A 69,772-nucleotide genomic window follows, 5' to 3' on the forward strand; every position below is an offset into this window, starting at 1 on the left:
GGAACAAATAAAACAAGAACATTTCAGAAAAGAGCAACTCACACCATAGCCTTTGCAGATAGCCAAGATTTGCTCAGAGACATCCAACTCTGAGTGCTGCCTGTTTCTATTGATTCATTTCCTTCCTTCCTTCCTTCCTTCCTTCCTTCCTTCCTTCCTTCCTTCCCTTCCCTTCCTATGAAAAGTAGGGTAAGAATCCCAACACAAGAAGGCCTTTGGGGAACATAGCACATTATCTGCTGAGCCATGCCCTTCTGTCTCCAGACTCTGAGCAACTGGATAACCTGCAATGGGGAAACAGAAGTTAACTCTCTCTGTCCACCATTGCTAAAGATGATAATTAAAAATATTTTTACAAATATATTAAAAGCAAGAGGAAGGCCAAGGCAGCTAATGACAGGAGAAGAGGTAAATGCCTTAAGTTGTGCCAGGAGAGGTTCTAGTTGCATTTTAGAAGGCGTTTCTTCCCACAGTGATGCAGTGGCACAGGCTGATCAGGGACTGCTGGGGTCAGCATCCCCAGAGGTGTTCAAGAACCTTTTCCCCTTAAGCATCTTTTGTGAAGAGCAGAGGTCCACCTTCTGGGAACAGAATTACCAGACAGCACACCAGATGTCTAAGCAAAGCACTCACCTTCTGGTAAACCAGCACATGCTGGATTCTTAGGCCCCTTATTCTGTTTACTTTTGCTGCTGTTTCCAAGCTCTGTTGTGTCTGCAAGTACTACTTGTGTACTGAAACCACGCTTAGTATTCACATACATTTAAAATGGAGGAACGGGAAGATGAAGAGCAGAAGGACAGAAGAAAATGGTTGATTTTCTGCTCTCCTTTGTGACTGCACAGAATTTGAAGTAAGGGAGTCAGTCAGACACCCATGGTTTTCATTTGATTTGCATCCTTTGGTAGATATAAATGTAATCAATGGTATGGTAGTGTAGTTGTTACTTTCTATGCTGTGTATCTGCTCATTGTTTTGCAGCAGTGTTCTGTTCACATAAAACACAAGTTTTAAGTCAAATAGAACACTGGTATGGTTCTCTGGAAAAAATACCTGCTTAATAATTTCTTCATCTGCAACTCCATCAACCCCCCCGTGTGTTTGTGACATTATACGTTGGTCTCCAAGAGTTGCTTTCTAAATATGTTAAGAAGACCAAAGACAAAGACAAAATGAGTGCTGGATATGTTTTCAAATATTTGTAAGTATGTGGTTGATAATCTCAGCGTTTGCACTGACTACAAACCAAACAATGGAATTTAGGCCCTTTTGTAGCTGTCCTTTTCTGAAAATTCTCGCTTCCTAATCGAATATGTTTGCATTCCATACTCTAAACAGGCAAGCCCTACACTTCTGAGGTTTGGGGGGTTGTAATTCTGATGTTTACCTTGCCCACTTCCATGAGAATCTTGAGTTCCATAGTCCTCTAAATCCTGCCAACCGGTTTGTCTCCAGCCTTCACCAGTTCTTCCCTGTGTCTGAGCAGCCGGTCTAAAAGAGCATCTCCCTGTGTTGGTTCATTAACAGCCTCCATCCAAAAATTGCCTTCGATCCCACTGAAGAAGCCTCTTGCCATTGTTATGCACACAGCCTATTGCCCTCTCAGTAAATAGGGAACTGGTCAATATACCAATACCTGGACCTGTGACAGTAAGGATCTTCCAAGTACCTAAAGAAAACATCATCCATCTCTTCTTTTTTATCAGGCAACCTGTAACAGACACCTTTCACAACATCATCTGTGTGTTTATGGGCACTGCTGCGCCCGCTTCATTGCCAAGGCAGCAGTGGCCTGCATAAGACATCAAATAGCCATCAGATGAGGCTATAAAAAAAGACCTGAGCAGCAGCCCCCAACTGTGATCGATATTCTTGAATTGTGGTGAAGTTAGATACAAAAGAAGATCTTTCCAAAGGAAAAGCAAATGCTCATTTGATACCATGCTCTATCAGCATTTCCTGGGATTTAAGCCTTTAAGCCAACTTCTGCAGGATGTTTAGAAAGTCCTCATGAACACATAAGTGCAATTTGAGGCTTTGCGTGCTTTTTTCTATGTTAACATTCTGATGTTAACTTTTAAGTCCCCTCTGCTATTGCAGTTTTATATTTACTTGACACCCTGTTTTTATACACAGCATTTGTGCACCCATGAAGTTTTGCTTGCTAACACATAAAGAAGTACTGTTTGCAGTTTCTAGAATTTTATTTTAAACAGCCCCAAGGATTTTCTCAACCTACAGCATTACTGAAGCCTTGCCAAGAGCAGACCCAGATCTATGACCATGTGTTTTTCCCCTGTACCTGGAGACACCCAAGGTCAGGCTGGACGGAGCTCTGAGCACCTGGTGGAGCTGTAGGTGTCCCTGTTAATTGCAGGGGAGGTGGACCAGATGGCCTTCAATGGTTCCTTCTAACCCAGGTGATTCTATGATTCCAGAGCTTATATGAGATCCAGAGGCACTACACTACCTCACCAGGATAGTTAGAAGAGGAGCAGCTGGGATGAGAGGTGGTGATTCCCCATCTTTCCGGTCACTCTGTACTGCATAAACTCCAGATAAAACACACCCTTAAGACCATCAGGAGGGCACTGATATAATCCAGCTTTTGTTGTACCTCTCATGGAGCAGGGCAACACTGACCCAGACTGCTAGCAGGGCTGCCAGCCCCAGTCTAGTCATCCCTGAGTAGCATTGCCTTCCTGACTCTGTCTAATTAAGTTCCTGAATTATTTGTTAATACTTCACTAGTGCAAGGACCCTTGCTCCAGCTTTTATTTCCCCTCTGTTGATGATCTCATTACTGTGATCAGTTTAAGAAGTCTGGCTCAAAGAATTTGCAGAGTTTCTCCAGAGCTCCTGTTTGAAGTTGCTTTTGCTGCATGACTTCTTCGTACTCTTGGCCATTTTGAAATTGAGACCATGCTTACAAACTCGTTAATACTTTATCCTCAGAACCAAATGGCAGGCGTGCTCTCTACAGTCAGCCTTTCTAGAGTGTCCCAATGGCTCATCGCTTCTGCCTGCTGGCCAGGCACATCTGTCTCTGTGCATCAGGCGATCAGTTGTGTGGTGGTGGGTCGCTAACACAGGAAAGGACCAACTCAAACAACACCTTGAAGTTCAGTCTTCCTGAAGATTCCAGTCAGCAGACATGGCTTCCAGCTGTACATTTCTGAGTTACTGGTTCTCCTGGCAGCTCTGCGATAGATGGAAGAGGCAGGAAGCTTTGGAACAGCCCTGTGTGAAGGCACCGAGGGACTGCGGATCTATTCCCACTCAACCTTCCCTTCTGTTGAGACTCACTGAGCTCAGCCATGTCAGTACCAGCTTAGGGGATGGTGACTGCTGTTCTCTCAGAAGCATCGCATGGCAGGAACAAAAGAGTCCTGGAATGGGTGGATGGTGAGTAGAGCTCGAAGAGCTGAAGCCCTTTCTCCCAGAATACTTTCCCTTTTACCGGTTTCACAATCCACGCTTGGTGATATTTTCCTCTCTTGCAGAACGTTTTTCCACGAAGCCAGTCAGGATTGTTGAGTCCCAAGCCTTGCTTGAATTGCTGGAAGAGCCTTTGCACAGTAAGGCAACTGCATTCCAGCTTCCTGGCAGGGCAAGGCCCAGGGAAGAAGGAATGCTCTGTGATCTGCAGTATATGCTGGGCAATCCTGATCTATCTTTCTGTAGAACTCACGTGAGCTTTAGTTTAATAGACCGTGGTAAGAAAAGAGTTAAAACACACAGTTTGTGTCTTTAGAGCTTTGTGGTGAAATGCTGCAAGAGCAGAATGACCCAGCTGCATTTGTTTTATTTTCTTGTCACCAGAGAAACAAGAAGGAAAAACTTGCAGTGGAGTTTCCATGAAATTAAGAGAAAAAAAAAAAAAACCAAAAAAAACCCCACATAGTTTATAGAGGAAAACTCATTCCCCTCCCCAGCTTTTTACCAGTGATGGTTCAAAAACTGTACGTTTTTGAACTTAGTCACATCCCGTCCCACCCGAGGTCCTCCATGTACAGACCCAAGAGATCTCAGTTTCCTTTTTCTGATGATGAACTTCTATCTAAACATTTGCTTTTTTTCACTTCTGGATCCTGGAGGCACTGCCTCTCTGTGAAATGACTGCTCTGACTAAGGTTACAAATAAAATATAGACTTTCTCTGTTAGATTCAGCTGACCGTATGAATAATATTCCCCCAAGGCCCAGTCATTATATTGAGCCATAAATCTACTGGGGGACACTGTTTTGCGGTGAGTAATAGGCATAAATAGAAAGGAAAGGAATTAATTAGAGCCTTTTCCTGGGAAAAGAGGGGGATGAAGGGCTCCGATAGGAAAAAAAAAAAAAAGCTTTTTTCTGTGGATGTGGGGTACAGCAGGGTGGGCTGTGGGCTGGCAGCGGGCTGGGCCTGGTCTGAATGACTTCCCTTTGGAGCCTGGTGGGCTGGCAAGGACTCATTGGGGCTCAGCAATGAGCTGATTGATTTGAAATGCTAATCTTGTCTTTAATCCCAGCTTCATTTCTCTGCAACCACACTGTTCTGCTGCCTTCGGGTCTTAAATGAATGCTTCCAGTATCAATACTTCTACAGAGCTGAGTACTTGGGGCAGACCAGTAAAAAGGAATTAGAAAGCAAATATGCAAAAAGCCTTGAAGAGGTTTTTTTTTGTTTGTTTGTTTGTTTTTTAACTGACTTTAGGGACCTCTGGGTCAGGTCCTAAGAGAAAATGTGGCCTTCAAGGTTGCAACTTGTAATTGAAGATACTCACCAAAAGAAAGGATTAAGTTTAGATTCTTGAAAAGCTCTAATCCTAACAATCACCCAGAGAACTGAACGGGGCTGCCCTTGTTTGGGATGCTTCAGCAGCTGTGCGGTGCTGCAGCAGTTGGGTATGAGCCCAGCGTGATGCTGAAGGCAGGTCAGAGGTACCTCCTGAGAGAGGCACAGCCACCGAAAACCCTCCCCTCGAGTCCCTCCCTACCTGTACAGTCAGCTTCTACTTTTTGTCCTAAAGAGGTTACAGGAAAACATAGCTCTTCCAGAAACAGAGGAGCTTCTGCATACAGGCAGCAAGAAGGCCAAGAAGTGTTGGGAAGAGGAGCTGGTTGATGTCACATCAGTCAGGGGAACTCAGCTGGAACCAGATGGGAATAAATGAACTTAGCCTCGAAGACTGCGCATCTCTGGAAAACACACAAAGTCCTGGAGCTTGGGTTTCCACCAAGACCTTAATCATGACCTGACTGCCAGGCCAAAGCTGCTGCAGGAACAGCTACTAATGAAGATATTTTGCAGCTAATTTGCGCCTTGCTAACACAGTATGTCAGGACATGTGCCTCCAACCAAAGCACAGGGAGTCTGGAGAAGCCGCCCAGCAGCTGCTCCATGGCTGCAGACATTCCACCTCTTGAAGGCTGCTGTTCTCCATGTACTTGATGTGAGTCCAGGGAGCCCTCAGAGCTCCTGGCTTCCAGGCCCAGCCCCTCAGGTCACGTACAGCAGAGCAGGGTGCACCCATCCCACAGTTCCCCTGTGGCAGTACCTGAAACCAGCTCAAGAAATCAGGGCTGCAAGTTAAAAGATTTATGCCAGGGATGAGATGTATCCTTTTACCTGTTTAACTGTCTGCGTCCTTCATGGAAGCATTAATTTGAATCTGACTTTCAACATCAAACAATGTAATTTTGATCACATGCTAGCAATAAACACTACCTTTTGTTTAAACTACTTCTCCTCAAGGCTGCCAATGGAACTCAGATGCTAAGCTTCAGTCCAAATAGGCTTGAGATTTTCCAGCCTTAGTGTATGATAAACAAAATTAGCACCAGAGAGGTGGAAGCGCAGGCTTGCACTCCCTTACAGATCTTTCCTCTCCCTTCTGCCCCTCATCCATCCAGACTCTGACAGCCTCCACCTACAAAGAGAAAACTGAGAGGACATTAATGAACAAGTAATCATTCATCATTTGTTTCTTTAAAACTAATCTTCCTGGACCCAGAAACCAGCCTTTCACTTTTCACAAAGTTTTCCTTTGCATTGTTCTAGCAGTCCAGAAATGAAGATCCCGAGTGCCTTGGTTATACAGAAGTAGATCTAATTTAGCTGCATTATCACAGTGTAAATAATCTGTGCTTAACATTTGGACTGTCTGTGAGATCAAGCAAATGTAAGCATCCTTCCATGCAGCCTGCTCATATCTGCACATCTCCCTGCCTCGTGAATCAAAGCCCTCTCTGCTTACCATGTCTCTAAGTAAAACTAAAAGGCACCTCTGTGATCAAGATAAAGCTCATCCACATGTACAGAGGCACGAGGACAGAACAGAGAGAAAGGATGAAGGGTAGATAGGGACTAGAAATGGGAAATGGGAAAGAAAGGATTTGTGGAACTCACAGGAAACCCTGTGGGGAAATCAGCCTCCCACATTCCTTCTGGAGAATCCAGATAATTGGAGGCTGTGAGAGTGCTTTACAGAAAACCCCAGACCAGAGATGATTAAGTTCTCCAGGCCTCTCATCAACCACACATGGATCCCATCAAGAGGTGGCTGCTTTGGCTGGCAGAGAACAGAAGTCTCCCTGGGGGAGGACTGGGGCCTGCCAGTGTCTGGCAGCAGGAGACAGCAGGGAGCAGTTGGTTTTGGCAAAGCCTCTGCCATGTTTCTTATCTACCAACAAATGTCAAGCTTGTCTCTGGTCTAGGGTTTCGCTGTCTCACCCTACGAGCTGCTGGCCCCGCAACAAGGAGCCCCTGTGGGCACTCCTGTTAACAGCTCACTCTTCCTGAGGCTGTTTATTGGTCTCTCCAGCTCTCCAGCCTGCTGCAGCTCCTGCACTGGTGCAGGATTCACCACAAGTCTGCCCAATCACCTTCCCATCCTGGGAGAATGCCTCCCCAGCTCTGTGCATCTCATGCTCTTATCCCTGGCCAAGTGAAGAGAGATGAGCTCCTGAGAATGGGGTAATGCACACAGCCTTGCCTTCCTGCGCATGGGGGTGAAGAATGCTACATCCTGACACAATGATTTTAAATGGCTCCCATCTTCTTCTCTTCAAGCGTGGCCAGAAAGCCAAGAGCTACAGACAGAAGTTCATCAGTGGGTCCAGACAATAGTAACATGTTTGTTCTTCCCACAGAGGTGCTGATCACAACCAGGGCTCTTCTGGTTATTGGAATTAAATGCTCTGATTGTAGACGAATCCACTCTGGCATAGATCAGGCTATTTGGCTGGAAAATCAATGCTCTGTTTTCAAAAGGTTTCTCCAGAAATCACATTTTTGTACAGAATGCCTAGAACTGAGCCAAACATTTGGTAGGAAACATTCCAGACATGGAGGGGTTATCCATGATCTGCTGAAGAGCAGGAAGAGGCAGTTGCCAGCCCGATGCTCCAGTCCCTGCACCTTTCTTGCCTCCACATCTAGCCACAGCTGGCAGCTCAGCCCAGGTTTCAATTAGGTACAGTCTTCATTTCTGAAAGTACCACGGAGCTGGAGCACAGGATTTTCAGTGCCTCTCTGGAGTCTGGCATTAAGTGGGAATCCATGATTTTTCCAAATCAGTTCTCTGGGTGAGGAAAAGATGGCAGGTTTCTTTTTTGCTAGTTGTTCTTAGCCCTCTGTCACGTGAGCAGGGGACAGAGCAGGAATTGGGGAATTGGCAAACAAGACAAGGTGTGGGAGGACATGGGGGTGCTGCATGATTGCTTCTTCCCCAAGGCCCCAGACCCAGCCAGAGCAACACACTGGCAGCAGGCATATCCTGTCTTCAGCTCACATCATGAGTCCATTTTATCTGCCCTAAAGCTCTTCCTAAGCCAGGAATGCTATTTCCACATGCATTGTAAAGCTGCACATGGAGGGAACCTGGGTCCCACATGCTGTGTCCCTCTGTAAACAGATCCTGTTGTCCCAGAGGCCAGCAGGGAGCATTCAGGCCTTTCTCCTGTTCCCTTCTTGGCTGCTGTTGCACACAAGCCCCAAGGGTCACCAGCACTGCTGAAAGACTGGGCATGGCCATGGTGGGTGGCTGGAGGGGACCAGTAGGTCAAATGGCTGCCGCCGTCTCCTTCAGCAGTGTCTCTGAACTCCAGGCAAGGAAAACACTTACCAAATGACATCTGTGCTCCCATCACTAGACAGCACAGCACCTGCTTCTGGCAAGAATGATCCCTACTCAGTCCTTGAGCATCCTGGGTGGTGTGCTCCCATAAGAGATATCTTACACACATGGAGTGAATAGGCAGAACTGGTTTCTTCTGATGTAAATCTTATGGCCTTCCCCTTTGGAGGCTTTCCATCTGCGTGGTGATTGGAGGCAAAAGGAAATAAGAATCCCAGCCATAAATGGAAACATTTGCAAGGAAGATCAACTGCCAAGTTAGTTACTGCAGTATGACTAAACAGCAAAATCAGCACAAGGTACTGTACTGCCTGTAAGCTGCTCTTTCATATAGACAAAAACCAACAGAATCGCAGCAGCATGGTTGAGTCTACCACCTCTGCTCAAGCAGAGTCACAGAGGGTAGGTTGTCCAGCTGAGTTCTGAACATCTCCACGTACAGATACCACACAATCACTCTGCCAGTGTTTGATCATCCTCAGAGTAAAAAGGGCAATTTCTTGCATTCAGGTAAAATTTCATGTGTTTCAATCTGTGCTCATTGCCTTTTGTCCTTTCACTGGGCACTGATTCGTTCCCTCTCATCAGGTACTTGTACACATGGATGGGACTCCTCTGAGCCTTCCCTTCTCCAGGCAGAACAGTCGCAGCTCTCTCAGACTGTTCTTATAGGAGAGGTGCTCCTGTTCCTTTGTTGTTCTGAAGTAATACATCTATTTTCACTAATGCAACACATAACCATCACTACTCAAAGAGCAATAAGGAAAATGTATTTGTGGGTCAACTGTACAGCAAACATGTGCTACTAATTAGGTCCTCAAAATCAATTGAGTGTAAATAACTGGTGCACGCAGCCTTGATTCAACTATTTGAGCTCATGGAAGATCTGTTCAGAGAAATACATGGTAACACTTCAGCAAGCTGGATGGCATCTGCTTATGATCATAAGTAGCTTCTGAAACAGCCACTTTTTGTGGAGCTGTGGTCTGTATGGGCCAGTTTGTCACTCTGAAAAATCTGAAAATGTACCATTTGATTTTACTCCAGACATGTTTATTCCTTGTCCCTGTTGTGGAAAGGTCCAAATACATGAGTGCAGATGAAGATTACTTCACTGTGGATAGTTCAATATAAAGGGAAATAAATACCCTGCAAATTGACTTATGAAGGCATGCTTTCATTGACAATGAAGGCATCCAACCTGGCAGTGATGCACAGCATTCAGGCAGTATAGGTGACCAGCAGAGTGTTCCCTTGCTGCTGTACAGTAAAAAAAAAGAACATGCTAGTAAGCCAGAAGTGTTCCTGAACAGTAGCTTGACTTTGTTGCACACCAGTGCTTTGAATTTGAAACACTCTCAATGTTTTCCCTTGAGTCTCTTGCACATGGGGAGCAAGGGAGGAAGGTTTGGTTCCTTCTTCTCTTACCATCCTGAGCCACGGTCTTCGGAAAACTTCCCTTTGCCTTGCCACTCCTCACCAGCAAAATAGCTCCCATAATAATTTTATATCTCTTTTCTTTACCTGAGAGATGTAACAGGCAACAAATACTATGCAGACATCTTTGTTAACTGTGCTGCTGTAATATCACCTGACATTACCTGGAGAACAGACACAAGATGATCAGAAACTGATTGGATTTCAAAAGTGTTTGAATTATGCAGTGCCTCATTTCTGGCTTTACTAAGCAAGCCAAGTTTGGCTGCATTATAGCTTCTGATGCTTGATTGTCTTCTCCTGTGAATCCCCTTCCTTACACCAAAAAGGATATGGAAAAGTTGGTAAGTCAGCACAATCTGTGCCCTCACTGCTTGAGTGGTGCCAGCCAAAAGGAGGACACCAGAGCACCTGGGCAGCAGCCCATCGCCAGCGGAGTGACACAGCTTGAGAGAAGTGGCGATGCCAACACTGACTCACTGCTCCCTTGTGCAGCATTTACCAGCAGGATACGTTTTTGGCAATGTCTTGCTACATGCAAGGATGAGAAGTAATGGCCTTAAGTTGCACCAGGTGCTCTCAGTTTCTATATTAGGAATAATTTTGTCTCAGAAAGAGGAGTGATGCTGTGGCACAAGCTGCCCAGGAGGGTGGGGGAGTCATTATCCCTGGGTGTGCTCAAGAAGCATGGAGATGTGGCATTTGAGGGATGTGGTCAGTGGGCATGGTGGGGTGGGTTGGTGGTTGGACTTGGTGATCTGAGAAATCTTTTCCACCTTAATGATTCTCTGATTTGATGATTCATGAGCCAGACCCGGCAGATGCGAAATGTTTTGGGAACCTGAATTGTCAGGAAATCCCAAATCCCTCCGTGACAGTGCAGAGAGGGGCGGCTCAATGTGAATTGGACAGCATCAAGTTCCCTGAATGCCTGAAAATGAGCTGGCCAGACCACGGGCTTGCATAGCAAAGGGGACAGCGTGGGTTGGATCGTGAGACATGGACTGAAACTGGAAACCGCAGGGACTCTCCATGGGCTAACACAGCTCTCACAAGCTCACTGTGTCTTCCAAGCAGTGCTCCCATTGCTGCACGCAGCTCTGTACTGCAGGTAGCCGTGGGAAGGGACTTGTGAGGCCCATGGGTGCTGCACAGAAAAGCTGTGTGAGCCCTTCCTGCTCTCACGTTGCTTTGTGTGGTGGCTTCTGCCCGTGAGGCCAAGGCCAGTGAAACCAGCACCAGCACAAGCCAGCCCAGTGCTGTTAATTCTCAGCCGAATGGCTCAAGGGAGAAGCTAGTCATTTTGTTGTGAAATCATATTCAGTGTTCTTGGGCTGTGTAGCACTGACAGGGCAGAGGGAAGGAGGTGCATGTAGGCCACGTGCTGCACGTTGAGCACAGAGCGTTTGGCGAAGCACACAGGCTCTGCAGTGTGATGCTGTCAGCAGGACCTGGGGACGACGCTGGGCTGCCCTACCAGGCTGTGCTGGGTCTCAGTGCAGTGATCCACCACATGCTCTCATTTCACTGCGCCAGACCCCTTCTGACACACTTTTCAAAGGAGCAGCATAGAGCCAGATGGGAGGCAGCCAGGGCTGCGCCTGGGTGAGTATGTGCCCAGAAAAGCTGCAGCCTGATGCTGTTGGCCTCATCTGTATCCAGGCCTGCGTGCCCCAGAGAATCAGCAGAGCAACATGCTGCTGTTACAAGCTGCCTTTGAAAAATCTCAAGTGCTTCAGATCCCATGGAAAATATCACGTGCAATAGTTTTAAGCTCTCACACATGTTGAACGAGGCATAATTTTATGTGCAGGGATAATTTTATCACCAGAGATACTATCACAAACCCCAAATCCTCAGAAACACTCTGGGCTTAATCTCCTATTTATGCAGAAATATGTGTGACGCAGAGGCAGCAGTTAGTGTTTGGAGGCTGCTGAGGGCTTGGATTCTTTAGAGAAAGAGAGGGATTTGTGGGGATTTCAGAAGCTATAGACAAGCACTTTGAGTTAATATCCGTGTTTATGAAGATGTGAACTGCTGACTAGAACTGAGCCAGGAGACAAACAGCAGCCAGGACCTAACAGAGATGCTGTTTCTTCAGGCTTTTGGAGCAGTAAGGAGCTGTGTTCTAGGTGCTCACATGGCATGCTTATTATTACACCCTTTGCTTTCTCCTAAGCCATGAAAAATGCCAGTTGGATGGTACTGGATCTGACTGTTGTAGTAGAAGTAAAGGGAGACAAGAGAAAACCTTAGGAGCAAACTTTGGGTCTGTTACAACAGCTCTGTGCTGTGCAGAAGGCCCTCCTTGCAGAAATGGGGCGCTCCATACCCACCCTGTCTTCAATCTGCCCATCTGTTGTCCCAGTGCTGGGGCAGCACAGGCAAAGGGTGATGAAGGCTCCTCTCTTTCCTTCAACATCTGTTGCAAGCTGGATCTTGAAATTGCTGGCTGACCTCCGCACACAGTGCAGAACAGAGCATCTGAGGTCTGATTTAAGAGAGGTTTGGTTCGGTTTGGCTGCAACAGATGTGTATGTGCCATCACAGAAAACCCTTTCTGGTTTACATCAGCACCTGGGGTTTGAGGTCCCAGTAGGATTTAACCCCCCAGCCATATCATAGGCAAAGATTTTTTTTCTGGAAAGCTGAAAAAACACCAAAGAGACATTACCCACATGTATAGGGCAGGAGGAATTAACAAGAGTGACAGCTTCCAGCAACTGTCAACCTAGCAAACAACAGGTAACAACCTCAGGCAAAGGAAGAACAGTGGCAGCAGCAGGGATGACCCTGAGATCACCCCAAGCAGGGCGCACATCTGTGTCACTGCACATCTGTGTGATGCAGGCGCATTCCTGTGCACACAACTGTGTGGTCTGGCAGAACATCCTTCCTCTTCAGCTCAGTTCTGTGGAAAGACACTATTTATTTGCTCTTGTCAAGGACCTGCTGGCCTTATCCCCTGTGAGTGGGAACTCTCCTTGTATTCTCCAGGATGCCAGCTCAATTTTCAACTTTCAGCATAGAAAATGGTTTGATGCTGGCTATCAAAAACTTGCTATTGATGATGGATAACTGAGCACAGTTTACTGATCCACGTGTAAACTAGGAACTGCCTCCTATGGCTTGTTTGGGCCAGTTAATTATCTCAAAGCTGGCTGTATAAAGACATCTTGTGCTTCAGTCCCACACTAGTCTCTAAGACAACGATGCAAAACAAATGTCTGAAGGTTCTCATCTTTCCTTGCCAGAAGTCTAGTTTGGGTGACTGAGTCACTGCAGAGGGGGTTGGAAAGGCTTTGTCCTTCCCCTGTCCACAAGGCTGTGGATGCAGCCAGGATGTGATGGAACTGACTGACAAGCAACCCTGGGCTCATTTTTTTTTTGTAATAGATGTGACAGAAATAAGTAATAGAATCATAGAATCCTAGAGTGGTTAGAGTTGGTAGGGACATCTAGTTCAACTCCCCTGCAATGAACAGGGAACAGTGCACATCTAGATCAGGTTGCCCAGAGCTTGGTCCAGCCTGGCTTTGAAAGTCTCCAGGGATGGGGCATTCACCACATCTCTGGGCAACCCATGCCAGTGCCTCACCACTCGCACGTAAAAGACTTTTTCCTAAATCTGCCCTCTTTAAGCTGCACCCCACAGCGTGGTGTCATCAACAAAGTTGCTGAGGGTGCACTCAGCCCCACTGTCAATGTCACTGATGAATAAAGAGCATCGGTTACAGCACTGATCCTGAGGGACACCACTCACCACTAATCTCCCAACAGACACTGAGCCATTGACCACCACTCTCTGGGTACAAGCATGCAACCAGTTCCTCACCCATCAAACACTCCAGATGTCAGATCCACCTCTTTCCAATTTGGAGAGAAGGATGTTGTGAGGTTCTGCCATATTACCTCTCTGTCTGCCCTGTGCTATTGCACAGCTTCCAGAGGTATCTGCTCCTTGTTCTTTCCCAGCACAGAGGCGAGACTGGCATGTAGTTAACCCATGGGCTGACCACAGAAGAGAATTTGGCCATGCAGACTCTCGACAACACATGGAAACAGCCCCGGCAGCAAAGAGGAAGGAAATCCTACCACCATCAGTCTCCTTACCAGCTACATAACTAGCTGTTATTTGGCCATTCAACTGAAAATTATCAAGTTTTTAGACAAACCCATAAGCCCATGTCTCTACTATGACTGCTACAATGGATGCTCTGTGTGGTCAAGTCGTACAATGGTGTAGGAAAAATGGTCCTAGAAATTTCGCATTTTTCCCTTCTAGAAAACTTCCTTTGGTTCCTTGCAGATATTGGGAGGTTTCTTCATTGTGTGCATCTGGTGTGTTTGGAAAGATGAGGGACCTTCGTTTTCTGCTCATTATAATAGTCAGTTCAAATTGTCATCACCACCTGCACCACTTCATCTTATACTAGTTAAAGTCTGTGTTGTTCACACTCTTGGAGAAGGAAAGGACTTGATGTAAAATCTTTGATTTTGATTTTTTTGGGACAGCTTCATTGCGTAGGACTAATTCAGGACTGTGACTCTTCGTGCCAGCCCAAGACAAAAAATATATGTCAATATGTTGGAATTTCCTGCGGGTTGAAAACTTTGTTTCTTTTCTCTCTCATCTCTTCCTGGCCTCACCTCACCAACCTGAACATCACAGCATCCCAGCAACGGAACAGACAGAAAACATGTTTGGCTGAGCAGGAAGAAGTCTCTAAGGCTGGTGTCTGGCATAAGGAGACACCTTCATGTGAGTGCCTGCGTCATGTTCCAGAGGATGGAGAAGCTTGCAGGAGTCATGGTTTCAGGTGAATTCCAGAGTAGAGTATGCTGATTTGACCCAGAAGTCCTGCTCTATCAGAGAGAGGGGCCATAAAATGGTAAAGCAGTTAGATGACTGCACAGGACTTCTGCTGTATCAAAAAAAGAGACTCAGCTGCATTTCAGTTTTGATGCTAATCCAAAGGAGTGTCCAAAGCAGGTTTCTTGGCTCCAGTACATGGTTGGAGGGCAGAACAGTCTGTGCCTGTATTACAGATGAAGAACTGTAAAATGAAGAACTCCTCTACCCTAAATATGCAGTAACTCATCTTACTTCAAGAAATAGTTTGTCTTCCAAGACTTCTGGACTCACTCAGGAAAAGTGCTGTAACGAAAAATTGTCTTTGTCCAGAAAAGAACAAAAAATCTCTCCAGATGCATAACAGGGGTAGAATGTGTCTGCATTGCCTCCAGCTTCTGCTATTTCCTTCTTTTTCCCTTTTAATACACTACTATCAAGAAGAGATTCCCCAGCTGTGTTTTGCATTTGATTCAATGGCTTGCGTGTTAAACTCCAACATTTCCAGAGGGATGAAGGACAAAGACGAACAGTGTTTCCTGTGATGGATGGGATGAGGAGCAATGCTCTGCTGAGATGGTAGGCCAGCAGACATTTCATGTGGATGAGTTGAGCCCTGTATTTCAGCCTCCACTGAAAAGACCGTGTAGTGATCTCGGTGTGCTTTACAGAAGGTTTGAAGGCTCTTAGGTCTCCAGGAGTGTCTCTCAGCAGCTCCCATGTGAGGGGCAGACTGGCTGGCTGCCCCTTGACCTGAAGGTCAACGTGCACAGACCTCCCCTGTGAGCACTTCTCTAGTTTCCATATGGTCCTGGCTGTCCCTGCAGTGAGGATGCGCCTCTGGTTGGCTGTGTTATGCTCCATTTCCAGGGGCTGGACTGACTTGGAGTCAAAATGTAAAGAACTTGTCCCTGTGACACCTCAGGTTCGTGGCATCTCTTAGCAGAACCGAGGACCTCCATAGAATCGTGGAATCATAGAATATCAGAATGGCTTGGATTGGAAGGAATCTTAAAGACCACCCATTTCCAATGCCCTACTGTGGGCTGGTTTCCCCCTGCCAGATCAGGGTTAGCATTTAGATGAAGGTGTGCAGTTGCACACCAAATTGCAAGCAAGAACAGCTGTCACTAGGCAGACTGAAAAGCCTACTTACAGAGGCTCAAGTTTCTCCAGAATAGTTTTGATTGTGTTAATGACTCCTTTTGCCAGCCTTCAGCTTGTGAACCGATTTTCCTCACACCCAAAGAGTCACATGGGTTAGGAAGTGTTTAAATGAAGAGGAAAGACAATGAAATAGAAAATGAACAGCAACAATTACTCTCTTTGGAGGTATATCAACAGCCCTTGGAGTCTGCCCTTAGCTTCTTGGAGAGGCAACTGCTGAGCCACTTGGCTGCAGCTTCCCTTTTTCCACGTGCCTTCCAGAGTTTTTCATTGCCTCAGGTCCCAAGAGATTTGCCCCCTGACTCCTGGGAGGGATGCAGGAATTAGGCAGCGTATTCCTTCTGCAAGAAAGTAGGGAAAGCAGACAGTGTGGACTCAGCTCTCTTGGCAGACATTGAGGTCATATTTTGAGAGGAAACACCGTGGCAGAGCATGCTACCGTGTAAGACACTATGAAGAGTGTGTCCAAAAACGTACTGTTTGTCTAATTAATGCCTTTCAGCCTAACCAGAACGCAGACCAGCAACTAATTCCATCCAGTTACAGATACTTAGAATTCAGATGACTTAGTTTTTGATGGCAATAAGTAAAACTGTGATATGCACATCTCTCAGAGCTGTACCATGAGCTGTGCCTGGATCCTATGCATTGTTATGGGGAGCCACCAGCTTCTGATGTCCTTTACCTGAAGATCTGCAGTGTTGACAGAGTGTGAATGGTGGGGTTATACTCCTGCACAGTCTTGAGTTTACTCAGAAATTCTTTTGTGTGTAACCCCATATTTCATAATGGGTTACAGTCTTTCCACTGCTATTTGCCCACAAGCTTAAAAGGCAGAGAACCATGCAAAACAAAGTAAAACTTAAGCTAAAACACATTTAGGAATAATATAGTTAAAACAAACCCCAAACCACAGGATAAGAAAAAGGCATTTGAGCATTCACTTATTTTGCTAGAGGCCAGCTCCTCTGCTCCCTACACACTTCACAGGCACAGGAAAAATTAATATTGAATATGCTATTCAAAATTATCCTAGACCAAATATTTATTGTGATACAGCTTGATGTCTTGCACCAACGTCATCAACAGCAATTTGTCTGAGCTTCAGGGTTTGAAGCTGTGGGACGAGTTACCCTGACAGGCCTGTGAAATGATAGCAAACCACCAACAGCAAGGAAAGAGCTGAGCCCAGGTAGAAGAAGGATCTTTCATAAGCGCTGTCAGCAACAGCAGTATAGCTCTTGTGCAGATAGTTGCACAGACTTCAAGTCCTCTTTGTAAAGCAAGAGGGTCCTTTAGTCATTACCAGAAGTAACACATTTCCAACCTCTGCCTGCTTACTCCTTCCTCTAATCATGGCTTGGGCTCTGATCCCACCAAGTCTCCATCCCTCCTCTGTTCTCTCACCTCACTTCGTAGCCCCAGCACCCCAGCACTGGTGCCCCCTCCACAGGGGCTCCATGTCAGTCAAGGTTTCCTATGGACCAGGAAACTGTTGGTGGTACATCACCACCATGGTCCTGTGGTCACCAGCATTCCTGTGCCATCCAGGACAGTGCCTGGAGCTGCCCCGGTCTGTTGTGCTGCTGTTATTTTTGTTTGTTGCTTGTAGGGTTTGTATCAGGAATCCCAACAGACTGATAAAGCAGCCTCAGTGATGTCTCCTCAAGACATCATCATCCTGTGAAGGGCTGTGAATAAGCATTGTCTCAAATGAGAAGAGTTTACTCAGAGGAAAACACAGAAATATGGCCCAAATTCTGTCATAGTTACATAAATCCCTTGCTGAACATCTGGAGAACATCAAAGTTTAACAGAGCAGCCCTGCAGGCAGAGGCATTTTTGACCTTCCCTGTAATGGAAGCATAAAAATTGAGACTGAAAGAATGGGAGTAAATAGAAACAGAAATGGAAGACAAAATGGGTCTAGCACACAGGGGCCAACTTAGACTCAAATGCTTGACAAGGATTCCTGCAATCCCATCTGGACAGCACACAAGCTTGGGGAGAGACAAGGCAATGCACATCAACGCTGTGTGTTGGTACTGCTGGGAAGTTGCTGCTGGTCCCTGCTTTCTGGGAAAGTCATCCCATTCCATCCAGTCCTTTTTAAAATGGTGCTGCTTCTGGGCAAATGGCAGCTTACAGAGAACGTTCAATTTTTTCCCATGGGAAAGTTGACAAATGCTTCAAAACTGAGGCTTGGAAATGGAAACTGCCAATGTTTGCTGGTTTGGGATGTTCATCTGCTTTAAATAAAAGGGGAGAAGCCAGGGCATGGTTGAGGAGGGAAAAAAAGCTCATGGAGGCAGGAAAAATCCCTCCTGCCACCCTTTGTTTTTCAGCTGAAAGCAATCAAATTGTTGTCAACCAGCCCAAGGAAAGAGTGCGTTCCTCCCATGTTTTCCTAGGTGTCTTTTGCATTCCTGTCTTTCAGATGTTCCAAGGGGCAGAGGGGGCACAAAGTCTCCCTTATACCCCCTGTCCCCTTCCCCATAGTCTCCCTTATCCCCCCTGTCCCATTCCCCATTGTCTGCAGCCTGCTGGGTGGCTGGAGGCAGGGGGCATGTGGTTTCCATCAGTGCAGGGAGGGAGCCCGGGGGGGGGTAAGATCTTTTCCAGCTTCCAGCTCCACTCCTGCTTCTTGTCGCCCAGCAGGAATAGTAGAACTGGCTCCTGCCCGCCCCTCTGCCCTGCCCACCCCACCATGGCAAGCTCAGTGCTGGTGGCGGTTGGGTAACCCTGTAGTTTCTGCCCTGCTCCCCTCCTTCACCAATGAATCATGCAGGTCCTTAAGAAATTCTTCTTGGCTGCAACAATAGTGGCCTTTATTAGGCACAGACTAATAAAGGCATGAAGGTTTTTTCCTAGGGTTCTGTGGAGAGGACAGAAGGACATCTTTTAGAAGTGCCCCTGGAAGGAGGATGCCATGCAACATTAAACCACTTCTGGAGCCTCTTCAGAGGTGCTCCTCAGTTTCCAGCTGTGAGTGAGGTGTCCCCAGCACTGCCAACCTGCTCTCTCAACTCAGCTGAGATGCTTGGCCAAAAGAGAGCACAGCTACAAGGAGAACATGAGATGAGGGAAGGAGCAGGGAGGTGCTTCTCCTTCACAGAAACACGGTAGATGTTACAGATGGGGAACAGTGCCTGGGGATTGACTGATGTTGGATGCATGCAAAGTGAAATGCCACAGCAAGCCCACAGGATATGCAGCCATCCCCAAAGACAGGCATCTTGTAGAGCTGCCTTGATCTATAACATAAATGCCTAGGGAGCAGTCTGCCTGGTAACGTTGTCTGCGTTTTCTGCTACCTCCACCACAAGCTCTGCCACTAGAACAGAGACCCCATCTGCCCAGGAAGTGACACATTGAGGACAGACACTGGACAGAAGGAGAAAGCAAACATGACTCACTTCTTCACCTGATGTTCTCCATCTCTCTGCACCAGTGAGGGCTGGTCTTCTGGAAACAACAGCACCTAGCTATGCTGTGAGACAGTGGAAAATATTGCAAGCAGAAGCTTGGTTGTACCAATTTAAAACACACTCATTCATACATTCAAATAATCCCTGGATTTCTCAAATCCCTAGCATTCAGCAATAGCCATATATATGAAGTAAATGCAGGACATCTCTCTTGCTTTGCACTGTGTAGTTTGATGTGAGAAGTCCTGTCAAAGTCCTCCCAAGATCCTACTATTCCACGTTTCACTTCTCAGCCACACGAGAGACAAGCTTCCGCCGAGGTTGTGGAAAACAATTTATTTGACGAATTTCTGAAGTGGACAACTTTTAGTAAAATACAGGCATAAAATAAAAGCAACTTCTGGATACAAAATAGTTTGGGATGACGGTGATACTTGGAAATCACGGTTGCTTTCTCAGAAGCGCATGAATTCATAGCGAGAGCACCAATGGAAGCGCTGAACAAAACCTCACCCAGCCAAACCACATCTTCAGTGTGGTCCTGGAAACAAATGTGTAAACACCAAGGGCCCACATAACCCACATAGTGATAGCACCTTTGATATCTGCAGGGTGTGATTCAAAGTCCCTGGCAGATAATGGCAGCCTTTGTCTCGATGTGGCTGGGCTGTGGAATAGGCCCTAATTCAATATATAGTAGAGTTTGTAGGCCTAGGTGTCTAATAGTCTGATAGAAACAATACTCCCAGAGAGCTCACTGGGAAACAGCTTGACCCTTTAAAAAAAAAAAAAAGACGACAAAAAACCTCTAACTGGGCTCAGAGAGATTTTCCAGCATGGCATTTGGACCATAAGGCAAGTCATCAGGTTACTTATGAGGTTCCTGGTTTCACTGTAGGACCACAAAATGGGTTAGTGAAGGAGTGCAGCTTCTTCTCACGTTCCCCCCCCCCCCAGTGGCTGTTGGCCACCTTTCCTTGGTCGGCACCCAGCCCCTGCTCTGGATGGGAATGTCTGCACTGAGATGTCAGCACCCACCTCCAACCCAGCCCTGGGAAGTCAGTGGCCCATTGCACTGCACAGGAGGCCACAGATGCTTTCAGCTCTGCCTAGTGCATAGGTGGTTCAGATAATAAGTCCATCTCTTCCCACCAGCATGGGAGACGTGAACCAAACTTGCCAGCCACAACAGTGATCCCCACTCAAAACTTACTGAAATGCTGAAGCACAGCACTGGGTTCGGACCACTGTCAGCTGGGAAAGTGCATAGCTGACATATGAATGAAAGAGGCAAATGAAGAAAAAAAACCCCTGTATCTAAAAAGGATATAATCAACCTTGTGGGACTGAGCAAGTCCTTAGTGGTACAACATTCCTCATCCTGGTTCTTTCTTGGCTAAAACCAGAGAGATGAGGTTGCTTTTGGTGTTCAGGAGGGTTGCTGCTAGGTGTACTTATGTTTGCCTGCTGCAGGGAGTTAGTGAGAGGCAGTCACAGGGCAGGGGTGGGAGGCCCAAGGCTAGGAGGGCAGAGATGCAGATGGAGAAGAAGGCGGAGAAGGAAGGAGACTGTGCACAGACAGGCTGTCGCACTATGGCTTTCTGTATAGATGCAAGTTCCTCAAGTTGGTCAAGAATACTGTTAATTTTCTTTCTTTTTTTTTTGTCGTTTTTCATTTTTAGGTGAAAGAGAAGCCGGAGTGGCCCTGGTAGAAACCCCCTTGGGTGCTCAGTCAACAGCTATCTTCCTGGAGACAGTTTGGTAGAAGACGCCACGCAGCAGGGAAGTATAGTCAGGCACACGGAACAGGTGACGCTCCCCGTAGACAACGTCATAGTTTGCACTCTTCCCCGTTACCAGGACGCGGACGTTGGGCTCGTTGACTTGGCTGCCCACCGCCAGCACATAGACCTCAATACCAGCCTGCTGAACTTCCTGCACAGTCCTCTCGATGGCCCTGGCGGTGATCCCCTGCGAGTTGCCATCAGAAAACACCAGCACCTTCTTCTTAGCCCCAGCACGAGAGGACCGCTGGTACAGCCCCGTGACGTACTGCAGAGCGGCATTGACATCTGTGGCTTCGTTCATGAACTCCATGTTGTCAACGGCTTTGGCGATGACCGTGTAGTTGCGCTGAAATGGGACTTCCACCTTCTGCTGGTTTCTGCCGCTGTACTGCACCACCGAGACGCGCACAGAGTCCTCGGCTGGCTTGCTGGCCTCAAGGAAGCGCTCGGCAAGCCTCTTCACAAAACTCTTGGTGGTGTCAAAGTTCTTGCTGCCCACGCTGGTGGAGCTGTCCACCAACAGCATGATGTCTGCCGGGTTGGCAAAGGTGACTGCAAGAGGACAGACCGGGGCTCGTTATGCTGCTTTTTTCTCCTGCTTTCCATGGGAAGCTGGTGAATTTACCAGCTATCTCACATGCTGCCTGCTTTGTTAGACTTATGAAATCCCCACTCTTTGCGTGTTTGCTGCTTTGTTTTCCCCTACTCCAGTGCTATCCTACATGTGTCCTTTTCCCCTTTCATTCTTTCTTTTTAGATTATGACTCCTGTTGCTTATTGCAGTGGGTGTTTTCCTTGATTTACACTGTCCCATTTTGTCTGGGGAATCACCACATCTTCCCAGGTTGGCCTGTTTCCATGAGCCTAAGGACTGTATACTCTTCTGACATCAAAATGGATCTGTTTAAATTCCTCGCTTTCCAACCACTTTTCTCAGATATCCTGCCACAGAGCTGACTTTTGTGTGTGCTTGGACCTCCCCCCACAGCACAACCAATGTCTTTTGTCTCATCTAAAGCCTAGATGGACTAAATCTGGCACAGTCTCCTAAGGAATTAGAGAAAACACTGTCCAGCCTCTTCTCACTCCTGTCCCCTAAGTGCTTTGAGCTGGGGTGTACATGAGAGATTCCAGGTTTGCTCTTTCTCTAGCCCAACAGCAGAGCTCAGGAGCCTCCTGGCTGTGAGATATCTCTATGTCTCTACACACAGCAACTACCACTTCCCTCACCACAGCATCCACAACCCCTTTGTGTGTGTTATGACAAGAGGAGCAGGTACTCACTTGGGCAGGTATAGTCTGGACATTTCTTCTCTGTTAAGAAAATTAAAAAGAGTAACATCACCAACTCATGCAGGAAAATTGCTTCTCCTGTAGCACAGCTTCCCACAGAGCTGCACTGGAGACAAATGCTTACTTTGGTTGTAGCCTCTTCAAACAAGTTGCCATGCAAAGTTATAAGCATGCACCAGAGAGCACAGAATATGTGCTTGAAAATTCTGGGGACAGAGAGATCCTGCAGTGGGTTAGGACCTAGGTACTGCTGCAGAATGTTCTGAGAAATGAAACATCCTCGTTGCTCGTTGACACAACTGTGAATATTGCTCTCTTCCCTCAATACCTGAGCACAGTTTAAGAGCATGCCAGAGCTATGAGTGGAGGGCAGTTTGTATCCCTCACCCTTTGGCTGCTAACAGTCGTTACTATCGCCCTTATTGCCACAAGCAAGAGCTGTGCTGCTCTGGCAACTTTCCCAGGGTGAGGAGTAAGACCTGGGCTAACAGCCTGGGGCCAGGCCCTTGCACAGACCCAGGTGATCCCATAGAAGGTTTTCACTCACCTCGGCAGACGTACGAGGTGATGTTCTGCAAGAAGGAGTCATCAAGGAGCTCGGCGTAGTTGTCTCTCTGAATGGACAGTCCTTGTCTCTGTGGCGTGCCTAAACAAGCGATGTCATTCAGTTGGTCTGGGTTTGGGTAGTTCCGGAAAATGTCACCTATTCCGAGGGAAACCACCTGTAGAATAGTTAGAGTGCATCATCAGTGCCTAATTCATTCATAAGCTTGACTGCCTGCCACTGCACCAGAGAGCTTCCAGTGACTGGGGCTCTGGCCTTGCAAAGCAAACGATGGAGACCCCTGGGGATCCTGCACCAGTCCGACTGATGGCCATTCCATAGCTGCTCCCCGCCAGCCTCCCCGTGCCACCATGCCCTTACCGGGGTGACCTCACACAGAGATGTCAGCGGGGTGCGGTCCCGCAGCGTGTCTGAACGCCCGTCTGTGATGACGATGGCCACGTTATTGTTGGAGGTGAATCTCCGCAGCAGGTTTTCCTTGCTGAACTGCAGGGCTTCTCCTGTGTGGGTGCCCCCAGCTATCCATTTCAGATTCTTGACTGCCCTGCAAGCAGACACCAGAGAGCCTGAAAGCCCTGTGAGCAAGCCTGATTCACAGGAACGGCTGGGAATACATGTCTTACTGACACTCAGGCATGCTTGCAAGGCAGGGCAAAATCCTGCTTGCAGGGTTTTGGGCAGCTTCCTTGGTCTCAGTACCATTCACAAAGCCACCAAGTGACTCGTCACTGCATTTAGAATCCTAGCATTCGCAGAAGCTGCTAGTCTAGAGATGGAGGATGGGACGCGAGTAGGGTGTGCTGGGTCAGGTCTTTGCACCGTGTGCTGAGACCCTGCAGACTCACTGTTTGAGTGCCCCAATGTTGTCTATGTTGGCATCCCCCATGGCCACCAGCTCCTGCGTGTTGTTGTGGCTGTACTGCACAACGCCCACTCGGGACTCCCCGGGTTCAAACTGTTGGAGAAGAAAAGAAGTCATTTAGGGCCAGGAACCTCCAGGGGACCTGAAGAGCTTGGGAAACTGTTAGTGGTTTCATTCTGGATGTCTTCATGGCAGGCAATGCAGCTTCTCCTTGGTGGTGGTATTATTCCAACAGGAGTGGATGCAGGTGAGCCCAGTGAAACAAGACCCAAATTCAGGTTTCCCACCTCAGTGATCTCAACACAAGTCATTGTGTGGTTAGGAATAGACGTTTTAAATAACGTATGCTTTTCTTCTTAAATAGTAACTTTGCTGCCCAACTCTAGTCTTCCAGGCTATTTATTGGCACTTTATCAGCCAGAGACCTGGGCATGTCCACAGTCATGTCTAACAGCAGGTCCTCATGTCATTACAGCCCATCTCACCTTACACCTTACAGAAAGTCTGAATTCCAAACATCTCTTCCACTGCAGAGGGATAAGTGGAATTTCCCATGCAGAGCATGTTACCAGGGAAGAGTTCAGAGAGTAAATATTTTTACTGCTCTTCAAATGGAAGGACTTGAAGAACATTGCTCTTTTGTGCTGCAAATATCTCTTTCAGCAGCTGTACTTAACTGGAAACCTTAATTGAAGGTTGGGGGCAGACCAGACTCCCTGGGGGCAGGCTGTCAGGGCCCTTGGGAAGTCACTACTCCAGCCACCTGAAATGCTCATTGAAACAAGGGGGAGACCAACCAACTGACTGACCAGGGAAACTAGGAGTTGTCTGCTTCATGACATGAAGAAAGAGTTCACAGCCACTGCAGTCCTGTTGCCCAGAGCTAGTAACACACATGTATTTTGGGAGAAAACAGATTCTGCAGACTCTCCCTATGAATCTAGGGGGAACTGAGACTCATCGGGTTGTGAAGCTGAGCCTTGTGGAGTGGAGGCATCTCCCTGTTTTTTCCACTTACAGCAGAAAATAAATTTATCCTGGCACTTGAAGGAAATCTCACCTTCACACGCTCGTCTTTGCTTAGGCGGTCAATGACTTTGATGATGAAATCCTTGGCAATCTGGAAGTTCTGCAGGCCAATGCTCTCCGAGCTGTCCAACACGAAGAGGAGGTCGACAGGACCACAGGTGCACTCTGCAGTAAAGCACACGCGTGGTGAGGCCTGCGTTTGCTATCTGAGCTGCTCTCAGAGCAACACGCTCTGCCGGAGGCACACCCAAGAGAGTGAGACCCTCACTCACTTGTGTTTGTGTTAGTCTTGGTGGAAGGACTGCAAAGCACGGTGTGAAATTAAGCAGCAAAATAGCCACGCAGGAGCTTTAAGAACCAGCTTAATATTTTTTCCCTTCGCATTTTTCTCAGCACCCCTTGTAAGTCACGTCACGTTGCCAAGCTGTGAGTACCCGCGAAACACTCAGTAACTATTTCCAAAATCTGTTTCCTCAGAAGCCTCCTCACTTCTTCCATTTGCCCAGCCCAGGAGGACAGAGGTGAACACTGGTGGGCTGGAGGAGGCTGACTCAGCTTGCTCCCCTCTTGCCCATGGCTGAAGGACATAATGTACTCTTGGTCCTTGCTTAAGGCTTTTGGATTGCAAATCAAATGGAAGGCAAGGAGTAGGGAGAGGGTGGGGGAGGAAAGAGGGAGAAGCATTAGCAAACGCTTGCAGAATGATTTTGCCAAGTAACACTCACCACAGCATGCTAGAGGAGAAGGGAGAGAAAGAGAGAGCATTAAAATGCTGCAGATGAGGGTTTTCATATGACACAGACAGCAGGTCTGCGTTTCTGCAAACCAGTGACACCTGACCTGGATGATTCAAGCTCCTGCTCACTTGTGGAAGTTTTCTCTCCTGTTTGACATATCCAGATCTCTCTCTTTTAGATCACAGTGCCCTGAACTGAAACCTAAGTGGCAGAGCTCTATCTCCAAACACATTATGGTATTCTTATTTAAATAAAAAAGCTAATCCTGGAGGGATTGAGTAAACTGCTAATTGTGAAGCTAGTATTCAGACCCCTAAGCACCCTGTGCTGTTGTAGCACTTCATTACCAGGGGTGCTAAGGTGCAGCCGCCCACTCTGCATGGAGCCAAACAGAGAAGGAGAAATTCCAGGATACTCACAGCACATCTTCATGATGATGTCCAAGATTTCACACTCCTGAAACCAGAGATGAAGAAACTCTGTGGATATCAGCAGTGGCAATTGCCTGGCTCCCAAGTGCTGCTACCCACCACCCCTACTGCTGCTTTTGCACCTTCAAAGCAGATTTTAATCTGGAAATGAGTGATGTATAGTTGGGGCTGCTTCCTTTGGAGGAGGCCAGAGCTGGGCTTTGCCAGCAGTGAAGAGCACCCCCTACGCTGACTGTGCAGAAGAGGCTGCATGGAAAGACACTATTCAGCTTGCAGGAACTTTCCTCCCTTTGTGGAGGTTGCTTTTATTACGAGCTTACCACAGGAAGGGGGGACCTGAGTCTTTGTGACCCATGGTCACAGCACATCCAGATCCCTTGGATGGTGGGCAAATTAATCAAGAAGCCAGCAAAGGAAGAGGAGGGGCCAGTCTGGGGATAATTTCAATCTTCCCACTTAAGTGAGAGCTGAAGTTTTCACACTGCACAGGGGGCTTGCTGGTGATGGCCTGACACAAAGGAAGGAAACCTTGCCACCAAGACTCGGGGGCAGTAATGGGGCAGGCACCACCCAGCCCATGAGCATGAGCCTCCCAGCAGCAACCCCCAGAAGCAAAGACCAAGTAAGCAAGCAGTGCCTCGATCCTGTCATACTCACGTCTGGCCCTGGAGGCCCCACAGGTCCAGGTGGTCCCTGTCAAACAGAAGTGTAGAGAGAGCACTTACAAGAGCAGCAAGAACTCAATGTCTTGCTATGCAATGCAGAGGCTGGAAAGGTTGCTTGGCTTTCCACTCCCAGCTTGTTGGTGCAAACCCTTCTAGAGCCCTCACTTACCGGGCGGCCTTCAGGACCCCTGTGGCCCTTTGCTCCTTTGATGCCACTGGGACCAGCGGTTGGGTTCTGGAGATGAAACAAAAAGAAAATTCACAAAGTTTGTTCTATCCTGTGGAGGGATATTCCCAGTGTCCCTTAGAGCAAACTTCGATGCTGTCAGGAAGCACGCAACACCATGTGGAAATAATACCCACCCTTGGCCTAACAGTTGGAGGTTTGCTAACCATTAGCTGTAGAATCTCAAGTGAACATCCAGTGAGAGCTCTGCTTGCTATCACATACTGCACAGCAGCAAAGGGTGCTTGCAGGCTCACAGAGTCTGATGGGCTCTGACCTACGGGCAGCATAGTACTAGATCCAGCTCCACACTCCCACACCACCCTCAGAGAGAAAAGTCATGCAGCTTTATAGAAATTACTCACATCGTTGCCAGGATCTCCAGCTTCTCCTTCATCACCTTTAGGACCAACATATCCTTTTGTTCCCTGAAAAATAAAAGAGAGGATGTTGGTAGTGTGGTGAGGTTGATGCATAGACCTTGTGACAGCAGGCCTGGAGAGGAGACAGAGAGCTAAGATAAGATTCCTAGCACAAAATGTCAATGTTATTGAGGGTTTATCTCCTTAGTTGGCTTTCCCTGTCATAGTCACTGTCCAGCTCCCTCCAGCTGGCTCTGGACCTACACTTGAGAGCACTCTGCCATCCTTGGGTATTGCACGAAGATGGAACATTTCTATGAGAAGTAGAGGAAGGAGGGAGATCTGTGCATAAGATAAACTGGGTTCTGGGTGAGCAGGCTGTTTCAGGAAGTCCATTTCACCATACAACTGACAGAGAGGCTCTACAAGCCAAAGTACCAGCAGAAGGCACTAGCCAGGGAGTTCTCTATTAGATACAGAAGGAAGCAACACACTCACATTAATGCCAGGGTCCCCTCTGTCTCCTTGCTGCCCCTGGGAATGAAGAAAAGGGAGTGTGTTAGGTCAGACAAGCATCAATAATGGTCTTATGATTTCAGAGCAGCACACTAAACTTACAGGGGCACCCGGGAATCCAATCGTGCCATTACCAGGAGGACCATCCTCCCCCTGGAAAGGAAGGGAGAAGTAGATGAGACAGTGACAAGCAGAATACTCAGCATGGTAGAAGGAACTTGCCTTCCTTCAGCAGCCACCAAGAGGAGACAACAGCCATTCTTGCTCTACTTGCAGAGTTGTGTTTAGAACAGTTATTGTATTCTTTTATGCTATATCCAGCTAAATATTGTTCTTACTACTCCTTTTTCCCTGGGACAGAGACCCGTCTTGCTGTGTCCCCATTCCCACTCCCCATCGCTGCACACCCAGATAGCTCTCACTTTTTATTTTAAGAGGAAAATGGAAAAGAATGAGATGGGACAAGCCCCAGAAGTTCTGATGGTGACACCGTGCTTCTCAGAGATCAGGGATACGAGCACAAGCTGGGAATGCTGGGCAATATTACCTCCACTGCTGAAAGTACATTCCAAGATAGGGCTCTCTGAGCCTGCAAAGGGGATGCATGCTCAAAAATAAGCTGCTTGCAAGTTTTCCCAAAATATTTGAGCTGTTTATGAGAGCCATTTCTTTTCTCCCTGACCTGGACCATGCTGCACGGAACCAGCCAGCTGTAGATCATTCCCACATTGCATGCAGTCTCCATAAGCACCACTCACCCTTTCTCCCATTAGGCCAGGATCTCCAGGCAACCCAGGTGCTCCAGGCGATCCCTTGGGGCCCTGGAAGGATCAGAAGGAGGAGTCAAGCACTGTGCACCATCCACTGACGTGGGAAGATGATGCCTTCTGAGACTCCCTGCAGCACTCTGGTCCCTTGCTTCCTACCTGAGACCAGCTCTGAGAACACACCTAGGAGCTGGGAAGAAGCCCCTTTCATTCAGGGGCAGCAGGCAAGGGTTACTTAAGCCCACCACAGGAAATATTTTGCTCCCCTAGCTTCTGCCAAGAGGAAGGACGAACTGCAAAGTGAAGCCATATCACTTGTGGTGCAGTTATACCCTCTCTGGGAGATAGGGAAAAAGGTATTCACAGCCTTAGGGATCCACCAAAAATACCTCGAGATGTCTGCCGGGAAGCTGACACCTCACTTTGTCCCCAAAAAAGGGTTTCCAAGACCTATGGGATTTGTTGGCAGTCTTAATGGGCAGCATCTCTTGGTCTTCCCTCAATTCCCTCCTCCTGAGATGATGATGAAGCAGCACTGACCTCATTGCCGCGGGGGCCATCATCTCCTCTGTAGCCCTTTGGTCCTGGGGGTCCAGGCTCACCCTAGGAGAACAAAAAGAGCTGTCACACGAGCCCCTCCTTAGAGGGGCTGGTCCCTTCATTTCATGGTGTGATGGGTGGGAGCAGGAACCTCATGCCTTGCACTCATCAGCGAGTCACTTCCACTGAGGAGAAAGGCTCCATTCATGGGGATCAACTCAGGTGAGGAGGTACTCTAGGAGGAGGGCCCAGAGGGGAAGAGGCTGGGGGGGGGCAAGGTAACACTTCCCAGTGGTGAAGCACAGCTGGGCGTTGCACTGATGTCCGTCCTTGGTGGATCATACCACCCTGAAACTAACACAGGCCTCTCTCTACAGGGGCCTTGGACATGACTCATGGCAGCTGGGCTGATAGAAATCCTTCTATGGCTGTGGGGAGTCTCTGTCCTCAGGAGGCTGCAGGGTCCTGGCAGCATCTGCTGGAACAGACCAGGGCTGTCACTCTGCCATGTCCATCTGGGCAGTGGCCACTTGGTCCATCAGCTTCAGGGCTGGCCAGTGATGTTCAGAGTCAAGAGGCATGAGGAAAGAAGGCAGGAAGAGGGTGGATTTGGGCTTTTGTTGGATTTTTTTTGGTCTTTATGAGCTCCAAAAATGCCCAAGGAAGCCTGAGACAACAGAGATAGTCTGCACTGGTGAGATTTGGAGGAGTAGGAACTGTCTTCACGTATTGTTCAGCCTAGCCCAGCTTTGCAGCTGCTGTCTCTCACCACCCGCAAGCTGAGGAAGCTTTAGTTCCCTCCAGCTGTCCTTGCTGCTCCGCTTCATGCACTCTTCTTCCAGGGAAAGGCACACAGAGGGTGGCAGAGAACTCCAAAACTGTGTAGTATGGAGAAGAGCAAGAGCCTGCTTAAAGGCGCACAAGAGCCCGAAAGAGAGAAAGCTGGGAAGGAGGGACTGGATCTCATGACCATTCATATCAGCCAAAGTTGAATTCCAGACGCACTTGGCTCATGCTTGTCATAGGTGGCTTCACTGTAACAAGCAAGCTAAAACCCTTTGCAGCCCCGATGGTGTTTGTGAGGATGTAGCATCTTGAGTCATGAGCAGTTTCCTAACCTCTTTTCCTTCTACACGCAACAAGAACTGTAGGAGGGATGGGCACCAGAGCCATGTGGAGATGGACCACCAAAGCAGCCCAGGAGATCAGGGGATGAGCATGCTGACCTTTAGCATCTCTTGCAGACAGAAGGGAGGGTGAAACAGAGTCACAGGTTAGCAGGAACTCCTTCTCCTTGCCAAGACAAATGTGCTCTAAGAGCCAGAGCCTGCAGATAACATGGCTTGAAAGGCACTTGTGTTTGCCTAAGTTCTTCCCTTGCCCCAGCCCAATTACACATTTATTTTTAATTTGGCCAAGCAAAAACATTTTCCATCAGTCTATGGAAAAAAAACATCTTTTCTTTACAACTGCTTTTTAGATTTCCCTAGAGTGACTGGGATACTAGGGCAGCCACTGCTCTGGAGAGGCACCAATGCTGTGGGCACTTCCCTCTTTGACAGGGAGTGAATTCAGTGCTGCTGGGAAGGGAAGATGGATAACCCATAGGCTTGGTGACAGCCTCTTCTCCTTTCTGCCAGTTAAGGCAGGCTGGGGAAGATCCTTCCTGCTATCATGCTTAGCTTTGGCGCCCGGGCTTGGGTCAAATCTCCACCTGAATTCTATCTAATCCTGCCCAGTCCTCCTGCTTTGAAACTGGAATGAGACCCTATACAAGGAAAGCGGCTCTGGTCCTTCTTCCTTCGCCGGTGTCAACACATAGCACCCGCCCATTACATGCACACATCCAAATCACCACCCTCTTGCCAGTGACAACTCCCACCCTGGTCATGTCCTACAAGCTGGTGGCTGTCAGATACTCTTTAACTGTGGCCAGAGCAGTTTAGCTCAGTTAAGAGCAGAAATAATCTGGACAATTCAATGAGAATTTGGTGCTTTTCTCTAGCACAAGGCAGGTTTGAGGGCAGTGTGACTCAGAGCAATCCCAACCTTGGCATGGGAGTGTTTCCTATGGGGCAGGTCTGCCACAGTGGTGGCCTGTGCTGGGGTAGGCAGGAACGCAGCAGTGGCCCCTCTGTGGCTGCCCCACTCTCCAAATCTCCTACAGGGCTCTTCAACAGTGGGTTGACCTTGAAGGATTTCCAAAGCTCACACACTGATCTTCATTCTTCACCCCTCAGGGAAGTCCCCTTCCAGCGGTGTGGGAACATTTATCTCAGTACTTTCCTATATCTTGAGCTCTATTGAAACTCTGATGGTTACAGGAGTAGGAGGGGAGTTGTGCCACAGAGTTCATCCAGGGGTGATGTGAAAGCATGCTCGCTCAGGTGGGAAGGCCGTGCTGGTTGTTGCCAACAGTGCCATCTCCATCAAGGATTAACCCAGCAACTCCAGAGGAGTTGAGTGGGAGCTTGGTGTGACTTTGAGAGGAAAGAATCCTTAACTGTGTGAGGGATAGAAGCCTTCCTTCAGCTGGAGGCATCCAGCTGTGTGCTCCAGAAAGCCAGCAGGACCTGAGATCAGTTTCTTGAAGCGCACATGAAATGGGCTCATAGTGGGAGCACCAGGACTTGAGAAGCAACTGGCTTTGGGACAGAGCGTCTGTAGATTCCAAGGGTGTCAGGCCACTGTCGAGGCCTTGCCAGGCTGTCCTTGCTCTCACAAGACATCTCATTAACTCCCAGGATCGAGGCGAGCAGTGTTTGGCCCCAGGCCTGGACATTTTTTGCACTGCTGCAGCTCATGCTTGCTGGTTTCCAGATCTGTCTGTGAGACGTGTTGACATCTGTTTCCACAGGACTGGGAAATGACGTGGAGGTTTTTTTGTCCCCAGCCCAGCAGCCAAGTCCCCATTTTCTAGCCCTGCTTGAATTCTGAGTTCTCCTAGAAATCACTGCCCCTCTGCGCTGGCTTTGCTGCCTGGTCTGGAACACGCGAAGATTTTGCTCCAAGATGCTGTGGCATCAGTTGAGCCCTTGAGCACAGCCTCCCTGCCACCCCACGCACTTCCACATGCAATCCAGAAGGTTAATCCAAAGTCTTACCTGGTCTCCAGGTGGTCCAAGAGGTCCTTCCCGCCCTTGGTCACCAGGTGGTCCAGGTTCTCCCTGAAAACAGCCATAGAGGACATGAGAAACAGAGGAGCATGCATGGGATGGGAAGGCCTGCATGCGATGGGGAGCAGGGATGCAGCACCAGTAGTGCGTTCTGGGCAGAAACAGTCATCCTAACAGTGATATTTCAGGTTTTGGGTAGGAAACCAGCACAGCGAGGCTGACCAGGGGAGCCTGGAAAACCTGAGGCAGGGTGCTTTGGTGTCACACACTGCAAGGCTCTTTGTGCAGGGTGCTGCTCTGCCTGCAACCCTGGAGAGGCTTCCTGAAGGTCACACCTGGATTAAAACTTTTGGGAAAGTGGTTGAAAGCTTGGTGATCCAAAGCTCTTGCTTTCAGGCAGGGCTCCCAGGTTCCTAAGCCAAAGAGTAAACATAAAATAATTTTTGAAGAGCCCCGAACATTGGTGGAGGTGTTTCTGTCATGATTACTAAGCCTTGTGCTTGATCTAGAACTTGGAAGGAAGCAGCCCTCTGTCTGCAGAACAGGCTGATGGCAGGACACCAGCATCCATCTCCCTTGCACATTTGCCCCACACACCACATGCGGTGGTGCTGCTGTGCTTCCCCTGCAGGAAGCAGGAAGAGGGAGGCTGCCTCATCTTCGTGTAGCCCATCCCAACACAGCCCATCCCTATCCTCAAGGTGAGTGGCACTTCAGCCCTGGACATACAACAGCAAACACCTGGCATTGCTGGCATCACTAGGGTGCTGCTCCTGGATGCCATCCCACACAGCAGAAGCATGCAGGCACCTGTGCCATTGGCCACGTGTTTGTCCACTTGTCCCATAGCCTCATTCGCCCCATGCTTGCAGCAGGTGACTCACCCCAGACAGGCCCAACAAATAATTTCCTATTGACTCCCACTCACTCCAGAAAGGGGGGGAGGTTTTACCCTCACCCAGGTGCCTGCCTATCACTGCTTACCTCCTTACTGATCTCTGCCTGCCTGCAGAGCCCCACCACTCCCCCAGGAGGACACCCTGCTCATTTGCTCTCACCAGCTGGTTCATTATCTGCAGACTGATCTCTGCCTGCTCTCTGGGCATGGGGTTTGTCTGTTTGCTGGTAACCTGTCAGTGTGAAGGTGTGATTGCCAGAGGATGGTGCCAGGACAGGATACGGCAGGCGCCCATCAGGCAGGCAGGTGCATGAGCCAAGCTTGCCCGCTGGCCACCCATTTCCAGCCCCAGCTATGCAACGTGCCACCATTTGCAAGCAGATGCCAACAGGCTCCCCATGGATGTAGTTACCAGATCTCCTCGTGGCCCACGGTCACCTGGCGAGCCTGGGGGTCCTCTTTCTCCATTGCTGCCCTGCAAGAAGATGGTGGGAACACAGATTTAGGACTCCTCTCAGCACTGCATGACCCTCCCTCATTGCCTGCCCACAGACATCAACCCCTGCTGCAGCCTGCCCACGCTCACCCGGTCTCCTGGAGGACCATCTGCGCCTGGGGAACCCTCATCCCCTGTCTCCCCTAAGGGTCCAGGCTCTCCCCTGTTGCCAGGAGCACCCTGTAACAAAGCAAAGACAAATCAGAGGGTTTTGAAGCAAAGCCCTGCATGCTAGCAGAGCCTTGGGCAAGCTCTGCTTTGAGGCAGAGGCTGAAGAAGAGACCTCTCCTTATTGCAGAGGACTTGTGTGAGCTCTTCACCAACCTTCTCTCCAGGGCTCCCAGGAATGCCCTGCCGGCCAGGTTTTCCATCTTCTCCAGGCTCCCCCTTCACAAGGACACAAAAAGACACATCAGTACCAAAGGGTGGATTCTGGTCCCCACGCTGAGGTGGATGGCTGAAGCTTTGGCTCTCCCTGAAATCCCTTTTCCTCCACAGTCCCATGAAGGTCCCCATCCCCTCCATTGCCCCACCAACATGAGCCACCATTTCTCAGGAACCTCTAGAAACCATGGGCTCACCTTTCCTCCCTTGGGTCCATAAGCACCAGGATCGCCCTTTGGTCCAGGTGGGCCCTGAGTGCCCTGTTGGAAAAAATAAAAATAAAAATTGACAATTACCTGTGGAAAATGGCATGGGGGGAGCATTCTGGCAACCTGGCCCACAGCATCTCAGCATGAAGAACAAAAGGGATGGGTGACACAGCACTCTTGAACTGTGGAGCTGTGTGAGTCCAAGGATGGCAGTTTTTCTATCCAAACCTCCAATATGTTCTGGCTGTTAGGGCACAGCAGCTTGAAGCTGCTTGCTGCTTTGCACTGAGCTCTTCCTCTCATCAAGCAGCCTCCAGCCAAACACGGCATTGTCACACATCATAATGCAACAGGGCAGCTTTCATGAGTGAAGAGGTCCAGGAACTGCATAGGACACCATGAGCATTTCCAAGTATTCCCAAGGAAGAGGTGCCCGTGGGGTACATACATCAAATCCAGGTGAGCCTTTGCAGCCAGGTAGTCCAGGGTATCCAGCTTCTCCCTGTGGGACAGATAGAATAAGTGCTGCTGTAAGCAGTACCTGTGAGATGCCCCTGCACATAGGTCCCATGTGGGACATGCCCCCATGCTGTGGGCCCCAACATAGTTTCGGGGGTGCCTGGGCAGCACCCAGAGTCCTCAGGCTGAGCAGGGCACCTGGAGGGGAAGGTTTACCTTCATGCCATCAATGCCGTCAATCCCACGCTTGCCCTTCTCACCCTGAAATGCAGACAAGAGACCATGAGGAAGTGACTTCCAAACTCCCTTCCTCCCTCCCACCTCAAGCATCAGTGGGGAAGAATAAATTAGTGCAAAATCTAACCTTGGCTCCTTTGGCTCCTCTCGAGCCCTGAAAAGGAAAGCAGAGAGGTCAGGACCCTCAGACCCGCTGTCCTTGTCAGATGCCAATGCTGGCAGGAGAGTTGGGTGCATAGGCAGTGAGCTGCCAGCCAAGCAGGGGCACCAAGAACCCTTCAAGTCTTTGCTGTCCTCACCTTTTCTCCTCGACTTCCTTTGTCGCCCTAGCAATGAGAAGAAAGAGGGAAAATGGAGAATGAGGATACCAGCATCTTGTCCCCCATCTAGAAACTGTATCCACCACCCAACAGCCCCACATACCTTCATTCCTTGGTAGCCAACGGGCCCCATGTCCCCTGGCCTGCCCTGGAAGACAGAAATAGTGTTATGTAGGCAGACACACCTTAGGCAGGTAGGCATCAGTCAGCACTTAAGGGAGACCCCATTCAGGTCCATACAGCACTGACTTTACATTGTCACCCACCCTCTCACCAGCATTTAAAACATGATTCTGTAATGTCTCTTGACACATCCTGTTTTGCTTCTTGCCCCCACTACCACAGCCTTCTCCCCTGGACCTGCTCTTCCTCTGCCTGCTCATGTGGCACAAGATGCTGTGGGGTGGTGGACCTCCAACATCCCCAGCGGTGGGGGAAATGGGGCATGTGAGGACACATAATTTGGGGTGAAGTGGAAGGGCAGAAAACCCTCAGGAAGGAAAAGCATGCACATGCTGTGGGGTTTCCAAACTGGGCACACAAAGGCTGAGTAACTGCACACTTATGTGTGTGGGAGAAACATTTCTACCAAAATAAACGTACCTAGCAAAAAAGGGAGGAGGAAAATGGTTTCCTGATACAATTAGCTAATTATTTACTGAAGGTTTCTCCATAACACTGCTGTGCTTGCAGTGTCCGGAGGGAGCTCGGAGTACACCCCATGAGTCAGAGAGGCATCCCACAGGAGGGGCAGCTGCCTGGGGTAAGGAACAAGGCAGCCTTGTGGGACCCTGTGCTGGGTGGGCAGATGCCAGGTCTCTGTGTGACCATTCCTTTCCAGGGATCGCTGGCTAGAACACCACCATGGGAATGGGATGGTACAGGGGCACAGGATGGTGACCTACAAGGGATGGTGCAGGGATGGGGATTGCTGACACCAAGTGCAGCTCCCCATCACCTTGCCAACGAGGATGTCTCTGCCTTGGCAGAGACTCTGGCAGAGCCACCAAGCCTAGTCCACTAGAAACATAGCATCATAGAATCATTAAGATTGGAAAGACCACTAAGATCCTCTGGCCCATCACCACAATGCCCACTAAACCACATCCCTCAGTGCCACATCTCCATGCTTCCTGAAAACCTCCAGAGTTTTCTACTTACGGGGTCTCCAGCATCTCCCTTCTGACCAGGAAGACCTGGCTTTCCTCTTTCTCCCTGAAATACAGGACAGAAATACAAGTTAGCTCACCTTCCCCAGGAATAAAATGAGGCTGAAAGAAGAGCAGGGAAGTGATCAGGGCAATGCTCCATGGATATGGGGAGCAAAGGACAGAGGCCACATTGGACAGCTGTTCCCATCATCTCCCTGGCCAAGGGGTGACATATGTCCCACTGGATCTCGAGCATCCCTGTGGAACTCATCCCTATGTGGCCAGGGGCTGATTCCTCACCTCGTGGCCTGGGTCACCAGGAGGTCCTGGAGGTCCTCGGGGAGCCTGCAGGAGAGAGGTGGGGGTTAGATGGAGCCACCAAGGTGCAGGCTGGGGGCACAAGGAGGGGGATAGAGGCCTTGAGGGCCTGACTTACATGGCACTCAAAGGAGCAGCACTGGCCAGATAAGAGGAAAAAACAACATCAGAAGAAATGGTAGCACCATGCCCTGCTTGGGGGCATCCTCGACGCTGGGCAGAGTGGGCCCACCAAATCCTGCAGGGCAGGGATGAGCACAGGGGATGGGCTTGGTGTGCGGGAGAACACTCACCGATTGCTCCATGTTGTCTTTCTGCAAGGCAAAAAGCAAAGAGAGGTGGGTTGTGAGAGTGGAGGGAGCCCAGGGCAGGGGTGGGCTGAGCAGGGGAACAGGCAGTGCTCACAATCATCTCGATGATGTTGTTGATTGTCTCCTCCACATCGAGATCCCGGGTTGGCTTCAGGCTGGTGGCAGTGAAGTTGCGGCGGTAGGCATGGTCCGTGGCAATGATGTTGAGACGTTGGTCCTAGGAGTTGGGAGTCAGAGTAAGATCTGCAGGCACTCATGTAGGATGTGCCCAGGGGATCTGCATCCTCCCTCCAGCCCTCATTGTGTCCCCAGCCTTCGGTGTTTCACAGACTCTGACTCTGTTGGGTGACCACTTGTCTCCAGACAGGGCAGTGGAGGCCCTTTACACCAAGTGCTGCTATGCTGGAGCAGCACGAGACCCCTGCCCTGCAACTGCTGCTCGGTCCCTACCAGATGGTGGGGTGAGATGGCGACAGAGAACACTTTGATCCCCAAATGTTTGGCTTCATTAGCGGCATCATCCAGGCCTCCACAGGGCTCCTTGTAGCCTTCCAAAGGGTGTCCATCAGTCACCACGATCAGGTATTTATTCTCCTTGAGATGGGAGCCACTGAAAGGATTTAAACACTGCATTTAGTGCTGCAAGGGTTTAAGGCCCCAGTGCCCCAGCCTACAGCCAGGCTCATCTCATCCCAGCACAGGCGGATCAACAGCAACCTGCCACCCTATGATTAAGTGACCTCCTTCACACAGGAGGGACAGACCTGGGGACACCCCAGCCACCACCCACCTCCCCCTGTCCCTCGCCCCAGCCCCGCTGCCGTACCCGACGAGCAGCCGCTCGATGCCCTGCTTGATGGCGCAGTCAGTGTGGGTGCCCTTCCCGATGTAGTTGATGGCCGACACGCTGTTCTTCAGCTCAGCCCTGCCGCTGGGCATGGCAGTGAGGTCCTTGATGATGACCACAGAGTCGCTGTAGTGCAGAGCCCCAGCGTTCCATGCCAGGAAGCGGTCACAGCGGAAGTACCTGCGAGGGGACACCAGGATTTGTGCCTTTTGGCCCTGTTACCAAGCTGCCACCTTCACTGCCTGCAATGTGAAATGCAGTTCCTCTGCCAAGGCTTTGGGAAGGCTCCCTGCTTTCCCTGTGCTTCTGGGAACAGAGGAATGTCACTGCCTGAAGGATGCTTGCATCCAGAGGGTGGTGGGAACTGAAGCCCTCTCCCATGCACCAACATAGGTTTGTTCTCTAGTGCTTGGGAGTGTCACAGCGCCTCGTGCTTGAATCTGAAGCCATAATCAACGTCTACTAAAATGACACATTCATCATGCAGGGACCAATCCCAAACAGATGTGCAGTTGCACACTTCCTAAGCCTATCTTCTCCCTTCCCATGAGGACTTTTCCCAAAGCCCCCAGAGCATCACCATCCATCCCATCCCTGAAGCACCCCAAGCCCACTGCACTACACGTAGCACTGCAGACATGGTTGTTGCATGCAGGGCAATGGCCCCATGGTGCGTAGGGAGCATGAGGGTAGTCAGTAGATGCCAGACTCAGGAAGCCTGCCTCTCTGTCTGCATGTAGCAGGGGCTCAGGATAAAGTCTGGCACCTTGTTCAAGAGCCAGGCTGCATTGATGGAGGCCTGGAAGGTTGCCCCCAAGCACATGGAGATGTGATGCGGACACGAGGTGGCCCTTCCCAGCATCCTGCCCCCCTATCTCTGGGGAACTTAGGTGGCCACCTGGAAACATGAGGGTTAGATTGGGCTGGCGGCTGTGAGGGTGCATCTAGGAGCAGATCACTGGGTGAACAGGTTGTGGTGTCCCACAGGACCCACAAAGCTGGGTTCAATGCCTGGGAGACACGTGCCTTTCATCATCACAATTAACACCAAAGCGCCCCATGGACACCTAAGCACACACACTGGCTGGAGTGGGACTAACGTGGCCATAGGCACGCAGAGGAGAGACATGGCCTGGTGTCCCACAGCCTTGCTCTCCTCCAGCATCCCACCCAGCTCTGGCACAGCCCCAGGGACCCCCGAGGGCAGTGATGAGCACAGTACCTTTCGGTCAACTTATCGATGAAGCGGTTGGTGAAGTCTTTCACTTGCGCCACGAGGTCCCCGAAGGGCTTCACCCTCAGGGCAACGCTTTCAGAGGTGTCCAGCACAAAGAACAGGTCCACGGGGCAGTCTGGGGGCAAGCAGAGCAGCGTGGCACAGCACTGCTCTCCACTGAGCCCCTGGCACAGCCGTGGGACAAACACCAGCAGCACAGTGCCGAGTTGCTAATCCCACATGCGACACGCAAGCAGGCACATAGGGCTGAAATTGTTCTTCCTTAGCATTTCTGCTTTGGCATTTACAGTAAACTGAGCACATATCCAGAAAATATCCGTTTGTGCGTGCTTTCATTCTTTCCCGTTTGCATTCACAGTTGCAAGACCACCGTTAGTACTTAAAATAAGATGCAGCTGCAGCAAACATTTAAAACAAAGCTAAACCAAACCAAGACACAGCAGCCACGACCACAAAGAGAAATGCATGATTTCCCAACACGTCCCAGTACAAACACCATTGCAGAGAAGAGCGAAACTAAAAACGCGCCTCAACAGCCTGTGCCCAGATTGATGTCCTTTGCAAAGACAAACCCTTGCCATCCCCTCCTTGCATCCCAGCTCTGCCAAGGACACCTGGCCAAAGGAGAACCAGCACAAAACAAGCAGATCCACTTCATCAGAGCCCAAAGAATCACAGAACCACAGCATCACTACCGTCGGAAAAGACCTCTAAGATCAGTACCCTCACCGCATGCACGACTCCCTCCAAAGCTCGGCAGCACTGCGTTTCTCCGGGCTGCCTCCCGCTTACCCTGAGCCCTGAAGACACGGGCGTTGATTTCAGCCTGCTGAGCCCAGGCACCCCCCAGAAGGAGCAGCAGCGCCAAGAAGGAGTCGTGCAGCCCCATGTCGCTGGGCTCAGATTCCCATCGAGCTGCAACGAGTGGAGGAAGGAGGGAGAGGCCGGGTCCGGGTCCGGGGGTGGTTTCAGTGCTCGGGACCCGGGGAAGGAAGAGCGGGCGGGGGGGAGAGGGCGAGGAGGAGACTCCGCAGCCGAGATGGAGGGTGGGACCAGGGCTGTCCGTGCTGACTCAGAAGCCAGCCTGCACATCTGGCCGTCTTTCTCGTTGTACCCGTTAGCACTCGTCTTGTGCTGCTGCCGCGGGGCTCCGGTGTCCCCCAGCTGCACCCTGGGGGTTCGGAGCCCTGAGCTGAGCCCACCGCGGGATGAAGGAAGGCAGCCCGCTGCATCCCGGATAGGCAGCAGCTGCGCTCTGCTGCCTGCTAAGCAGGGTACCCACTGCAGGGCGCGTCTGGGCAGGAGGCACGGCAGGAGCACCAGGTTCAGCCCGGGAAGTGCCTTCCTCCTCTGCTCTTGGGGCTTTCTGTCCTTTCTCTCAAAGGGTCGAGGTGAGACCCCCTACGCACAGAGAGAGAGTGACCCCCAGCTGCACCCTACCCTTGGGGCTGAAGCTGGTACCCCAGCCATTTGGGGTACCTACAGTCCTCCTGCTGGCCTTGAGTGCCCAGTGGGAGCCATGAGGATCCACAACAGCACTGGCACCCGCAGCCCTCACAGACAGCCTGCACTTCATGTCAGGCTCTGGGGGCGAGCCCCACACTGCTCAGCCTGGCCCTGTCGTGTGCTGAAGTCAGAGCTTTCACCTGCTGGAACAGGTGCTGCCCAAACCTCATCACAGGGCAGCATTCACTGCCCCCTGGGAGAGAAGGGAAACATTGGGGCTGTTCCTGCTACAGCCTTAGCCTCTCCCAAGGACACTTGCACCCTTTCATGGTGTGGGAGGGGGCAAATGGATGTGTATCCAGGCCAAGGGGTACTTTGCTGGAAAGAAATCCAGAGAGGAGTAATTTGAGCACATGGCAGCAGGATAGCACGATTAAGGAGTCGACAGCATGAACCCAGCCAACACCAATGACCTGTGCGCAAACAAGTTGCAAAAGGCAGCATTTGCTCTCCTGCTTACACAGTGTTGTGCTTCTACACCTGCACAGCCATTCCAAAGGAGCTCCTGCACTCACTGGAGGTGACTGCTCAGCTTCCTTGCCAGTTTGCTCAGGACAATCCTACTGCTCGTTCTCCAGCATGTGCAGATGTGCTCTGGGATCCTGGCCTTTCCCTGGGAGTCATCATACCCAGACCCAGAGGCTTCTCCTCAAACATCACCCAGCCCCTTCTCTCTTCTCTCCCATTTCCCATCCCACCACTGTGCCTCTCCAGCTCTCTGCACAACCATTCTGGGAACATCATTGTGCAAGTGGTCTGGGGAAAGTGTGGTGGGAAGAAGACTCAAGCTGGGATCTTCAGAGAACATGCAGAAAGACAAAAACTGTAGTCCCACTGAGTAGGAGTCCTGTCAGTGGAAGAGCATGTCTGCAAGCTGCTGAGGAAGATGCAGTCAGTAATGGTTCTTTGGGTGAGCATCATCAGAAGTCAGAGAAGTTTCTTCTTTGCTCAGCTGCTTTGCTCCTTGTGCTTTGCTGGGAGCAGTGGAGGAGCTGAGTTCTCCGCCCTGCAGTAGATGAGGACACCTCAGCCATCTCAAGTCTGGCCCAGCCATGCCAGTGAATCTTGGTGGTGGTGCCACAGCTTGTGCATGGTACAGATGGACCGTGCATGGCTCTGCACAGCTGCAGCCCGTAAGGCATCCCAAACATGTCCCCTCTGCTGCCTGACCCAGCCAGGGGCTTGGACTTTCACCCAGCTTCAAAAGCCTTTGAGCTTATTGCCTTTTCCAGGTCTACTAAAGCAGGACTAGTGGCCGGTAAGGTTCCCAAGGCACCAAACGGTGATTTCCTTGGAGAAGTCCAAGCTGGCTTGCGTGAGTCCAGCCAGTGTCCAGGCTAGCAGCCTTTGCCCACAGGAGGAGCTGTCCTCAGAGCAGGATGGCAGTGGTGGCACAGGCACAGAGCCCTGGGAGTGCAAAGCCGCCCTGCCAGTGTTACCCAGCGGGCACAGAGCCACATGAGGACACCAGGAAGGGTCTCACATTCTTTCACCTCCTTGAAGAAAGGGTTGGGGGAAAAGCCAGCCCCAGCCATGCAGCACCTCCCAATCACCTTGGCACCATTATGTGAGCAGCAGCATTACAGCTTTCCCTTGCTGCCAGGGGAGGACCTGCACCACTGCCTCTGCTGACCTGAGGCGAACTCCTCCATATGCTGTGTGCCAGCACTGGCAGGGTGGGTTCCTGTTTCTTCCTTCCAGCATTCTTCCCTTCCAGCAAGGGTACTCACACCTGGGCACAGAGCTCTGAGAGCACTTCTTCCTTCGCTAGACCCCCCTTCAGGGGTCCCAGCAGCCCATGCTCATGCCCATCGGTGAGCATCCTTACCCATGGCTCCCCAGACTGCCCCATAGGCTGGGGGCTGGCAGTGGCAGGGCTCCATCCACCCCACCCAGGCTACCCCCACCACCACTGTGCAGACCCCATGCGTGTCAGCACGGCCTCATAGGCAAAGAAGCAGCCCCACGCCCAGGCTGGCTTGGGGCGGGTTAAAATTTTCCCTGTTACCTCACACTGGCCTCTGGTCCTATGGAAAAACAAACCATCTGGTAATCATATTTCTCTTCTGGCTGTCTGAGCCTGCGGGAATGCTTGGCTGGCTTTCGTCAGAGAGAAGAGCAAAAGGGAAGGCGTTGGATGCAGCGTGGGAGCTGGAAGAGAAGGCATGGCTCACTTGGACCCCCTCTGCCACCCATGTGCCACCAGGCACAGCTATATGCTGTCACCCCTGTGGTGGGACCCTGCAGGGCAGCTTGTCCAGGGCTGGATCTGCTGTCAGGCCGTACCTCATCCCAGCTCTGGTCCCTTCACCCACCAGGGCACAGACCCACTTGCCGAGCAGGCTCATTGTTGTGGGGAGGGGATGTGAAGCTCTTGAGCCACTGCAACGCCATCCTCTGACCTCCACGACATGCCAGCCCGGGATTGCTTTGTCACAGCTTGGTTCTGAGCTCTCTCAGGGAGCCAAAAGCCCATCCCTGCTTTCCTTGCTGCCTGATCTCTGAAGTATGGTTTCATTTTCCTTTTCCTTCTGCACCAGCAGCAAGCTCCAGGATGCATGGGGCTCTTGCTTTTTCGCACACTCTCCAGTCGTTCCCCCTGTGCTAGTGTCAAGATGCAGTTCTGCACAAAGCCAACCTGACCCATGCCACGCTGCTGCAGGGATGCTGTGCCCCAGCCCAGGTGTTCCTGTCCCTGTCCCCAAGTTCCCTGCATGTCTATTACCAAGTGTTCCTGCTCCCATTTTTTCAGCACGTGCCCTTTAAACTCGCTATTTGCAATCACTCCGGTGGCCATCCCAGCTGACTAGGTGCAAGCCTAGCATGCAGCCCAGCTCTCCTTCCAGTAGGGCCAACTCCAGCCTTCAGCCTTTTCCTAGAAGCATGAAACAAGCCAGCTACCCTTACTGGCAGGGACAGATTCCCAGCTCAGTGCCAAGCGTTGTCCTCAGCTCTTCTGTGGACAGTGAAGAGCAGATATACAACACCCAGCCATCTTGCTGTTCCCCGATCTGCTTCCCTGGCTCCGCAGTGCTGAACAGAAGCGGCTGTCCCCAAAAGGATGAGTGGCTGCGGCCCAGAGCAGAGCGAGTTACAGAGGAGGCAGTGCAGGGGCCACCAGCACACACTGCAGATGGGGAAATTCCAATGGGTCATAATGATAAGAAAAGATAAGCATCTTTGCTATCTTTTTTTTTTTTTTTTTTTTTTTTAAATTCTTCTAATTTTTTAAGAGGAAAAGTTAAGCTGGTTGTTTCAAATCCCCAAGCCCTCTCGCTCCTGTCAGCCCTCCTGGAGCAGCAGTATGCAGCTGGGGCTGCCCATTGTCCCTGTGGGTGGTGGCTGCCTTGCAGCTGCCCATGGAAGCTCAGAAACTTGTGATGGTGCCAGGCATGAAGCACGGAGGCATGGAGCTGCTCCTGGCACAGCATCACCAGTCCTGGTGAGCGTTGGCTCTGCCATGCTGGCTTTGAGTAGTGTTATGTGGAGATAGGAGTGGCACTTGATCCTTATGGGTGCCTCCCAGCTCAGGATATTCTATGGTTCTGTGTCACCTCATTTGAAATAAAGAGGGCTGTGAAGTAGAGCAAGTGTGGAGTGATGTTTTTCTCGCCGAATTCCGAATCATTTGTTTTGAGTTAGGGCTGGTGGTGGGCAGCTGGAGCATGGGGATGCTGTGAGGTTTGGATGCCAGGACGGATGGGAATGGGCACTCTGTGATGCTGGTGGCGTGACCGAGCTCCATGCTGCAAGCTGGCAGCTCCATTTGGGCCGGCACTGTGTGCCATGGGGCTGCCCCACAGAAAATGGGGTGAATGCAGTTTGGGCTGGCATGGAAGATGGGGCACAAGAAAATGTTGAAAAGGGTTCACTTTCCTTCACTTTCCGATCAGGACAAGGTGTAGATGGCTTCTCCTGGCTCTCCTGCCTGTATGTCAGGGGCCAGCAGAGCACAGAGCCCCATTTCTGCTCCCCATAGGGTAGTATTCCCCTCTCCAAGGGGCACAGGGTCGGCAGGCAGCACGGCGGGGAGCGGCAGCTCTCTGGCAGTGTTTCTCCAATGAGAAACGAAACGATTTGGGCGAAAGGCATGCCCCGAAATAACACTGGGGCTGCTCCAAGCTGCTGGAGCGTGGCGTGGGGCAGCCGGTCTGAGAGCTGCCATTGTGCGGGGCCGGATGGGCAGCACGCACCCACCCCAACAGCCCGGCCCCGGCGGTGACTCACATTTGCTATAAACACGTCTCCCGGCGGGTAATGAATCCTGGCCTTTGCTGCTTTTTGGGAGGGCTCCGGGTTCGCTTCAGGGTTCTCCCCCCGCCCCGCTCCCCTTCCCCTCCTGGAAGCCCGGCTGCTGCGCGTGATTGTTTCCCGATGCTGAGCACAGCCAGCGCACTGAGCAGCTTTTTCCAGCTGATGCGTGGGCTGCGTGGGATGAGCTTCACTTTAACCCTTCCAGGGGCTGCGGGGACTCCTGCTGCCCCACGGCGTTCCCTCGGTAAGCAACCAGCCGGGACCACAATCAGCGAGAGCTTTATTGCATTTGCACATAAAAGCCACAGAATACATTATAAAGCAGAAGGAGGCCAAGGGGTGGAGAGGTGAGGCTGATGGCAGAAGCAGGTAGCGCCGGGGCACCGTGGGCACCGTGGGTGCGAGCTGCTGCAGCTGGTCACGCAGGGAAGGTCCTCCCGTGGGGCTCTGGATCTGGAAAGCTAGAGGCCAACCAAAGGAGATGGTCAGGCCCAGGCTGGCATCTACTTCTCCTCCTCCTCCTCCCAGAAACACCCCACAAGTGCTGCACAGTCCCAGGGCCCCGCAGGTTGCCCCAACGTCCCGAGCACTGAGCTGACATCACCCACCTGTGCTCAGCACCAGGGAGCACTAGCACACACCTCTCTGCACCGCCATGCCTGCTGGGGCTGCTCTCCCCTGGTTTCAGAGCCTACCATCCATGAACCCTGCCCACCCCCACCAATGGAAGTGGGGCACGGTCCCCATGTAGAGCACCTCCCTGCTGCTCACATCCTGTCCTTCGCATCGTTTTCACATGTTGTTTGTGTTGGTAAATGGTGAGCAGGGGCACACGGGGATGGGTTTTGTGTTCGGTGTGGCACAGCCTGCCCTGCTCTGGCTGTGCTTGGAGATGTGCTGCGCCATCCTGCACACCTTGAGATCATAGCACTTCACACAGGTAAAGAAATCTACTCAAGGCAAGAGAAGAAGCAGCATTTGTGTGTAACTGGAAACTGGTTTTAAGCAGGGTCTTCAGTTTCTCAGGGCTCAAAGTGCTGCCTTTTTAACTGCCTTTTTACAGCACAGCACTCCCATGTGGGAGGCAGGAGCAGGGCTCTGTGCTGAGCTGCACATGCAGACATCCCCAGGACACAGCACTGCCTACAGCAGGAACCAGCAACTGGCTGGCTGCTCCTTATCCCCCCCAGAACAACTCTTCCCAGAAGGACCACTCCAAACAACCCACTGAGGGAAAAATTTGGGGCATACTCCTCTTAGAGCTGCCCCATTTCCCTTTGCCTGAGAAAATCCTGTTGGATTGCCATCCTAGATTGATGCCAGCAGTGGCTGCAACCCTGGGTTCAGGGTGATGCTGCTCCAGCCTCCCAGCCCAGCTTGCTGTACCGTGATGGCTGCACCACCCCAAGGCACCCCAGGGCTCATTGAGAGGGGCAGAATGCAACCAGGCTCCAGAACCAAGCAGCATAAATCCCCTTTCCTGGTTCTGGCCTGCTCTCTGCTGCAGACACACATGCATTCAGACAAAGGACCGCTTCCAGAAGCAAACATTGCTGCTGAGACGCTGCCTGCAGGGAGGCAGAATGCAGCGCTCGGGGAGCATTTCAGGCACGCACAGCCCAGCGTTCCCTTCCGAAATCAAAGCAGCTCCTTACAGAAGCAGCATGCGCCTTGGTACATCAGTAGCAGGCTGAGGCTGGGCACAGGGCATGGCTCACCCCGTGTCACCCAGCTGGGTCTGCTCCCTGCGTGCGGATCAGGCGCCAGTGCGTGTTCTGGGAAGGGGCATCCCTGCTCTGAGCCACACGAACACGGCTGTGGGAATCCAGAGCCGCTCCAGCTCCACGCTTGGCGAGGTTTAGTCTGCAGGATGCTTTCAGGGTGATTCGGCACCGCTTGTTCCTCGGCGCGGGGCTGGGGCGGGGGAGGCGCACATCTGGCACTGGAGGAGCCACACATCTGGTACATTCAGTACTTCCTCAAAGTCACTGCCACGTTACCCTTTGGATGGAGGCCTCGGGCTCCGTGCACAGCATGGTGGATTAAGATCCACAGCTGCGTTTTTTTCTTTTTCTTTTCTTTTCTTTTTTTTTTTTTTTTTTTTCGTAGCAAAAATAACCCTCTCAGCAGATCTTTGCAACTGAACATGGGAGCAGAGAAATTGGACTCAGACCCTGACCTTCCTGCACGTCCTTCCATTTGAGCTCTGTGCCGGCGCCAGCTGCCACTGGAGGGGTCTGGGGCCACTGGGGACCTTCTCTGGAAAACGTCCTTCTGTTGCAAAACACCAGGCCAGCGAGATCAAATCTGCTTCGTCAGGCCAGCTGCAGCTTGAGGCTGTGTGCTGGGAGCCTCTTCCCTTGGTGCAAGTGGTGTAAGAAGAGCGTGTGTTAGGACCTGAGGCCAGCAGACCCAGAGCTGGTGCCAGCCTGGCCACACATGTGCCCCAACAGACCAGGGTCTGGAAGGTCCCAGTGTTGGTGGGACCAATCCTGCACTGGGACATGGTGCTGGTCTCCTGCTGGGCAGCCGCACTGATTGCCACTGCAGGAAACACTGCTGGCCATCAACACATGCTTCTCACGTGTCCTTCCCCATAGCATAGCATGAGGAGCCGACATCCCCAGGTGGGAAGGGGCTGGGAGCATGCACACAGAATCACAGAACCACAGAACCACAGACTGGCTTGGAAAAGACACTGAAACCCATCCAGCCCCAACCCCTACCATGGGCAGGGACACTTCCCAGAGTTGGCTGCCCGAAGCCCCATCCAACTTGGCCCTGAGCACTGTGAAGGATGGGGCACCCACAGCTTCTCTGAGCAGCTGTGCCAGGGCCTCACCAACCTCACAGGGAGCATTTTCTAATATCTAATATAAGCCTATCATTTTTTTTTTAGCGTGACATCATTACCCATTGAAACATCAAAATATTGTCCATATCTTGGGATTTTACAAACGTTGTGCTTTTCCATTAGGGTACAAAAATATTACAGTCCATGGAATGGATGGATGGACGAATTGATGGATGGGTGGATGGGTGGGTGGATGGATCGGTAGATGGGTGGGTGAATGAATAGGGGGTAGATGGACGGATGGATGGATGCTCGGACGGACGGATGTGTGCTTGAGTGGAGGGAGGGTCAGACAATGTACATCGTTCAGAGAGGCCGGGTCAAGCCGTGCGATTGGAGCGGGGTTCGCGGGGCAAGAGGGACATCTAGTGACTGCGGGAGCAAAGCGAGAACAAGGGCTCGTCCTTTCCGCTGGAAACCCTGCCTCTGCGGGGAAAATTACCCTTTCCATATGCCATAAGCTTGAAATTAGCATAATTAAAAGTGACTAGCAGCAATACAAGAAAAAAAAAAGCAACATCTGAATTACAATTAAATAAGACTAATTTCAATTTAAAGAGCCTCTCCAGTGAAAGTCACTTTCCCTTAGGGGAAATGATCTACTCTTTCAACTCTGTTTATACAATTTTTGCCAAAAAAAAAAAAACCTTTTGCAAATGAAATCTAGAAAAATGCACACAGCAATACTCCCAGCACTCAATTTTGGGAGCATGGCTTGGGGTGGATATGAGCCATCATAGGGGCTGAATTTGGTCTGCAGCCCCACCGCACTCCGGGGTTTGGAGCAGGATGAGGCATTGCACCAATTCTTTCCTGCCAAAATCCCAGTTTCCCACAAAATAATACAGTCCCAAAGAGTTTCACTGAGCCAGATGCTTCCAAAAATGTTGAATCATTCTGTCTGGATAAAGCGCAGCGCTTTGAGAGAGGCGAGCGGTGCATTAAAGCTCTTCTGTTAATTAACTGTGACATTCACATCGTCCTGAGTGTTCACTTCAGTATTAAAGATGTGCATATGTTTCCCCACTGACATGGCTGTGGGTGCAACACTCTGACGGGTGTTCTCTGCAGCACTCTGAGTTCCTATTGAATGTAGAACTGGGACATCTCACAAGTAAAGTGAAACGCTGCGACTTCCTCCAAAGAAAACAGACAATCTTCATGCCATCTTCATTTGAGTTGCACCAAGGAAGAGTTTAATGCATTCCTTATGATTCTGTTGCTATCATTGCTGTCATCAGCATATTCCCAGCAGATACTGCAACTGTTGTTTAATCAGCTTTTTCTCCAGGCCTTGCTCAAGCCCAGATAAATAACAACGGACAAGCAGCTAGATTCTCATTAAAATTAGTTTTTTTGATCTGTTGTTGCTGTTTCTCTTTGCAAAATAACCCGGCGAGGGCTCAGCTCCATTGCCATACTCGCTGAAGCCTGAATGCATAGGAGAAAAGGCTGTGCCCCTCTCCCTTGAGGATGGGTCCCCGAGCAGCAGAACAAGCTTTGAAGGACCCCAGCCTGGATTTGTTATTTTCTGTACTCCCAGTTTCTGAGAAATCCCCAGCTTCATTAGCAAGAGCACAGCATTTCCCAGCCACAGCTTCTCTGACAGCTTTCTCTGTTGTAGGTCATCTTCAGATAGCTAAAACAAAACAGCAGCCTGTATCAAAGCAAAAAGCAGAATTCTGATGGAACTGGAGGATCAGGACTCCTGGCAGGGATGGTCCAGGCAGAGGATGTCACCACGGGCTCACGTGGGGTTGAGTGCGGATCCAGAACAGCCTCGGTCTGCAGGAACCATTGGTCCCTGGGCAAAGCGTCTGTCCTTGAGGACAGCACCTTAATGACAGCACTGACTGCAGCTCTGGCATCTGCACACAGAGGTTCCATCTGACCCCATCAGCTGTGCCCAAAGCACCCGCGTCCTCCTGTCCAGGAGCATCTGCCATGCTGCTGCCCGTGCCCCCCGCCCTGCCCAGGGGAGGCTCTGCAGGATGGAGAGAGGGACAAGGCATCCAGCCCTGGGGCTTGCCAGGAGGAGCAATATATTTCCCATGTGTCACAGTGCAGAAATGTATTGCAGTGGTTGCAATGTGGGGGAAATGGGTGACACATATTTTACACAGGAGGAGATCGACTGATGGAAAATATATTTGTTTCCACTTTTGAGTGGCAATAGAGAGATGTAAAGCCTGGAAGCAGAAGGCAGGGGAAGGGCTTGGGGCACAGACACAGTGGATCTGTTCAGACAAGAGGGTGGTGAGATATTTGTTTTCCTACCATTACCATAACCGTAATCATAACCACGAGCATAACCGTAAGGATAGGCATAATTTGGTTTGGAAAACCAAACACTGTGCAAGCCAAGTACCCTCCCTGGTAAAAAAGAAAGCCTAGGATCGCTCAGGAAGTGCATCACCCACTTTTCATAAACGAAATAATCATAATGGATAGGTTTTGCACACCCCCCCCACCTTCCCTCTGAGCTGCTGGATGGAGAAGGATGCAGAGGGAAGGATGGCACTGGGAACGGTGGGGTGGCCCAGGATAAGAACAGTCAAAGCCTGTTGTTAGCAGAGCTGCACAGACATTTATTGAACACAAACACTGACAAACACGGCTGGCTCACAGATCTTCCTGAGCTATTGTCCAAAGGTTGCTTGTGGGGATTGTCAAAGAGTGCTTTCATTTGCCCCTGGGGGTGTGAATCCTGTACAGCTGAATTCTTCCTGCATCCAGTTGCTCGTTACAAAAAGGGAATTTTGTGTATGTGTGTTTGTGTGAGAGAGAGAGTGAGATTCCCTTCCTCGAGTATTAAAAATGGCTTGTCTGGACCCTGCCATGTTGCAAAGAGAGACATCTGTGCGTGAACCCATGCATGCACGTAGGCTTGGCTCCCACACATTCTGCTTCCAAAACAACACAGGGGTGAAAAACTACACCTTATCCTTGGGGAAGGGGCATGAGGCGGCAAGGGGAGGTCAGGGGGTGAAGCAAACGCAGGGGGAGCACTGGGGAGACCAGGGAAGGGCAGTGAGCACAGCTCTGGATGGTGTCACGGGGCCATAGGCTACAGCAACAACAGCCAACGTCAACGCATACGTTTCAGTAGCTACACTACACTGATGCTGGAGACCCGGTGTCTTCTTGAGTCACACCAGTGAAACCCCCTCTCCCTGACCCCCCTGGAAAGAAGATGAAGTAATTACACCATACTCTGAAAACAAGGACCATAACCAAAGAGTTCAGGAGCGATCTCAGGAGCACAGTAAGGAGGTCATAAAGAAACGTTCCAGTGGGTGCTTATGCATGTGTATTTATATATATATATATATATATCTGTTAGTAAAGAAAAGAGTATCTGTGGAGGTAAGGGGAAGACGGTAAATGTATAGGTTGTACAGGCTGGGTGGAGTGCCCTTGGCTGGAGAGGGTCGGGTGGTGCGGAGTGGAGGATGGTGGGTGGAAATTAGAGTGCGCCCATTCCAGTGACCTCAGACGTCAGCCTAGAATAGACAGGGGCAGAGAGAGGGGCGGGGGAGACAAAAACAAGCGCTTAATCAACGGAGTAGAAAAGAAAACACAGATCCTGTGGGGCAGCACTGTCTCTCCTGCTTACGGCCCACGGGATGCCTGTGAGGCGCCCGCGGGCTCAGAGTGGTGCAGACAAATCCACTCTCTCCAATCACCCTGTCCCTACCCTGAACTAGAGGGTCAGTGATAATTCTCTCCCACTGCTTCGTGTCTCAATGGATTTCTCAGGTGGTGATGCTCAGGAGGTTCACAGACTGTGGAGATGTCACATCTTATGGCAGAAGGTCACCAGTCTTACGTCTGGTGGCCCGAGCACATGGAGCGCTATGGACAGTTCAGGATGCTCAAGCACAGATGCTGAAGACCCTCACTGAATGCCCCTAGCAGAGGTGCCGTGCACAAAAGGTGCTGGCAGGAGATGTCCCAGCACATGGCTTCTACCAAAATCCTTCCTACCAGGTGCAAGCATCAGTCCCAGCGTCCTTGTCCCATTGGCAGGTCACCTACAACTCCCTTGGTGCCTTCATTTGCTCTGCCTTTACAAACTGAGGGAGAGGCCAAGTTGTGTCCCATCTTTCCCCTCAACCAGGTCACCCTCCATCTCTGCTTTTGCCATGGCATGAGCCGTGGCTTGGACAGCCCTTTCCAATGACAGAGCCGCTCTGTTTTCTTTTCTCTCCTTCTTCAGGAGGCGGTGGGGAGGTGTCGTGGGGCTGGGCAGCGGGGAGGAAGGGGTGACGGAGCCTGCTGCAGGTCGGGGCAGAGGTGGGGTGGGTGCAAGGAGGGGTACAGCCTGCGCACACCTTGCCAGCACTCCCCTGTCCTCACCCCTTCTTCTTGCCAGCAACAGCATGAACAGATGGACAGACGGATGGATGGCCTTGAGAGACAGCACGAAGCCAGCCAGATGCCACCCTGCTCATGGGCCACTTGCCCACCTGGCCCACCCAGCTGCCCCGATGGCTCCGTGGCCGGCAGCCCCGCGCGCAGCCCAACTTGCAGCATCCCCGGCCCTGCCATGCTGCACTGCCGGGAGATGGAAAGGAAGCGATCAGGCCATTCCCATGTCTGCTGTTTATTCGACTGCTTGGTTGACTTCATTCGATGGAGGAAAGCATTGGTGGAGGCCTGGAAGCGCGTGGGAGAGGCTCCGAGGAGGTAGCGAGAGAGGGCTGGTTTCACAGCAAGGTCCCAAAATACGCCTTCCCGCCACCAGACCAGATCCATCTCCGTGCCCTGCCCCAGCGCTACCTCCTCGGCGGGGGAAGACGGCGATTTTGCCCTGCTATGAGCAAAACCCTCCTGGAGTGAGGGTGGCAGCCGTCCCGCCACCGGGTCTCACCTGGCGTTGATGAGGTACTGAGCGAGGCTGATGTTGGCGGGGGTTCCTGTGATGGTGATTTGGCGCTCCGATGACCCTTCCGTAGCGTTGGCGATTTTGATCTGTGCTCCAGACATCTGCCGAATTTCATTGATTTTGGTCCCTTGGCGTCCGATTATGCAGCCTATTAGCTAGAAAGAAAGCGCGGGGGATGGCGTGAAGAAGCGCAGCTTGAGGACGCGAGCACGACCGCGCGGCCGGAACCTTCCTTGCCCTGCCTGGAGACACCGTGACCTCAGTGCTCACGAAACGAGGAGACCCAACCTGAACATGGGCACAGGGCTCTTAGGATCAGCCCGGCCCCAGGCGTCCCCCAGCCACTCGCTGCTAGCATCGCTCACTCATCCTGACCTCTGCACTTTTGGCATCTCCCTCACTGCCCTAGAAAGATGCTGCAGGACAGAAGAATTCTATTGGAAAATGTCTTCCATGCTCTTTCAAAATTAATTAGTTTTCCTTAGCGCCATAAAGAAGCGTGAATTTTCTCAGTGGTCCCTGAGGGTGTCTTCATCCTTGCTCTCAAGTATTTGTGCACCAAACCAGGGGTCCCTCAGGCACCACCATAGCTGGGTAAGGCACATGAAGGCGTGCAGCTTTTCCAACACAGGCACGAGGTGTTGCTGAGTGTCACTGAATCACAGAACTTCCTGAGTTGGAAGGGACTTACAAGGATCATTGAGTCCAACTCCTGACTCCACACAGCACCATCCAAAAATCAGACCATACGTCTGAGAGCGTTGTTCAGATGCTTCTTGAAGTCCTGCAAGTTCGGTATCATGATCACTTCTATGGGGAGCCTGTTCCATGCCTTATCACCCTCCAGTGAAGAACCTTCTCCTGATATCCAACCCATCCTGTCTGGCCATCAGCATTTGAATGCCCTTCCACGGTTATACCCAGGAAATCTGTGGGATGTTCTCATCGGCTGCTGGACTTTTGTCACTGGCTGTACAAAGGGAGACAATCACTGCTCCAAATGCTTGCTGGTCCTGCTGTCAGATGTTCTGGGTGGATGACTTCACTGCAGCTCTCTCACCAAGGACTCAGAGCTTCCAGCAAAGAAGACGATTAGGAAGAGCACAGAAATGACCTGCAGTTTTCCTGAGTGATGATGCTGTCGTGCACCATGCTGTTCCAAAAGATTTCCTTCTGCAAGTCCTAAAGAAAGCTTCACTGTCAGCCCACGGTGATGGGTTCTTAGCTCCCCAAAGCAAGAGCTATCTCCAGCCATGTCCTTCTCATCACTGCCTGGAGTGAAGGCTAAGGGATCTGAACACACACCCATCACAGAACTGGAAAGATCTGCTGTTTCCAGGGCTGCTGTGTGATATTCAGCCCAACAGCCACCCATCCAGGTCTTCAGAAATAGCTCAGAGAGCCTCGAGGTGCTTCAGCAAACAGACATACATGCAGCTGTGAACCTGCTGGAGGACCATGGAGAGCCAGACCTCCAGCCAGACCTTCAGAGAGACTTCCAGCAGAATCTAAGCTTCTCTTGCACAGTGTTCAATCTTCTGACAGTCATGGGAGTGACAAGCTGGATTTCATCCCAAGATTCACTCAAACTCTCCTTTCTCTGCAGCACAACTGTGGTCTGCTCTGCACTGCCCAAACCTGCCAGTGGGTGCTTCGCTCTGAGATAGACAAGACTGTTCTCTTTTTCCAGAGAAGGTAACAGCAGGAATTTCAGAGCCATCAAAGCAACAGGAGGCACTTCCAGCAGATGGGAAGGAGATGCAGGCTGTAACACCAACACCCCACAGCTCTGATGTTAGCCAGGCTTTTAGCAAGTGCTCCCAGTGGTCCTGTGTCCCGTGGCAGGTTGCTCCACGTGCTAAAAGGAAGGAAAGGCCCCTTTTCAGGGGTCACCCAATACTACCAATACTGCCAGCGCTGGGCTCCCCCAGGCTTCCTCACTAGGATGACAAAAGCCTGTTAAACAGGAAGAAGAAAAGCAAACAGCCTCCAGACCCCATCCAGAAACCTCTGAGAATGATGGACTGGTAGGTGATGGTGATGGGGACCAAATCACGACATCATTTCTCCACTTTCCACTGAGCACAAGCTGGTTTTCATTCCATGGCAACTAGTCCAGAAGCAAGCGAGACCACGGGTCCAGGTGCTGCCTGCCTGGACTCTCCATCTCACCTCCTCCCATCTGAGCATCCCAAGCAGCCTCTTTGCATCTCGCTGGGACCACCGCAACTCCAACCTCCTTCTGACTGACATCTGAGCACAATAACCACTTCACCACAGTGCCTCCACCTGTAAGACCCGAACACTGACTGCTGCCAGTACCCAAACACAACGCACCGTCTTTCAGAAGGACAGGTCTGAAACTTCTCAGATCTGCCAGTGGTATATTAATAATTACACTGGGGCTTGAGAGCTCCCTGCCCTTCCCCATGCTGTCAGCTGGGCCTTTTTCGTGAGCACTAAGTTCACTTGGGAAGGAAAAACGGAGCATGGAGGAGGATTCTCCCTAGGAAAGCTACCAACAGAGGAGAGCCCAGGAGTTGCTCCATGACCCCAGACAACCAGACTGCGGAGCTGTGCACAAGGTATGAGTGAAGACAGTGAAGGGGCACCTCTAAACGCATGTAACAAGGCTGTACATCTGCAATTTACATATATATGTATATATATACATATATATATGTGGACATACACACACACGCACAGGTGGAGGAAGCGCCACGGTACTTACATCATTGGGAATGGTGAGTTCATGAGTACTGGCCGGGGGACTGGCATCCAGACCTGGGCATATGCAAGGGAAAATGGTTACAGCTCGCAGCAGCAGTGCAGCGGGTCGCCAGTACTTCCCCGCAGCAGTCGACATTGCAAAGGCTGCGTCCTGCTCAGGGGCTGGGAGAGGCAGGGGATCACACACTCCGGTACAAGGAGGAGGAAGACGGTTCTACCTGCCTCATCTGAGCGGGGTGCCACCTTCTCCTGTGCCGCTCGACCTTTTGTCCCCCAATAGGACTGGCTCCAAGAAAGTGTGCATAGCATAGGGCTGCAGTATCACTGCAGAGGAGCCCTCATAGGTGGGATAAGCCCCTTCCCATGCAACGCTTCTCTGCACAGCAACAGAAAACCAAGCCCTGAAGGAGGGCTGTCCATGTGCCCTCCAGCCCTCCCTGAGCACAGCTCTCTTAGGAAAGCAGCTCAGCAGACAAAGTGCTGAATTGCAGATGTAAACGCTGCCTGGAGTCAAGGCCGATGGACCCTATCAGGGAAAGGCAAACAGCACATAGATGGAGAGCCTGCTTCCCTGCAAAATTACATGGAAAAGTGCTGCCTGCAGCAAGGAGTGAGCACAGCACAGTGCTCCCTCACAGCTTCTCTTGAGACAGGACAGATGCTCACCTTTGCAGTAGCAAAAGGAGCCAGGAGAGCAACCTGTGTGTGCAGCTGCATGGGTCTTGCAGCCAGGTGGGAGCCTGCATTTCTCACAGGTTAATCACCTCGTTGCTGGTGTAGGGACATACTAATCCATGGGACAGAAGCTGGCTGGTAGCTAGCAGGGAGTTGCAGTCATCTATGCAACATATAAACAACCAGGGAAGGCTTTTAACACAGTGCACAAGAGTCCAAAAGGCTGCAAGGCCTGCATCACAGCAAAGAGCAGGATTAAGGGGGTTGGAGAAAAAGAGCAGCAGAAGACTGGCACTGTCACACTGCTGTGACACAACGCAGCAGCAGCACTGAAGCCCTGGTCACGAAAACCAGAGGGGCATCTGCATGGCAATGCATCATTGCCTTGAGAGCATTGAGCACCTACTGCGAGCCATGACTGCGTTTTGCTGGTCTGCACTTCCCTCTGTGCCACAGAAGAAGGGCTCCCATCTGTCTGCCTGGCAGCAGTAGCCTCAGTATTGAACCCACACCTGTCTGGGCATGGCACCGTCACAGCAAGGTGTCCATGAAGAGCCACGGCCACATCCCTTGGACCACTGAGAGCAGGAGCAGGGCGGACGGGTCCACGGATGCTAAATGCCCTTCATGCATGTGCTTCTCTTCCCACATGCCATCCCAGCCTTCCACATTCTCTCCCAGATGGGTTTTGGGGCATTGCATCACCCTCTGCGTCATGACAGCTGTTGTTACAGCCTGGAGATTACTTATTTTGGCACACAGGCTCCTTCCCCTCTGATACACACATGCAGTCACCATGGATGCAACACAAGGAGACACAGAATCAGAGAATTGTAGGCTGGGTTGGAAGGGACCTTAAAGCCCACCCAGCTCCAAACCCTTGCCATGGTCAGGGACATCTTGTTTCATAGAATCACAAAACCACAGAATATCACGAGTCGGAAGGGACCCACAAGGATAACTGAGCCCAACTCCTGTCTCCTGGTTGAGGAGTCCAACATCCTCCCATAGAGCAGGCTGCCAAAAGGCCCATCCAGCCTGGTCTTGAGCATCTCCAGGAATGGGCCGCCCCTAAGGCTTGGCTAGGGCAGGATCAGCGCCACAGGCAACGGCAAAGGGCAAAGAAGGGTGTGTGGAGGACAAGGATTCGTGGAGCAATATTACGACATTTATTTTTGCTACCACCTGGTTGGGTCTCTTTCCATGGTCTGTGTTTGGGTGATGTTCCCAGATGCTTTCAAGGCAGGCAGGAAGCGTGCCCCAAGTCCGGGAGGTCTTGGGGTGATTTCCCTGAACAACAGCGGGGTATGAAAGCACATTCAGCGCATGGCCTTGCAACCGCCAGGGACATCTGAAATGGAAATTTCTCCAAGATGGCTGTGATTTGGCTCTTCAGGGTCCGTTAAAAACGCAGCTATCCCTGAGTGACTCGAGAGACAGCTAAAATTTCATGTTATTGCTAATCCCACAAGTATTTTTCTATGCTTTCTAGATGAAGCTTGTGCAAAATTAAACAGAAGAATAATGGTGGTGACACTGGTGTCTTTCCATTAGATGGATGGCCATTACACACAAACATCAAAAACAGGTAACAAACTGCAGGTACTTCCCTTAGGACATGCTGCACAGAGGGGATGGAGGGCACGATACTGCCCACCAGGAAACATGCTCTCTTCTCCACAAACAAGACAATTTATCCAGGAGCACAACAGTGGCACAGTCCTACTTCAGAAATATATTTCAGCAGCCGCCTACTGATTTCCCTGTAGCTTTGTCTTTTACCTGATGATTGGCCCATCAGATTTTGAGCTTCTTCGGAGGAATGTAAGGGCAGCTTTTCTCCTGAAGAGCAAAGAAGAAACAGATTTAATGCTTTTGCCTTCGAGGAGATAAGCAATGTCACTTCATCTAGGAAGCTCAAAATATGATGAACATACGGACAGAAAAGGCATTTCCATCCAGCATCTCGACCACTGAGCTTTCAGCATTGCCATCCCCTGCGCTCTATATCTGCCTCCTAGCTCTCTGTGAAGCCTTTAGCAGCATTTTTGCAGCCCACCCGGCACCACAGCGCCTTCCCATTGCTCTCCCCACTGCTGCCCCAGCCGCATCCCGCAGGGCAGCATCTCTCGCTGGTGCTGCGGGATGCAGGGGCATCCTGCCCGCTGCAATGGGTGCATGGCAGGGGATGCTGGCTGGGAAGGGTGGTGCTGGAGCTCATCCTTCTGCTCAGAAAGCCAGCAAGGCTGGGAGCAGAGCGGGCATGCATGGTTATCCGCTGCCACATCCCCCAGATTTCTACCTGACCTCCCTGCTAGCCTCTCCCCGTGGGTGCTGCAACCTCAGCTTCACTTCTCCTATTTGTTTCTGTTAGATACAGCGATTTTTGAAAGAGAGAGAAACTCTACAGGTAAGAAGAGAAGGATATCTAGAAAGGGCATGTGGGTACGTACCAGGGAAAGCGGGGGTGGTCTGTCCAAGGGGAGTAAAGGGGGTTTGCTGCATAGCCAACTGGTGGAGCTTGGTCAACTGCTGAGGGGTAGGAGGGACATTAGAGCTAAGAAGGTTATTGTCATAGAGTACAATAAGTCACACCAGAAAGCAAGAACAAAATTATAACGGAGAAAGAAAACAAACCAAAAGAAACCTAAACCAAAACAAAAAAAAACTAACAAAAAAAAAACTAACAAAAAATTGGAAGCCATGTTGAGACATGGCAAAACCAGCATTAACAGAAGGACTTGGCCTGGGTAAGATGCAATAAAGCCCAAATCTTTTGCAGAACTGCTTGGCCAGGGTCTGAAGTACAATACTAGCTAGAAGCCCATCCTCAGCTCATCAGATAGATGTCCTGGCTTTCTGTCACGAGCACACAGCCCCTGTGTGTGTGATGAGCTGCTAAGGCAACAGCATGGCCTTGTGCAAAGCACCTCCAGCCCCTGCCAAGTCTGCAGCATGCTGCTCACTGCTGGCTGCCAGCAGAAGGGCACCTGCTGATGCGTGGTCCCTCTGGTTGTGACCAACTCCCCAGCACCGGGGAGGAAATGTCTCCGTGAGATGGTCAGCCCGTGTGGCTCCTGATGCCACCTGGAACATGGGCACTGTGAGCATGACCCCGTGGCAGCACAGGGGCTTCAGCCGTGGCCAGCAGTAGTTCAGAGCCTCGCACCCCTTGTTGTGATGGGGACCTTTTGGAGCCCCGTCAGGAAGCGAGAATTTTGTTGGGAATACATTTTGTGCTCTGTGTCACCGTTCCAAATCAAAACCAAACAAAATGAAGGGGGACGGAGGTGGACAGGTCGGCTTCAGTGGGGAGCAGGAGGGGATCTCCATCACCACCCACACTCCATCACACTCACTGCTGCTTAACTGAGGAACGATGGTGCTCTCCAAACAATCAGAAATAGTTCTGATGATGGTTCTTAGCAACCCCAGGCAATGCTGAAGCCCTCCAGGAGATGAAGCTCCCATGGGTCTGTGTAGGTTTTGCCAGAGGGAGAAAAACCAGGGCAGGAGCTTGCATTTCAGCTTTGGTGTTTGAAATGCTGTCACGGGTCTGCAGGAAGGGTCTGCTAAACACAGCGACCTGTGTTGCAAGAATGAGGGCAATGCCCCCAAACTATCTTCAGCATGGGTTTCTTTATGGAGCAGTATTTAAAATGACAGATCCTCACAAGAGGGCTGCAGGAGGGGGGGGTTGGCAAGCACAGCTCTCGCACGCAGGGCTTTTTTTCCAGGTCTCAGCAAATCTGCATGGAGCTGGGCAGAGCGCAGCAGCAAGGATCAGACACTGCTTTGCCAGTGCTGATGAAAGCTTAAGTACTTCCAAAGCACTGTGTGTGCTATGCTGCATTTTATTCCTGTCAAACAGAGGGGAATAGTAAGAAGGAAAACACGACTTGCTTCCACGGTTTGCAAAGGAAAACTGGGACAAGAACATGGCGATCTACCCACTGCAACACGCAGCCGTGTTTCTCTTCTGCTCTGGGGAGCTGAAGTGAAAGGCACACGATTCAGAATACTTCTGATCAGCATTACAGCGAGCTCTTCAAAGTACGCACATCCTGGCACCACGTAGACAGCCAAACCATGAAAACTGAGTGATATCCGTGCTCCTCTGCTGCAAGCAGGGGAAGTCACTGCTCCTACAGACACAGCCCAGCCTGCCGAACAAGCACACGACCAGGTTGTCCCCGGTGGGGCCGTGGGCAGCGTGCACTCACAGTGCCTGCTGGCCTGGAGAAGAAGTATAGCAATGACTCAACATCCAACTCGCCCAATGGGCAGGAGAAGCCCTGAGCCACATCAAACCAACTGAGCTGCGCCACAAGAGCAGCGTCTTATAAAACCATCCCTTCCCTATGCGTCCCCCAGCACACGCAGTGCAGGTCCCACGCCCGCCCTGGGTTGTGTATCAGAATAAGCCATGAGCAGGGGGGATTTCAGCACGAGCAAAACACATTCCCATCCCTCATCACCTGGATGAGGATCCCACGGAAGAGACACGGCCCTGCTTCAAATAGGAAACCAGGCTCTGACAAAGCTCTTGCTGCTCCCATCCCACCCAGACATCTCCGCAAGCCACCAGATGACCGATGCTCTGGGATAAGGGGGAAATAGAAGATAAGTTCCTTTTCTTCCCCTTCCTTTGCTCATTTTGATCATTTTGAGGCACAAAATGTGTGATCTGGTTGGTCTCATCATGAAGGGATAGCACAATTTAGCATCAGGCCAAGTCCTCAGAATTAATAAAGTGTGTGTTCACAGGTTAAAAGGCTACTGAGGTATTACAGAGACTACACGTGGCCAGTTACTTTGAGAATATGCTATTAATATTATTGTCTAATATTAATATTCCGTCATCTAACAGTAGCATGCAGGTGACATAACAGGGTATAAGAAAAACAAGAGTAAAACTCACATCCGGGTGTGGAATGGCGTATTGTCCCTGAATTGTGTAGGCCTGCAAAGGAAAAACAGAGGCTGTTAGAGGAGGCAGAAGGTGGTGAAGCCCTGCCAGCCCTGGGCTTTGCTGGGTTTGGGGCTGCAGGGAGCCCCTCCCAGCCTAGAGAGATCCTTTGGCTCTTCCCAAAGAAGAACACAGCTCTTCAAACACCCCAGGGCTGTATGAAGAGGAAGGCAAGGCTGCAATGGGCTTCACTGTGCAAAGGTGCTCAGCAGCCAGAGCTCTGTGCAAGGGGTGCACGATGGCATCACCACCACCCTCTGTGCCTAAACGTGCATCCTAATGCAGGCAAGGCCGTGCCATCCTTCAGGGTGCACAGCTCCCAGCCCGCTCCAAACCTCCCATCCATTTCAGCACTCTGCTGCAGCCATGCAGCGAGGCTGCTGCCACACGTCCCGGGGCTTACAACAGGCAAACCCATGCAGATGTTGGCTAGACAGTTTGCTGTTATTACCATCACCTGTAGTAATCCCTCCTCTTTTGCAAATAACCTGAAGATAAGCACCGCTGTGGGCTGAGAGCCACCAGAGTGCCCAACATTTTGGATTCAACCAGCTAGCAAGATGCATCTCGCCACATTATTCAGATGATTCTGAAAGAAACGCTCTCAGAGATGGATAGCACTTGATAAAGGGAGAGTAAAGATGGCCAGGAAAAAAAGAAAAAAAATGGAACACCTCCTGAACACGTGCTGCATCCTTCACAAATAATGAGGCCTTTAATGCCAGGGAGAGCCTGGCATTTCCCAGCAGCTTGAGTTGGCCTTTGGCTTTTGATTTGAGACGCTAATTGGAAGCAGCAAAATGAAAGGCAGGGAGGTGAACTGGGGGGATGCAGACTGAGCCTCTCACTGCAGCCTGGCCCACGAGGAGCTGCCAGGGCTGAGAGGCTCACTGGAGCAGGTGGGGATGAGCTCTGCTGCCCACGGTGCCCACTGCATCCCGCAGCATCGCTGCAGCAGGAGCGTGCTGCCCCTTACTCTCCCTTTTGAGAAGTACTGCTCGCCAGGCAGCTGGACCCAAAGCTCCTTTCCAGGATGGTTGTTCACGGTTGCACAAAACCTTTGCCCTGATGCTGGCAATGACCACGAGGTGCTAACTCAGCACACTGCCTGACAGCCTGTGCTTTGGGCTTGCTGTTCTGCTATTTTGTTATGGAGTGGGAGAGCAAGAGACAGCTTGCGTGGTGTAGGAGGTGGCACCAGGTAATTCACGTCAGGTTGTGGGCCAACCTGATGGTGCTCTCCAGGCTTTATGCTCATTCCTGCCATGCTTTACAGAAATCAACTGCTCATTAGTTTAACTGAGAGGCACAACTGGGAACACATGCTTCAACGTAGACTTAAGGCACATGTTGCATACATGGCTATTCTGCACACAGAAGTCTGCTGTCGCCTCTAAGAGCTGCCAGAAGTTACTGCAAGCCTTGATTTAGCCTGATTTACCACGGCATGACATGACATAGGCTGTCTCATGGATACAGGTGAGGCTTATTCCTGCAGCAGGAGTTCCTGGTGGCAGGGATTGACCCCCCACGGAGCAGAGGAACAGCCCAGTCCTGATCAGGCTAAAAGGAGCCTGGCCCACCTGATACCAATTTGCAACATGCAAAGTTCCTTATAATTAGATTGGTAATACCAGAAAATAGGAAATATTCACACGTGCATGGCCCCTTGCACAGCTATCAGCAAACACTGATAAAAAATCAAGCTGATTTTTGAGCCAGGGCTCCTAGAGGTGCGACTATGAGCAAAATCAGCATTTTAAGTAGACAGATAGACTCATCCAATACAGAACAGCCTCTGTGCTGTCCCCAGCTCCATCCTAAGGGCACTGTAGGCACCATGCTCTCTGCTGGCCCATCCCTGCCCCTGTCCCCAGCAGTTCTGCAAGGAGCTTTTGGTCTGGCTGCTGCGGCGCGACACGGATGTGATGACACCATGCAAGTCAGAAGGCAAGAAACCTGAGTGCACTAACGGGCAGCGGCTGGTGCTGCAGTAAAAGGCTGAGGTTGGCAGTGGAGGCTGCAAGCGGGTCGGCTCTTACCTGACCACCTGCAAAAATGACAGGGGTGGAGGCGGGCTTTGGGCGGTAGGGAATGGTGGCACCTTTTGGTGGGGACTAGGAAAAGGGACAAGGAAAGGGAGAGAGAACATTAGAACAGCTTTCCTGAAACAGCAGCAAAAAGAGCATTAGAAAGCACCCGACGGAGCACGGGCTTCCAACCCGTGCTGTGCTGCAGGGTGAGCACAGCCTCCGGGGCCACGGCCAGCAGCACCCGCACCGGGCAGACAGCGTCTCTGGACAGGAAGACATGGGGGAAATGGGCATTTAGTGGACAAGGAGGACACCCTCAGGAGTTCCCCTGCCAATGCACAGCACCTTGGAACACCTGTCAAGCTTCCCCACCTTGGCTCTGCTCTACACACGTTCTGTCCCCTAGACAAGGCTGATGTGGGGCTGCAAGATCCTTCTCAGGACACTCCATAGAGGCCTTCAAGGTGCAAGGAGCTGGGGAGGAACATGATGCGTCTGTGTTGCCAAGCCCATGTGAGCATCCTCACACAGCAGCTCTCCTTGCATCATATCTTCACCATGGGCACAGAGGCACCTCTGAGGCTTGGCTTGGTTTCTCAGCACCCAGGCAAAGTTCTGCCGCTGTCACTGAGGCCCCCCATGCTTCATCCACTGCTTTGGCCACGGTGCTGGGCGTTAGAGGCAGCTCCATTTGCACAAGGCTTGACAAGCCCTCTCAGACAGTAAGGTGAGCATTTCTGCAGATCTCACCCCCCAGCTGCACAGTGGAAGCTGTCCGTTGGAGCAGCCAGGCAGGTGCCAGCAGCAGAGCAGCTGAGATTTGGGAGATTCCTTTGGATCGTGAGAGATTTCAGATGAAAGCCTTCTGAGTCTGCCAGGGGCAAAATGGTTCAGTTGCTGCTAATATGTAAGGATAGCCAACATAAATTACATTATCTTGTAGAAAATTCCACCATTTTCCTCTACATTCTTCTACATGTCTGTCTGTAGCCACGTGGCATATTCAAATCTCCTTGCTTAGCACAAGTCTCTAGGAAAGCCGTGTGATCAAAGCACTGCATGTATAACCACAAACCTGCTTTTTCTTTCATCACATTACAGATCTTGGAGGGGATGAGAGAGAATTTCTGTGGCAAGATAACCGAAGACATAAAAGCTACAAGGAGCAGCTCTGTAAACTGTTAAAGCTAGGGGACTTTCCAGATCTATGACTGCAAGAAAATTAATGTGTTTGTTGGGTTTTTTTTTTCCTCTTTCCCACTGCTAAGCAATAAAGAGGAATATCAACCCTGTGTTTTGGTCAGTGAGAACAGCAATCACCCAAGATTTATAACACACAGTGAACATCACCTCGATCCCACCTCTGCCACAGCACAGAGCATGACCTGGAGCCACTGCATGGCTAAATACATGCTCCTCTAACAGCACAGCGTGTCCATGTGAGCACCAGCAGTGGTTGGCATCAAGGTTCACGGCCTTTCCTCTCTAGCCATTCTGCTGGCAAACTGAAGTTGCTTATGGCTGATGTTGCTTCATCTCAACCACATCTTGGCATCCTCTTCTGGAGCTCTTGCAGCAGCAAACATCCCAGCGCCAAAACAAGAGGCACTGGACACAAACTGGAGCACAGGAAGCTCCTTCTGACTATCAGGCAGCACTTCTGTGCTGTGCAGGTGACACTGAGCCCTGGCACAAGTACTTCGAGGCTGTGGGGTCTCTTCCTTGGTGACCACCAGAAGCCTCCTGGAGAAGGTGCTGGACACCCTGCTCTGGGTGTCCCTGCTGGAGCAGTGGGTGGGCCAGATGCACCCAAAGATCCTGCCAACCTCAACTGTTATGCAATTCTGAAACGTTTCTCCCTGCCGTAAAGAAACAGTGGCATTAAGGCCACTCAGCAGAGCAGTGTGTCTGTGCCTTTGGCTCTGGGAGGCACCAGGAGCGGGGATGTCACTGTGTTGTGACAGCAATGGGTTCCTTCTTGAGCTTCTCCAGGGTAGTAAGCATGGAGGTGAGGCACGTGGTTGCAGACAGCTCCAGCAATGAGCTGTTGGCATGGCAGCATTGCTCCAAAAGCAGAGGACTTTGTGAATAATTTATCTTATAAAACTGTACCCTTGCCACACGTTCATGCATGCCATGTCTCCTGCTCTGCACCCACCTTCCTCACCACCTCTCCTCCTCCGCCTCACTGGAGCTTGGGCTTGGATTCATGCCCACCACTCCCTTCCCTTGGCACCCTCTCAGCTGTCCCAGCACAGCAGATGCACTAGCTGCCTCCTCCCAGCACTCCTGTCCTGAAACCTCCTGGTGTTGTGACACAAACCTTCTCCTTTCAGGCACCCAACCGGTTTCCAGTTTGGCAAACTAGAAATAACACAAACAGTGAGGGGAAAACACACTTGGGTGGGTTTCACACGAAGGTACCAGGAAATGAGAGTGGTCCACTAACGCGTGGTGAACAGTGACAAGGACATGATCCACAGCTCTCAGCGCTGTTGTGATGCCAGGCAGGTTTTGTCCTATATACTTTACCCCCTTTGTTACAGACTGTACCTCCAGCATCACCACACAGATCTGTTTGACACACTGGATAATTGCGTCGGGTGTCCCCGAGATTGTCACCGCCCGCTCCGTGGAGTTGGGCAGCATGTCCCCTGCCACTTGAACCTGAGCACCTGTGGACTGGAGACAGAAAGAGAGAGGAGGAGGAATCTCAGTGCAGAAGCCCTCATCCCTTCACCCAGCTTCAGCTCCAGTGCCACGTGCCCCCAGAGAGCTGCAGCCCCATCCTAGTGAGGACATGGCAAGTCCCATGGGACAAAACACGTGACACCACTCCTGCATCAGCAGAGACCGTCCTGGGAATTGCCTTGACGCACGATGCCAGCTCATGAGCATCCCCCATTCCAAGGACGCAGATCAGCTCTGAGGAGCTGGAGTTGCCCGCAGTAACTAAGTGTGATTTACCTCCCTGATTTCCTTGATCTTGGAGCCTCCCTTGCCAATCAGAGAGCCACACTGGCTAGCTGGTACAACCAGTCTCAGCGTCACTGGAGGTTTACTGGTGGCAGTGCTGTTGCTCATTGAGTTGTTTATGTCCTGGGGAAGAAAGAGGACAACACATGAGCCCTTGCTCCTCAACCCAGACGTCAGCCACGCAACCCCAACCCAAATGCCCAGAGCCAGCAAGGAGGGGTTGCATCTTCCAGACCTAGGCTGGGCTCAGTTCTTGCCCACAGAGAGATGTCTGGAGCAACTGGGAAGGCTTTGTGCCGAGGCTGTGTACAGGGTGAGCGAGCCCAACCACACACGCATGGGTTGAAGGCATCCAGATATATTGCTGGACCCAACAGTGAGCTACGAGGGCTGCATGCAAACCCTCACACTCCACCCTCTCGGGGGAAAGGGTTCACATTTCTCACCTCCTCAAATTTGTAGGCAATCATGGCAAAAGCCTTGAAGATGGCATCAGTGGGGCCAGTGATGGTCACAATCCGCTCAGGGCAGTTTCCCTCTGAGATGTTGATTCTCGCCCCACTCTGCAAAGAGAAGGGCATTCCTGGAGCAGCCACAGCCAGGCAAGCGACCGGATGCAGCCTCCAGCACAATCCTTGTCCTGAGCTGGATCCTCAGCACCCAAGAGCAGAAACTCAGAGTGCCTTGGGAGCACACTGCAAATTGTTCCCTGGTCACCACATGAAGACATCTCATCTAATCTTAAAAACTCCCACCCTTGCCCCACGGTACTTCCAGCCTTGAGCCCCCAGAAAGGATTTCCAAGGCCTGACTTGGATAGTTTTCTGCAATGTGAACCTGTGCTTTCAAGGCAAGAGTGGCCTGTGGCATCACTGTGTGTGAAGAGCTCTGCTTAGTGATCTAGTAGCTCTTTGGCAGCTAAACATACAAAGACCACGCTCATCTCAAGAGCAATCTTATTTCACTGTTTCAGAAGTAGAAAGCTCTTGTCTCTGGAAAATTCCCAGTAAACACAATATCACACAGGGCAGTGAGCCATTGGGACAGCTCTGGTCATGCTGCGTGTGCTGCTGGGAGGAGAGGTGCCAGCCCTTCCCACTCCTCATCCCTCTGTTCCAAATCACTTCATGGATCAGAGTTGCTCACCTCTTCACGCATCTTCTTCACAGTCTCTCCTTTCTGAAATAAGAAGCAGAAACTCAGGCCATTGTAAAAACTCAAGACAAAACAACCTTTCCAAACATGCATCTCTCTAACATACTGCAGCACCTGGCCAAAACTTCGGGGAGCTCCGTGACACCTGGCCCTGACACCTACGTGATGGGTGAATTGAAGAGCTGATGATCCAAACTCACCCCGGCTCCCACGTCTGTAAGGACTGACACAGACAAAATAGCATAACTGTACCTTACACCTCCCTTTCTAGATTTCCTGTTGGGAGGAAAACCTCAGGGAAAAGCTCATCAACACTCTAGACGATCAAAAAGATCAACCACCCTTTAGAGTGGTTGCGAAGGATAGTTTATGCTCTAGTATCTATGGAGAACTCTAATGTCATGAGATACAAAATGGCTGCAACTGTGACTCCTTCCAGGCCTGAAAAGTTGATGGATAAACTAAGGTGCGAGCATAAAGAATAAAGAATGATAAAGAATAAGGTGTTAATGTTGCAAATCTTCACCACCACAAATAGCCAGGACTTAATTGTGGAGCAGATGCACCTTGTGAAGCTTTCTGCATGAGCTAAATGGTGCCTTGTGGCCAACAAGGCAAGAATTTAAGCTGGTTTGCATCACATTCCTTAACCTTATTTAATGAATCTAAAATACGTGCTTACCTTCCCAATGATGCTTCCGACTTCCTACCAAAAAAAAAAAAAAAGAAAACACCACAGAATAAACGATGTTGCAAGACATGAATATAACCAAGCAGGAAAGGGAGAGGGGTGTAGCCCTGCCAGGAGCCTTTACCTTGCCATGCATCAGCAGCCGGATGGTGAGGGTGACGTTCAGGCCGCCTTCGGAGACCTTTGACTCCATTTCCTACCAGGGATGGGAGACCAGTGGGAGGAGCCCCAGCACGAGAGGAGGCAGTGGCACAGCTGTATCACCTGGGGACAGAGGGGCAAGGATGGGCATCCCTGGGGTGAGTTTGCCTTCCTGATCCCTCCTCACGGATTCACCACCCCTACCTCTGCCACCCCACTATCAGCACGTCTATCTGCTCCTGTTAATTGCGGAGAGCTGGACTAGATGACCTTCAAAGGTCCCTTCCAATTCAAGTGATGCTATGATGCTATGATTCTGTGACAAGGGAGCAGGGAGCTGATAGAGCCCCCTGGCCAAAGACTGACTGCAGAGCTTGGACTTCAAAAGGCCCAGGGCATGCATCTGGCAAACCAAAATTCACCACTCTGAGCATGAATGAACACTCAGCAAATCTGAAGCTGTGGGTTTTGGAAAAGCCAGCCCTTCTGTAAGTGGAAATATCCATCAGACTCCAAGCACGATTAGCAGGAAGGGCTGAGCTGGCGTGCTGATCGCTGCCCTTCTGGATTTTAACCCAGATCTGTAAGCCAGGTGCTGTGCCTGATGAGCGCACGCCATTTCCAGCTGCACATATCTCATGAAACCTCGGCCCATTTTCCAGGCGCTGATACATTCCCTTCCACTCTTTCTCTCTTTCCTCCTCTGCCCTCTAGAGGTAAAAATGCTACCGGCATTTTCGAGGCAGGGGAAGACAAATCACAGTAGGTAGGGAAACAAATCCTCTGTTTGTTTTCTTTTTTTCCCAGTGTCTCCTTAATAGCATCTCTGTGCTGGGAGTGGGCACACCGAATGTCTCTGCAGCCTACTGCAGGGGGAGACCAGTCCTCTCTCATGGACGGTGCCAGCATCCTCCTGTGTGCAACGCCAGGAGATCTGCAGCAATTCTCCTCCATGTTATTTAATCCCTTGGTACACATCAGATGGGAGATTTTTCTGTCACAAGCATCTGCTGTTTTTCTGTGCTCGTACAGTGGTGTCTGTGACCAAAAGAAAGGGAGGTAAACCAGTGCTTAAGTATTCAAATATAATATATTTGAAGCAAAGAGGCAGTTGGGATGTATAGATGTGTAGCAGGGCACAAATGGCCACAAGACGGGCTTGAGAGAAAGCATCCTCTTCCAGTAGGCTCCCACAAAGCTCAAAATGGACAAAAGCCATGCGGTGAGCAGGGAGATGATGCTTTCCCACAAGAGAACAGCTGAATGGAGACGGGGCTGTCACAAACCCAGCAGCTCTGGGAGAGCTGACACATCAGCTGTGCTGCTCCAAGCAGGGGCTGGCAGCCCCAGGGAGGTGAGCCATGGCTTTCCCACCAAGTACACATCAAATCCACCACTGTGCTCTCACCAAATGCCCTGTATTGCAGCCACCTACCACCGCCCCGTGCTCCCTATCCCTCACATGGGAGACCCTGAAGCCAGCCGTTATGTAAATGTTTCCAATTGATTGAAAAAGTGGGTCATGTGTTAGCCAAATGCTCCTGGCTTTAAGATCTATCAGCATTATTAAATTAAACACGCTTCATGCTCCAGCAAGCAGGAAAGCTACATTGGCCTTTTCTTAATCATACTAGTGAAAGGTAAGTCTTTTATATGGGAGTTCATAAATGCGGTGGAAACTACGAGAACAATAGAGCAGAGGCATTTACTCTGTCCATGTACCTCCCCCCAGCCTTCTTCATTCTTCACAGACAAAGTGTTGAGAAAAAATCTCACTCCAAACACCATTTTGAGCATTTCAGAGTGTTCTCAGCCCAAAGAGACCCCGTGCACTAGGACCCATCTCCTCACAGGGCAAGCGAGCTCTGCCTAGCTCACAGCATCTTCAGAATTGCTCCTTTGTCCTTCCCTTCAGAAGCCCCGAGGACACCATTACGTCCAGCCTGATGGATAAAGCAAAGTGCCCAGCTCCAAGCCAGCACAGAGCTGGTGCAGCCCTGCAGAAGTCAAAGATGCGGCACCATGAGATGGAAGAGCCAAGTTTGGACCCAAAATGGAAGGTACACTGCAAACCAAGTGAGAACTATGATGCCTGGGATACTGCATGCAAAGGAGCAGAGCAGCACTC

General features: G+C 50.8%; 2 protein-coding genes across 16 annotated transcripts in view; both read right to left on the reverse strand.

The window, feature by feature from the left end:
- Positions 1-19,324: 19,324 nt before the first annotated feature.
- Positions 19,325-39,752, reverse strand: COL6A1 (collagen type VI alpha 1 chain). The gene is made up of 34 exons (XM_042821876.1): positions 39,565-39,752; positions 38,758-38,887; positions 37,515-37,715; positions 37,139-37,298; positions 36,783-36,905; positions 36,671-36,691; positions 36,496-36,516; positions 36,360-36,404; positions 36,070-36,123; positions 35,012-35,056; positions 34,888-34,914; positions 34,716-34,742; positions 34,568-34,612; positions 34,341-34,394; positions 33,881-33,943; positions 33,624-33,686; positions 33,390-33,479; positions 33,216-33,278; positions 31,894-31,956; positions 28,790-28,852; positions 28,241-28,303; positions 27,585-27,635; positions 27,465-27,500; positions 26,970-27,032; positions 26,548-26,613; positions 26,371-26,406; positions 25,702-25,738; positions 25,271-25,279; positions 24,577-24,710; positions 23,500-23,609; positions 23,015-23,198; positions 22,637-22,811; positions 22,081-22,110; positions 19,325-21,348 (listed from the first exon to the last, which is right to left on the reverse strand). Exons 1-34 carry the CDS (start codon positions 39,659-39,661, stop codon positions 20,738-20,740), a joined length of 3,060 nt encoding a protein of 1,019 aa, XP_042677810.1. The 5' UTR covers positions 39,662-39,752; the 3' UTR covers positions 19,325-20,737.
- Positions 39,753-44,950: 5,198 nt separating this feature from the next.
- PCBP3 (poly(rC) binding protein 3) overlaps positions 44,951-69,772 on the reverse strand; it is a 46,478-nt gene continuing 21,656 nt past the window's right edge. For 4 of the 15 annotated variants that reach the window (XM_042821881.1, XM_042821883.1, XM_042821880.1 and 1 more), the window contains 13 exons: positions 67,628-67,767; positions 67,495-67,518; positions 66,804-66,836; positions 66,104-66,220; positions 65,649-65,780; positions 65,214-65,363; positions 62,691-62,765; positions 60,601-60,642; positions 58,133-58,211; positions 57,462-57,521; positions 55,006-55,058; positions 52,260-52,429; positions 44,951-44,993 (listed from right to left, as the gene is read on the reverse strand). In XM_042821881.1, coding sequence (XP_042677815.1) covers positions 44,951-44,993; positions 52,260-52,429; positions 55,006-55,058; positions 57,462-57,521; positions 58,133-58,211; positions 60,601-60,642; positions 62,691-62,765; positions 65,214-65,363; positions 65,649-65,780; positions 66,104-66,220; positions 66,804-66,836; positions 67,495-67,518; positions 67,628-67,696 — 1,047 coding nt within the window. In that variant the 5' untranslated portion in view covers positions 67,697-67,767. Of the gene's footprint in view, positions 44,994-49,972; positions 50,890-52,259; positions 52,430-55,005; positions 55,059-57,461; positions 57,522-58,132; positions 58,212-60,600; positions 60,643-62,690; positions 62,766-65,213; positions 65,364-65,648; positions 65,781-66,103; positions 66,221-66,803; positions 66,837-67,494; positions 67,519-67,627; positions 67,768-69,772 lie in introns of those variants that run through there. The other 11 variants (XM_042821886.1, XM_042821889.1, XM_042821888.1 and 8 more) reach the window with 11 other exon arrangements.

This window comes from Centrocercus urophasianus, unplaced genomic scaffold, assembly GCF_019232065.1.
Source record: "Centrocercus urophasianus isolate 14NV4802_14NV808 unplaced genomic scaffold, USGS_Curo_1.0 seq_20, whole genome shotgun sequence".
Lineage (NCBI taxonomy): Eukaryota > Metazoa > Chordata > Aves > Galliformes > Phasianidae > Centrocercus > Centrocercus urophasianus.

Excerpts from the sequence above, each read along its gene's own strand:
- COL6A1 (XM_042821876.1), bottom strand. The coding sequence starts at position 39,661 with ATGGGGCTGCACGACTCCTTCTTGGCGCTGCTGCTCCTTCTGGGGGGT. Across the intron at positions 36,906-37,138 it reads CCATCTCACCCCACCATCTG|GACCAACGTCTCAACATCAT; the intron begins GTAGGGACCGAG and ends CCCAACTCCTAG. Across the intron at positions 35,057-36,069 it reads AGGGAGATGCTGGAGACCCC|GGCAGGCCAGGGGACATGGG; the intron begins GTAAGTAGAAAA and ends TCTGTCTTCCAG.